General features: G+C 40.7%; 2 protein-coding genes and 1 long non-coding RNA gene across 6 annotated transcripts; 1 reads left to right on the top strand and 2 right to left on the bottom strand.

The window, feature by feature from the left end:
* Window positions 1-28450: 28450 nt before the first annotated feature.
* LOC119902116 (zinc finger protein 485-like) lies at window positions 28451-35221 on the bottom strand. Of its 3 annotated transcripts, none has more exons than XM_038718057.1 (5): window positions 35052-35221; window positions 33590-33647; window positions 33389-33491; window positions 33036-33288; window positions 28451-30554 (listed from the first exon to the last, which is right to left on the bottom strand). In XM_038718057.1, the coding sequence occupies exons 1-5, from the start codon at window positions 35145-35147 to the stop codon at window positions 29172-29174; spliced, it is 1893 nt and encodes a 630-aa protein (XP_038573985.1). In that variant the 5' UTR covers window positions 35148-35221; the 3' UTR covers window positions 28451-29171. The 3 variants fall into 3 exon arrangements, with proteins under 3 accessions (XP_038573985.1, XP_038573984.1, XP_038573986.1); XM_038718056.1 differs by lacking the exon at window positions 35052-35221 and adding an exon at window positions 34517-35023; XM_038718058.1 differs by lacking the exon at window positions 35052-35221 and adding an exon at window positions 34391-34653.
* LOC119902117 lies at window positions 35068-37326 on the top strand. Its single transcript, XR_005444292.1, has 2 exons — window positions 35068-35140; window positions 36897-37326. It is a non-coding gene; the product is annotated as an uncharacterized LOC119902117 (long non-coding RNA).
* Window positions 37327-52430: 15104 nt separating this feature from the next.
* On the bottom strand, window positions 52431-66017 carry LOC119902115 (zinc finger and BTB domain-containing protein 24-like). Of its 2 annotated transcripts, XM_038718055.1 has the most exons (6): window positions 65782-66017; window positions 58395-58580; window positions 57327-57423; window positions 57120-57222; window positions 56770-57025; window positions 52431-54721 (listed from the first exon to the last, which is right to left on the bottom strand). In XM_038718055.1, the coding sequence occupies exons 1-6, from the start codon at window positions 65866-65868 to the stop codon at window positions 53369-53371; spliced, it is 2082 nt and encodes a 693-aa protein (XP_038573983.1). In that variant the 5' UTR covers window positions 65869-66017; the 3' UTR covers window positions 52431-53368. The 2 variants fall into 2 exon arrangements, with proteins under 2 accessions (XP_038573983.1, XP_038573982.1); XM_038718054.1 differs by lacking the exon at window positions 65782-66017 and having other exon boundaries at window positions 58395-58827.
* Window positions 66018-72089: the final 6072 nt, after the last annotated feature.

Genomic DNA, 72089 nt, shown 5'->3' with positions numbered 1-72089 from the left:
GATGGACATTACAGAGTTTCTTTAGTTTGAAATAACCCCATACTTTGGGCACTTTCTTCTTTGTCCCTCGCTATTTTCTCTCTCTTCCTCCACTTTGCAAACAGCGCCATCAAAATCACGTCATGTTCACAGCGTAAGCGCAATGTGCGACAGTAATAAATGTCCTTGCGAAACACTGTGCTATATAGTTAAATGGATTAAACAAAGCATCGATGCAAAGAATTTGTGTCGAAGCATTTTATTAATCGATTTTATCGATTTAATCGATGAATCGTTTCAGCCCTACTTAAAATAATCCTTCTGGTTGTTTCCTCTGCTTCATCATTTAAATCCCTACTGTAGTCAGGCACTAGGACACAGAGGGAGGCTGCCTTTCGACGCTGCTCTGCTGAGCTGCCCAGCAACGTTACTACCGGTTACTACGAGTAGTATGTAGCTGCAGTACCGGAGGCTGCAGTTTCAGAACTGCAATCCTAGGACCGGAACTGCATTTCTAGGACCCTTGTTTACTTTGATACTGCCAGCTAGCTAGCTAGCTATGTTACACTTGACAGCCCCCCCGAAGCCAATTACCCATACCACAACCATCACCGAGTGTGTGCCTAAACTTAAGTTATTGATTATATACATGTCAATGATGTAATCAATCAATCTGATTCTGAGGCCAGCAGTGATTTTCAACAACTGGCATTTGTTGGCAGGTCTAGGTTCCAAGGCAAAGCCTAAACTAAATTGTTTCATGATATTTACTATATTTTCTATATTCTAACACACTTAACTTTCTACATTTATTGGCTGAAATAAATTAAATAAAGATGTAGATGTTGCCTTAATGGCTAGGCTATATATGAGCATAAAACGACAGATGTAAACACAGGAAAATGTAAGAAAATAAAAGCATACATGTATCCATACATTTAGAAATCATTGCCCCAAATCTTTTAATCCTTCCACCATCAGGTTATTAAATTCAGACAATAGCCACTTTAAACAGGATCCTTTTCAATAAGCAAGACAAACTACAGAGCAAAATCATCAAGAGAGAGAGGAATTAGATATGGTATTATCTTATCACAAATTTACACAAGCAGCTCAATACCATTTAAGTCACAGTCTACAGAAGTGCTCAACACAGCAAGGTAAACTAAGCATTTTAGGATACTTGCTGCTGAGGTGTGTCTTTGTGCTCACATACTGTAACTAAAAAAGCCGCTTTTTAAGTGAAGGTTCATCATTTGTTCACCTGATGCTTTTAAAGGCATCATGTAGTCTTTGTTGCAGCATTGAATTACAATTACACTTACACAGAGTTAACTGATATTTTGCTAGGCTAGTTAGCTACAGTAATGTTAACATTAATCAACAAGAGTTGGCAGCTCTTTGAATCCTGGTCAATGAGAGAAGCTAGCTGTGGTACCAGTGCCAAATCTGATAAAAAAAAATGGACAGGACAAAATAATTTTTTTTCATCTGCATGTGTGTTGACTCAGCAGGGATGATATTTCATGAGATATTTACAGGAGAAACATATCTGAAAGCAACACAGAATGCAACTAATAACATTAGAAGCTCTTTTCCATTTAGGTGTGCCAACAGCAGTGAGTCAGCATGAACAATACCAGAGCCCCGTATGCATGGAATAGAGACATTACTAATGTTGGTTTGAAGAGTTAAAATGTCAATGAGAACTGGGCCATTTTTTTCTCTTAGGTCAGCAATGACACAAAGGAGGGTGAAGAAAGCTGAATTACTGGGTGTGAATGCTGCAAGCAGTAATTCTATGTTATTGCTAACCTTATTTTAATTCTTCTTGTCCAGGAGACCCAGCTCAGAAAACATACTTATCATCGCTTTATCACTTTGTTACTTCATGTGTTTCCACATTTTTATGAGGATTGCTTATAAACATGTTTGTGAGCTGATGACATATTTCAGAGGTCCACTACCACTACTAGCAAAACCCGTCCCTCACCCCAAATTACGTTATTTGAATTTCATGCAAAGCACAACATGGTAATTTGTTTTATTAACAACACTTTTTCACGTTCATCAAATGTGCACCCTCAGTTTGTGTAAAAATGGGTTACCACTTCAATACTTTCATACATATACTCATCACACATTTAATAAGATTGTAAGAAAAAGAAAATATATAATTAACAGAAAAAAACTGCAATTATTGTTATCGTTTACTCATATAGCAGTGAGTAGTCCGTGGTAAATAAATGAAATAAAGCCAGTGTCGGCATAAGATAAGGATTAAAACATTCTTGTGTACCAGAGAGTAATTAAACAGAAACATTACAAACAAGACTTATTATTAAGTCTGTAGTTCATTAATGGTGAAAAGAATAAACTTCTTTTTCTGCAAGAATGTTCCAGACTTTATGGCTCCTAACTGCAGACAAGGATTTCAAATGCACAAGACAACTGCAACGGAAATAGAACGAAACTTTCAGACAGCAGTGCTAATTAGAATGAGTTTTTACATTGTTAGAGACAGAAATAATGATTGTGCTTGGGCGGATAGAGCAGAAACTCTGATAAGGTTATTTTACAACATAATCAAACAGAAGGAAGACTAAATAATGTTCTACAGCCACTGACACTTTCAGTGATTTCTTTTATTGTTATTATTTGAATAGAACAATATTTCAGTATGACTTTCATGGAAGACAGTAATCTTATCATCCATCTCTTCCGGTGAGAAACGCCAGTTAAACACAAACCACGTCTCTAAACTTTTGATAACTTTAAACACAAAACCATCCTCTCAGCCACAAAGCAGTAATAAGTGGAACCATCCCAGAAATGTATTCATAAAAAATGTGGAGGGAAACAGTGTCATAAAGTTTCTGCTGAGACTGTTTCGTTTTTTTCTTCAGCATTATCAGCCAATTAGTTCCTTCCATTTATCACATACTGGGTTAAGCAGACAATCTTGCATGTAAACACACATACACACACGCACACACACACACACACACACACTCTAATGAGAAGCGGGCCTGCAGTGGTGTCAGCATGGAGGCATGCACGCATGCACACACACACACACACACACACACACACACACACCCACCTCAGTTCCAATAGGATTAGCATATCATTTCACAGAATAAAGAAGAGCTTCTGAACAGGAACAGACAGTGAAGTAGGAAGCAGCAGGTTTCTGGAGATTAGACACATATTCATGAATACTTGAGGATTGACATCTCCTTACAGAGCAGATCATTTATCTGCAATTAAAACCGAAGTTACTGTCAGTTAAGAGGTGTGGTTGTGACTAAAATGTTTGTTGTTTCAAAAGATCTACATTAACTGAGAATGATAGAACAATGGTGTAGGGGTTCACAAACTTTAGAGATGAAGTTTGCTGATTGGGGTTACACCAGGTGATGTCTACAGGCAAGAACAAGCTTATGTGGTTTAGTTATAGACAGAGAAGGGGTGTGGGTAACTGTAGCTCATAGAGGCTCATAGGGGAGCATCTCCAAAATCCCAGCTAGCCATTATGTGTGTCTGCTGTGATGGTTTGTTGAGCAGAGAAGGATATCCAGGAGCAGCGAGGTTGGACCAGCACCCAACTATGAATTAATAACAGCGCCAACAGCAAACAGACTATGCTTTTTAATATCCAGACAGGAGTTTCAAAAGAGTTTCTTTTCTATCTCTGGTAACTTCTTCATTTCATCTACATTGCAGCTTGAAAAAGCCAAAATTGCTCCCTGGTGTTAATGTGATGTGCAGTATGTTTTTGTGCTTGCCCAAGTCTGCTGATTTGCGTGACCGGATATTTCAAGTTGTCAGAACTGATTTTAGGGAGTTTTAAGGCAAGTTTTGTTTTAATCACACCACTGACCTCAAGCAGTCCATAACTAGGATTAGCTTATTACCAAACAATTTTTGTTTTGGTGATTTTTAAAACACACTTCTTCTACTGTAGTTCAACATTTTTTTTTGTCACGAGTAAAATGAGAAGATTGATACCACTCTCATGTCTGTGTGGTAAATATGAAGCTAGCTTAGCATAAAGATTGGCTATGTAAAGCAGAAACAAACAAAAACAAACACAACAGAAATCTAAAAACTACAATTTGTGGTTTTACGAAACATTATTGCTGTAATTTCTTGGCAAACATTGTAGTCCAGCTTTCTTTTGTAACCTATCTGCTTCACTATGTAACGCGTCATAATGCATGCCCTCAAAAACACTGGTGGAGAAACACACAGTGACAAGACCCTGCTAATACAATTATTAACCTGAAAATGAGCATAATATGACCACTTCAATAAAACATGAAATAGGGTACTAGTCGTTCTGGAACATTCTTTTGGTGTTGCCCACAGGGCACTGTTCTGGCTCTCCATTGGCTACAGCAGGGACTGCAGAGTATTGTCGACATTGTGTCAACAGTGGGAGTTGTTATAGCCACAAAGTAACATGGCATGCTGTTTTCCCCTTTTTGTTTTCTAAGAGTAGATTGTGGCAGTTACAGTGTCAGAGACAGGGGAAGTGTAGCTGCAGGCAGCCACAGAGGACCGCTCTGAATGTTCTCATCTGGTCACCCTATACAGCATGTATAGACCAATGTAAACCAGAATTTGCTTTTATTTCTGTTTAGTACATACTAAACAAATTAGAATAAAAACTTATTAATTGTTGAGCTTTAGAGGTGCTGGTAAGTTTTTTATCTTTGGACAGAGCCTGGCCAGCTGCTTCACCCCTATCTCCAGTCTTTGTGCTCAGCTAAGCTAAGCTAAACTGGCTCCACCTCATACTTAGTGTATGGACATAGGAGGGCTATTGATTGTCTCATCCAACTCTTGGCAAGAAAGCGCATAAGTATATTTCCCCAAATGTTAAACCATTCTTTAAGCCTGACACAGACGAAAATGTGAAATAAACACCATGTCTGATTATCCACAATGAACCTTTATCGTAGGGATAATAATTTCTGAGCAACTTGACAAGAAATACTTCATGGGCATAGCACAACATTCTGGACCCTCTACATAGTCATTCTCTATGGGCCCCTCAACGCATCCACAGCTGTTAATTCTAGTATCTTTGTAGGCCCTTCTCAAATGAGGGCCCGGTATACTCACCTTTTTTCCCCTAGTCTTTCGTCACCACTGTTTGGAACTTGAACGCCATACGACCACACACGTCAATCATCACACCCTTATGATCACTGCAAAAAGACAACACTCTGTTCACAGTGTGAAAATAATGGAGAAATCAGTATATTCTTCACAGCAGAATTGAGCCAGCTTGACATGATTTGCATTTCTGCTGAAGTGCTGACTGAAGATTCATCTCCTGAGAATGCAGCAATTTGTCTGCATCTGTAATTAGTTAAGAGACGCACAAGGATGAGCAAACCTGATAGGAAATCTGGTTTTATTACTTGTAACAGAAATCAGATAAATAAGCAGGAATCAAGGTGAGGAATGTGGCTGTAACAGATGGTGAGAGGTAATATAAAGCCCTGCTCATGCAAATAAGCATCTAACCTGGCCAAAGTATGGTTGAGTGCATATCATAAACAAAATAATTATCCAAAAACATTCAAAATAAAATTTTGTTTTCCAGATTTCCCTTTTTCTGAAATATAATGACAAAAAACAGTAAAAATAGAAATATTTGTAATACTAGTTTTCTGAAAGATGTCGCCAAAAATTGTAAACATTCCAGGAAATACTGGTTGTGAATATGTTTTTAGTTAGTAGTTGTTATTTTCAAAGAGCCCTGAAGTGAGACTGAGATCTAACAGCCACTCTGATTCCAGTGGTGTTGTCTGTTAGTGTTGATGTGAGCAGCAGGCATTTCTGCCTCGATGGTGTTACAGCAGAGGGCTTTTTCCCAGCAGTGGCTGACTGTGTGGATGTTTTCGACCTTGTGTACTCTTTAAAAGCGTCATTTACAGGACAAACACTCGCGTCTGGACGAGCCGAACTAGATCATCTTTCACATGTCTGAAATCCTGACAACATTTGAGTGAAGGGACTTGAACACATAAAGGCTTTGTTTTGCTGTTCATAGCTTTTATTTCATTTTCAGCAGTTAGAGATGATCATTTTAACATGATGGAAAACAAATGTACAGTGAACCAGTTCTACATTTTAGGGAATTATTTGCAGTGGTGGAATGTAATTAAATACATTTACTCTATACTTATGTACACATTTCAGGTAATTGTGTTTAAGAAATTTTATTTTATGTAACTGTATTACTACTCCACTACATCTCAGAGGCGAATAGTACTAGTTACTCTATTAATTTTTCATCCCTTTCCAGTGGCAGTGAAAACCATATATCTACAAATTTGGTGATTCAGAATTTGACTTTTTCTGATAAACTTAAGGATTAAAGCTCACAGAACTTTTAGTTGTCGAGCATTTTCACAATGTAGTACCTTAATTACTTTTGCTTAAGTAAAATATCTGAATACTTCATCTACCACTGCTTACTTGCTTTCTTGCCAAGAGTTAGATGAAAAGATCGATATAACTCATGTCTATACGGTAAAATATGTAGCCAGCAGCCAGTTAGCTTAGCATTACACAAAGACAGGAAACATGGGTAAATAGCTAGCTTGCCTCTGTTCAAAAAAAGATCCTCCTACTAGTCACTCACCAATTAACACGTTATATCTTGTTTGTCCAAAGGGGATATATGTTGTTTTTTTGAATGAAATGAATCATTTTTTATTGCCTGTGTGTGAAGGGGTTGTAACCTCACTTGCGGGGGTTTTCTATTCATATGATGGCCAGTATGCAATATCCGATTTTCTGGGAAATTCGTTGGCTGTGACATGCGTGCTCCCGAGCCTCTTGCCTGCTGAATCTGTCCCATATATGCATCAACAACACTGCAGCTAACAAGATGGAGTCCTCTAAAACCAAAAAACTACCGGCTGCCAGCACAACACAGATTTCACGCAAACGCCACGTAAGGATAAAAACCAACAACAAAGATTTACAAGAATCAAATCAACATCGGGTGAAAACACAGTCATCATCAGAAAGGCTTGAGTCACGGAGAGAACTCGGCTTTGTTTTGAAACCGACAAAATTGTTGCCATACATCCTGTTGGGCAGGTAAACTTATATTACTGCAAAGCATGTGAAATATATTGTGATGTGCTTTATTTGCCTCAAGTTAGATAACGTTAGCTTGCCGTTAGCTAAGGCTGAGCAGTCGCTAACGTTATCTGGTGCTAAATACTACAGTTTCTTGCTTTCCACATTACTTCACCGGCTAACGCAGCCCATATTACTATCCTTTGTATCGGTATTATATCAAAGTGTTGATTTTAGCCTGGCACCACCGGAGTTGTTATAATCATAGAGTCTCCGGACCTCTAGGTAGTTTTAATAATTATACAATTATTACTAGTGATCAGTTAGTTAATAATCGCTCAATTACAGTCAGTCAGTCTCATATCTAAAGGGTCAATTCTCTCGGCAGGGACGTAGAAATAGGCAACACACACAGCTCTTCATTATATTACAGTGAATTTATTCTCTAACTAATGTGATAAGAAGATGGTTGGATACAGGGAACATAAACATTTGCTGAACAATGAGCCTGGAGGTTCGATTGTGGGAAGCATTTGACTCATACGGCATAGAAGAGCTAATGAAAGTAAACTAATGCTATGATTTTAGGAGTTAAAATGGACATCTGATCACAGAACGTGTGTTAAGTCTTACTGCTTGTCGACAGCCTGCTTTTGGCCTGTTGCACGGGTCCCGCGCTAGCTGCCCGATCCTGGCTTTTTGCTAGGGATTCTCCGGGGTTCTCCGTGTCTGATTGAAAACGCCTCCTCCGTCTGGCAATTCGGCTGTTTTCAGGTTTCCTTCGTTGTAGCTGGCAAGACCACGTGGCTTGGTCTGACCTCGGTGAAGTTGGCTCGACGAAAAAGGCTTAAAATGGAACTTGGTCGTTCCTGAATTAGTCGAGTGTAACTTAACGGACTGATAACTTTAACAAACAAAAGAAATAAAGAAAATAAAACAAACTGAAGGCAGATCGATGTCGCGGCACTTCAGGTGTGTAGCTTCAGGCGAAACAAAAGGCCGAACTCGCTGGCCGAGTCTGAGGGCGTTGCCTGGCGAGGCACGCCGTCGCGTGCCGATGCGTCCAGGGAGCTGAGCAGAGCGGAAGAGAGCCAACAGCGAAGAAAAGAGAGCGGCGAGGACGCGTGTCGCTCTTTTGTTGCCTGGGGCGTGGTTCCCCAGGGGGCGTCTCAGGTTTCCCGAGGGACTGCCTTTCTAAACTTAATGTCTAAAAAGAAATCTATTTGTACGTATTATAATCAAATATTTTCCACAATCGTACCTCAACGGTTAAACGGTTGTACTGTTCTAGGCATTTGGTAACAGGAAACAATTGTCACTTTATTGGTCAGGATATTTATACATTTAACGGCATTTCCAACGAGGGCATGTAATACTTATTTCGTCCACTTGGGGGAGCTCAGGTTACATGAGGAAAGCTTGGATTACATTAGATGAAGGAGTGTCTTGCTGAAAATAAAAACACTGCACAAGTAACTTTCTTTTCAGCACTAATATCAACAACGGATAGCAACAACAGTTAACATAACTACTCAAATAGAGGCAAACGTAATCAGGTAACTAAAGATTTAATTAAACTTAATTAAATGCTTTGAGTCTTTGGAGACTGCAGTCCCTTTTACATTGAAAGTTCGGCTGTCCTGGATTATGTCACACTTAGGTGAGACAAGGAGTATCCCTTTGATGGGATAATAAACAGAGCAAAGTCAGTTGCCACGGAAACATGTGTGTGGGGGGCCAGTTTTGATAGGCTGTTCAGGGAAATGCCAATGGCTGGTTCGTGTCCCTTTGTCAGTTTAACAGTCAGGCCCCACGTTATGAACTTCGGAATCAAAAAGGTGCCAGTTTTATGGTCGGGATAGCACTTAGAGAAAGCAACTTTGACCCATCTCCTTCTTCTCTGGGGAGGAGAAAGGAATTTAGAGTAGCTCCAAATTTATTCAATATAAAATGCACAAATCCACACCGTTGTTCACTACAACAGTGTCATCATAATATTGAGTCCAGCTCACTATCCGTTTTCATTATCATCCTGTAAATTTAGCTGAGTTCACATTGCTGAGCCTTTGGTGAAATATACACAAATATTTACTGAAAAGCAGACAGGCGAGCTAACACTGAGCACACACCAGGTTGCAATCTAAAAAACGCACTGCTAATGGCTGCTGAAACATGTATATGGTTCGTCCCTTTAATCAAAACCAAAGTTTAACTGAAGCAAGACTATATGCTTTACTTGACTCACTATGTGCTTTGCCAGAACAATGGCATATTGAATTTCTTGTTTTACTTTGATGAGGTGGTGATAAAACCATGTAAGTGTTTATTTGTGACAAATGTAATAATATTTGTGAAACAGAATAGACAAAGGAGTCATTTTGCTAGCAGACTAAGTCAGTATTACAGCATTTACTTAAAGGTAGCTAACATTTGTCACTATGAGCAGGTCACCACACAAGACAAATACATCTCGTGTATTATTTTCAGTGCTTGAATTTACGGCTTCCTGTGACAGTAAGGACCATTATCCTCACATGAAGCCAGCTTCAAGTTAAAAACCTATAGCTTATTGACAAGAACACAGAAGCTGATGATGATAATGACATAATAACTGTTTATAGCTGCTGCCTACAGTGTCTGTCACTGTGAGAAGACGAGAGGAGAGGACAGGAGGCAATATTCAAGAAATGAGATTGTTGCTTCACTTCCATTAAATTTACAGATCGAGAAAGTGCACTCTTGGCAACATACTAAAAGCCTGCATACAGCTCTTAAATGGACTCCTAAGTAAATTAAGATACATTAAGAAACACCATTAGTGTCTTTCTGAGCCCAATGTTATTATATGTATGAGCATACATATGTCGTACAAAAGGGTGGCTGGCAAAACTGTTGGGGCAAAGTTGAAACAAAATAGAGATTCAGAAAGACGAAGATTTGAATAGATTCTCAAAAATCAAAACATCAACATTATGAACTTCGAATGGTGTCTGCAGTCTTTAGGGAAGGTTGCGGGCTAAAACTCTTAAGAACTGTCATTTTCAGAGGAGCAGAGGAGAAGCAGTGATTAAAATAGCCTGGAATTGAAGTGTTAGAGAAGAGAGGAAAGGGTTGAGTGGAGGGGAGGAGCAGCAGTCAAGGCCTGTGCCAGCCGTTCTGTACTCACGTGGGATGGCTGTAATTAATTTGGACACTCGGTTGCTGGGTGGCATCAGTGATAATGTGCGTGTGTGTGTGTGTGTGTGTGTGTGTGTGTGTGCGTGCGTGCGTGCGTGCATGCTCAGGCCTTTTTTTTATCAGCGATGACATATCCCCGCCCTCCTACTGTATGTTGCCCTTGAGGTGGCTATTTGCATTAGTGTCAGAGCAGGGCACATAAGCTAGCTGACACACAGATTCACACACTCATTTACACACACACACACACACTAGAATTTGAAGTAGTCAAGATACAGTGGGCAAGTTTTACTTGTTTAAGACAATTTCCAGTGTGATAATTCACCATAAAAATACAATATTCAGTAGGATTAGTTCGGAATAAAGCTACCTTTGCCATTAGTTTTTAAATCTTTGGAAGCTGTCATTGATCGTCCACCAACCTGCCATTTGCATATTAAAAATGTATTCAGCCCTACCTTGGCAGGAAATATACTATGCTAGGATACAGTGAACAAAAAGCGAAAAAAAAATCCTGCACAGGTGCCAAGTCCATCACAGAGCTAACATAAATAGACAATCACTCACACACGTAACTATGAATGAATGGGACAAGCAGTTCACTTAACCTGCACATCTTTAGACTGTAGAGAAAAAAAGAGCAGGCATGGAAAGCCTCAGTATCTTCCCAGGCCGAGTTTCAATCCCTGGGTCTTTCTTCTTAATAATAATAACAATAATAATCACTGTCATACTCCAAATCTTAGACAAGGGTAAAATTTCATCTAGAGAGCAGGCACATCAGGCATGCAGCAGAAAATTATTAAAGCCTCATGTATTGATTTGTTTTGGCTACTTGGGGACAGGGCTACAAGCTGTAAACACAACATTGACATTATTGCAGTATAAAGTCAGTATGTTAGTAAACAGTTCCTTATTTGCAAGCCCAGCAGTTATGGAGTAACTCTTGTGAGGGAAAATTAATAACTGTTTAGGGGCCAAAAGCTGCTGGGTGCTGGGCAGGTAGCGTGCAGCACTATGTTGTGCCAAAAAGTGATCGTCTGCGGGAGCACACGCAGCATGTTAAAGCTGCATCGCCCAGTCTCTTTTTGTCTACAGCTGCTTTTATCTGGGTCAAACAGACATAATGTGCAAATAAACATCACTTTATGTCCCCAGGTAATAGCTAATGTATGTCTTTGTGATACTTTATCTTTATCGGAATAATCACAGTTGTGGCCAAATAAGTGTTAGCAGTTTATAGCATAACCAGGCATGACATTTACGTGATTATAGGCTTGTTGTTGCAGATGGAATATGTGCTTGGTATATCTAATATCCTTGTTTATATTTGGAAAACGGACTGTAGCCTATAATATGACTTACTACTGAGTTATATGTAAAATATATGATCTCTTTTGTAATTATCCTGATGACTTTATATTATTTAACTTTCTGTTTACCAACCAACCCAGTACTTTTTACCTGTTGAAATACCTTTAAATGGCCAATACAACTTATAAAATGCAGTATTCCACTTGGCAGAAAGTGATTGCAGCCTCTACTTATTGACTGAAAGATAGATTCTGCCTCAAAATGACCCGATTTCATTCATAAGTTATATTTTACAGATTATAAAACCGAAATTGTCCCCCTTTTTATTTCATATATAATAATAATATATTTTTAATGACATACTGACCAACAAACCAAAATTGTCCCCACTTTTCATTCCGGAAATCTGGTCACCTTAAGCATGCAGTGGGTGTATCAGAGCTTATTTTGGTGTCTGCTGTGTCTGGACATGAGGTTGATGAGATCGGCGAGAGTGAGCCAAATAGTGAAGCTGCGGCAAAACAACAAGCTGAAATACATTAAACTGCTTTATAGAGCTGAGGAGAATCACACAGCTAATTCTGTGTGTCGGTTAGTGACCCCTCTTAATATCACATGAAGCCATTTGTTCTATTGTTAATATAAAAAGGTCATTAGTGCAGCTTTAACTGCAAGAATTCATGGCTGGGAGCAGACAATCTCTGATGAAATGTCATATATTATTGATGACCATCAGTACATGGATATATATGATATAATAAGGCGATTAAGTGTTTTGATATATGTAATTTGAGGAGATACAGCTCTTATTGTGGAATAGAAATCCATTTTCTGTAGCTACTTGAGCAGACAAAAACAAAAATGAGAGTGACTGTGTGTTGCTACACAACATTTGTTTTGATGCAGTTGTGTAATATTTGCCCATATGGCGTGGTTCAGAGAGTCTTTCCAACGAGAAATTGGCCTGTCACATGTAGGTGGACAAGAGTTTGGTTTTCTTTGGGTTTAATTCATGGGTTAAAGCAAAGAGGCTGTGCCCTGTCCCTGTCGAATAAACAAATAAATACATAATTCACGGGTTGCGGTTAAAAGGATTGTGGGATTGATCACCAAGTTTCCTGCAATTTCTTGCCTAGTCGTTCTGTCATCTACAGTCACCTATTTTGGGTTACAAAATTCTGGTAAAATTAACTAAAACAAGGCTATTCCTCAGTTTGACTGGGCTCATTCTTGGCTATGTGAATGTTATGTGTGAGAACTTCAGAGGCAAGCCACTTATCCCCTATGGTAAAAGCAGCCTGTTCAGGTTGTTCGGGCACTTTTCGCTAACTAGGATCTCTCCCTAACCATAACTAAATGCTTTAGTTACCAAAACATACCTTAAAAAGATGCTACATCAATTTAGTATTACACTTCCATAAGGCTGGGGCACCTACAAGGGACAGATTACAAAAAACTAATAGCTGTAATTGAAGAAGAGGACGACAATATGTCCTGACTTTTAGCCCCTAGCATGGGTCAAGCACCAGGAAAACTGAATCTCCCCATAATGCAATTCAAAAGCATCTTTCATTAGATGTTCTCGTCTGGTGATAGGGTTTGTTCGGGAACATCTGGGGGAAGAGAAATCACTAGGAGGAAGATACATACGTCTGAGTTACTTCCCACTAAGACTTTGGCCAAAATGATGACTCAGGGGCAACTTACTTACTCCCAGCGTGAGAGGACACTCCAAATGCATGTTTACATGTTTCATGACGACGGAATAAAGGACTGCTAAAGATTATTCAAACCATTAGCCATGATGGGGCCTTTTTTGTAGCAGTAATTTGAAAATAAACGTAATAAATAATAATAATAATAATAATAATAATAATAATAATAATAATAATAATAATAAATGTAATATGAGGAAAATATGAGTTCATGCTTACTCTTAGACTTAGCACAGAGTCATGACTCACAATGGCATAAAGTAATGTTCTTTCTGTGAATGCAAACTCAAAATCGAACCTTACAGTACAAAAGGCTGGATACCAGGCCTGGCTCTGAAAGTGGCCAGCAGGCTTTATTATAGATATTCGGAGTGCCCCCTAATGGTCCAGAGGGGTTCATGACAGGCTATAATCAAGAATGAGTGCTGTCATTATACAGTATATCATGAAAAAATGTAATATCTGCTGCAAATGTGTAAAAAAGGGGGGAAAGCAGGGCTAGAAGAGAGCTATAAAAGTGAAGATAAATGAGGAAATTTGAGGTAGAGAGGAAGGGAGAGGAAAAGAGCTAATGTGCATGTGCCACATACCTAATTATTCAACCTTGCGCCATCTGATGAAGGACATATCATCGACAGAGGCAGTGCTGTGCCTGCAGGCAGCCAAAAGGGGAACACACACTGACACAAAAATACACAGAGTCTATCACTCTCCCTCACACACAGAGCTTTAATTAAATTTACAGATGTCAAAGCTCTGATCACGAAAGCAACCCCCCCCCGTCACTCATCCTTCGTCTCTCCTTGCATCCGTCCCTTTTTTCACGTCCATCCCAACCCACGAGGACACCTCTGAGTGGTGTGACGCTGCGCTGTTCAAACCCTCTGTTTCTCTCTCTCTCTCACTTTAACACACACACACACACACATTCAAACAGAGAGACAGAATGTAATTCCAGACAGCTATTGATCTGTTATGTAGCTGATAGGACAGTAATGAACTTCCTGTAGAACAAACAGCATCTTGTAGAAAGTGAAATCTTCTCCAAATGTCCCCGACACATCAAAGTTTTCTGACTGATGTTGTTATAGTTTTTTATAGTCTGCTGGGAGGTTTTTTGCAGCGCATAACACTACAGCGCTGTCAAACTGTTAGGGGTCGTAATACTTGAAGTGGCATTTTAGTGATGGTTCTCCTCACCAAGGACACAATGGATAGATGAAATGTAGATGATATTTTAAAGTTGAACCACTTTTCTTACTTCTTAGTCTGCCCTAAATTATGGCTCACTTGTAGTATGCACCAAAGCATAAACCATAAGTGATAATGAACCGCTTCACTATGCTCTACATCAGTGATTCTCAGTCAGGGGTACAAGTACCCCAGGGGGTAACTCTCTAGGTAGCAGGAGGTACGTGACAGATTGTGGGGGCACTCAACTGATTTAAAAATAAGAACAACAAAGTATTTCTATAGAAATATAGACACATCCACATATTTACCTTGAAGAAGAAAACATACGCACAAATATGATTACAAATTGCTGAGAGTGATGTTTCTCCCACTAACTTGGAGACCTGTACCACCTGAACACTACATGCTTCAGTTGAGAGTAAAAACTAGTTAGCAGGTGAGCAAAGAAATCAAAATACATAACTAAAATGAATAAATGGTTAAAATGTCAAGTTATCTACCAAGTGGTAGTTTTAATAGTGGCTTAACAATATACCTTTACTTCTGAAAAAGCTTAAATGTAATTAAAGGATTAAAATAGATTTATAATAAAAGTCTTGTGATATAAAGTATTGGAAGTGCTTTTATTTCATTTTAGAACTGAAAAGCTAATATTGCATTTCTACCTACATAATGATAGGATATTATATCAGCAAAAACCTACTTAAGAGTATAAAGAAAAGTAATTGATGTTGATTCGACATTCATATCATATATCTTGACATTACAACTTTTAAGTAGTGACTCCCAGTGATTCCGTGGTGTATCCTGCCCAGTAACAGCTGGGATTGGCTCCAGTGCACCCCCACCCCCGATCTTGCACGGATAAGCGTTGGATGGATGGATGGATGGATAGTGATTACTAGCTATGGAAGGTTATCATGTTAGTTGTTAGTGGCTCTTGAAACAATTAACAGGAGAGGAAAGGAAAAACAAAAATTGTGTACAAAATAATTATTTCAGACATTCCTGAAATGTCAAAACAGCTTTTTTTAACAGGATAATTGTACCACTTTTGGCCTTCTAGAAACACTATGGTTGCCTTTGTAGAAAGTGTAGAAAAAAAGATGATGTATGATAAAGTAAGGGCTTGTGAGATGATGGGACAGCAAACAAGAAAAAAATATTTTCTTTTAAGAGAGTGTTGAATAGTTTAACTGACCTCTAAATCATCTTCAAATGAAACAGAGAAAAGGGAAAATGAAACTGTTTTGAACTGGCTCATAGATGTGACTACCTGCCAGGGTGTCACAAATAAAAAAGGGTTTAGGAACCAGTGATTTAAACCAACCAGGAAGAAATTAATACCAGCTAATGCCACTGTCTTTCATTATTAGACTCACAGAAAGCTGTTAAAATCGATATGCTGAGTCGACTGAGTTCACATACTCACTTACCCCTGGCTATATGAGGGTGAAGCCCACATAGGCTCCATGAACAACTTGTCAGGCACGTACATGGATGACCTGACATGCTGATAAGCTCCATTAAACTCTCTAAAGGAAACCAAGTGGTCATGAAATAACATGGTAAGGACTGACCTTGCTTCTCCTCTCTTTACTGTGGAAAAAAAAAAACTACTTCTCTTTGTCTTGCTCGTCACCGTCTCCCTGTTCTCCTCCCTCCTCGGAGCTGTATCACCATTAAGGTAATGGAGCTGCTAGAGCAAAGTCTGAGAGTACATGCGACACAGAGATACAGAGTCCGTACGCCCTAAATGCCCCTGGAACCTCCGTTGAATTCAGAAAGGAGCCCATCAGTTTTAGTGTCCACTTTCCTGTCCAGTAGCAGAGACACTATAGTATGGTATCGGTATTTGTGGGTGTAAGTGAGTGTGTATCGTGAAGGGACCATCTGCTAAAGGGAAGATAATAGGATGTAATAGAGATGAGGCTTATACTCGTTTTCTCTCTTTCTTTTTGTCTATCTTCATCTCTCCTTCATCCTTCCTCTCTTACACTTTCTTCACAGTCTCTTACTGCAAACAAGCCTGTAACGTTTTACTCCCTGACTGACAGAGAACATGCTATACAGTTAATACTTTGCCCTGGGCAGCAGCTGAATGTAAATCTTATAGATATTCCTGCAGGATGTGCCGCAGCCAGAGATAGGGTTTAAAAGTGAGAGAGCAAGAACGCACTTTATTTTCCGTGGGAAAACTGAATCCAAACAGAATTTTAAAATGTATTCATTTTGCCCGCATGCTCTCTCCTCCTTGACGATAACAAGCTCTTAATCCACTTAGCGAAATGGGGTTTTTTTGTCAGTTATGAAACCCCAGCAGTGGTTTTAAACTTGTTAGGGATCATTCACTCCGCCCCCAACAACATGCATAATCTAAAATAAAAATAAAAAACACGCCTCTTATCAAAAATGTCTACCCTCTAGTGATATTGTGGAGAAAATAAACTATGAAAACAGGCTCAGATAAGTTCCCAGAAACACATACAGGCAGATATATCATAAACATGCACATGCATGTATAAATGCAATGTACACACACAAGCAGCTCCATCAGCATGACTGACACACACACACACACACGGTTTCATGGGAGAGCTTTAGAGGCTGGTTTAATAGACAAGGATTTTACCTTTAGGATTTACCATAAGATCCCAGTAATAAGAGAGACACAGAGAGAGTAACAAATAGCAAACTGTGAGCAACACTGAGCTCCAGGCGAGAAGAAGCAATGTGTAGACAGAACTAAATTATAATTTTAAACATTGCTTCCATTTACCCCCTCGCCTCCCTCTCAATTATTCCCAAACATCATCCCTCCCAACCTCTACTCTCACTTCAACAGCATGAAGTCGAATTCATACTTCGGTGTCAGGGTGTTGCAAAGGATGAGGCTGGAGGAATTGATATAACACTCATATGCCAAATTGGACAGCCAACACTTTTTACAGGACTGTAACTGTGCATGTAAAAGCTTGTTCAGTTTTGTTTGTACGTTGCGATGTACTGTACTGACACTGTGCCTTTTTCTAAAGTTTATTTCCCCAGACAGAAGTAAAAATAATTTGTGAAATATTTTGCATATTGTCCATTAAAGCTGAAGTGCTAGATGTGTAGTGTCCATTAGATCCACACATGCATAGCAAGCTGCTCTTTCTTTTTAAAGAGAGAGTGACTGATGGAATATGTAAGTGTATTTCAAAGACTCAGGGTGTTGCAATGTATTACATCACTCATCAATGTATTCCAGCCACTCAATCATAAATGTTCAAACTGGCATATTGTTTAATTAAAATTCAAGCGCATTAAAAATGACTTTAGTTACACAGTTAAATACTAGAGGTGCCCACCTAACAATAAATATAAACATGGATCTTAATAAGCTGCTTGCACAGAGGACCTGTACGAAGATGGTCTGGTACTGGTGACCAAAAGTTATTACAAGTAATCCTGAGGGAGGCACAAATATCTGCATAAAATCTAATCACAATCCATCCAATAGTTGTCAAGACATTTCGCAAAAAATTACAAGTGTGAGTGGACCCCGAAAGTCAGTAGGCTACATTGTCTGGGAACCTTGAATGTCTGTACAAAATTTTGTGTCAATCCATCTTGATGTTAATTCTTGACCTTGGAAATCTGAACCCAAGTTCCACTTGCTGACTTTCAAGCACATCTCCAGGTTTTAAAAACTAGTGAGAGGTCTGTAGCTGAAGATTTATTGTCTGTATCTTGACTTAACTAGTGATTTTACAGTGGAGCAGATGTGGTGTGAGTGCTTCTTATGCCACTGGGAGCTGTCTGATGTTTATGCAACACACTCAAGCAAAACATTGCCTGTAACAGTAAAGGAGACACAGAACTGTCGGAAAGAAACCAGGATTTTGCAATATAGTATTCACAGAGTTCATACAGCTTAAGATGTCATAACTTCTGCACTTGTCACTTGGGCAGCAGTGCGTCATACATACTGTAATTAACTAAACTTTGTAATTATATTCTTACTTTTAAAGCGACATGCAGGTCTATAGTACAAGTGAGTGCAGTGCATTGCAAACCAGTGTTGTGCCAGCAAGGTCAAGCAGGGCCAATGATAATTATTTCAGAGAGCTTATCAAACACCATTACACACACCATATATCCTTTTATATGATCTGTGAATGGACTTCACAGAGAAGAATGTTCACTTTGCCCTTGGTTTAATGGCACTGTAAGTTGATAGAGTCACTGCTACAGACACCATAATGTACCTGGTGTATCACATTACTCTCTCTTGTTCTCTACACAGTCAGGGAGCAGTATGCATGCTGTAATGTCATCACCGTGACTTCACATGGGGGTTCACCATGAAGAAACAACCTATGGACCTTGAAGAGGTGCCATTTCAGTAAATAATATTCAAGCTCTTTGTATCACTCACGGCTTCTACAAACCTTCAGGACCTGAAATATAAGCTGTTATTGTCAGATACCCATAATATCATTCGTAGTCATAATGTCAAGGAAAGTCCTCATTCTTACCTCTTCAATAGTTCAGTTTGTTTGGAGCAGTAACATCCCCTCGTCCAAATACTGTTGACCTCTATTATGAGAATAAGAATAAAGTAATTACATAATACTGGTAGCAGAATGACAGTAGAATATTTCTGGAAGTTAGCATGCACAGCATGTATATGAACGACTGCTTTAAGATGGAAAGATAAACCTGCCACTTTCATTACTTTTATCTGTACTCAGTAGTGGTATTTAACCTGACAACCCCTTCATTGAAACAAATGATATTTTATACATATTCATGATTCCCATGGTGTATCCCTCTCATGACCTTGGAATCACTAGCTCATCTAAAGCAAGTATGGTCTCTCAACACACACAAATACACACACACAAAGCCTTGATCTGAATAACGTGCTGCCTCAGAGCATTGGAGCCAACAAATGTCTACTTTTTTGAAATCCAATTACTTCATGTGTGGCATGTAAAGCAACAATAGGATGGAAGGACGGGGAGCAGATGGATGATGCAAGAGATGGGGAATGATGGATAGATAAAAAGGTAGAAGTACATCCAAAGAGAGAAAATGATTGAATGGATGTGGCAAAGGGGAAACTGGAAATGCGTCAAAAACAGGTAACTGAAAGAACAAAGGGGGCAAGGACCATTATACACTGATGAAAGAAGGGAACAAGGAATTGATCTAGGAAGACAGTGAGGGACTGTATCTGGGTGGTGGTGAGGAATAATAAAAATGTTCAATTTCAGTGCTGTAAAGCTGGATCAAAGCACCACTCAAATTGCACTTTGTAATGTAGCATAAAATAGATGGCAGGAGAAGGGAATTGATGAAGATATTAGAGAAGGAAATGGGGTTGGCAGAGATATAGATTATAGCTAAGGCTATAAAGATGACACCACTTCTGTGTCCAGCACATTGTTGTTTTGGCTGCCTGTTTTGGTCATCTGAGGTCAAGGAAAACTAGTGAATGCAGTGGCCCCAGTAGTGCAGCTCAGCTAGAAAGCTAGTGTAACTGAATGTCTTAGCTTCCACAGAATAAAGGGCTGACTCAAACAAGGAGTTGCTCCCAGTAAAAAGAATTGAATCTACAAAGACTGTTTCATTTTCACGTGATTCAGAGTCAAGGTGATTCAGTTCACTGTAGAGAAACAAATCTAATAAAATATTCACTGTGCTCGGCTGTAATTTAACTCATGGATCTGGACGACATTTTAACAATCGCAAAATTACAACGTGCAGACATATTTCCTTCATTCCCCTAGCTCTTCCTGTGGCAAAAAAACCCACTTTAAATTACAAGGACATTACTCTGGACGGGATTTAACAGGAGGACCAGCAATTTAGCTGAAAACAAGACAGTAATTGTGTCTGTAATTATTACTGCGGGAAAAGTGGAAAATTACCCGCCTATGCGCTCTGGGTGGGATTAAAATCACTGACCAGATAAGGTAATGTTAAAATCTCTCCACCTCCATGAGAGAAATAAATCCACTGTGAATGGGACTTAAGAGTACAGCCATGTTAAAAGGTCTATGCAACTGCATTTAGGCACAGGGATACCTTGCGCTAAATGCTATCAGCATGCTAACATGCGCACGATGACAAAAATACTGATGTTTAGCATGTTCACCATCTTAGTTTAGCGGGTTAGCATGTTACCATTTGCTAATTAGCACTACACAGTGCAGCTGAGGCTGTTAGGGATGCCATTGGTTTGTACATATTTAGTCATAAACCAAAGTATTGGATAAAGCAAAATGTTGACCTGATAAGTGATCAGGAACAAAGTGATTACAATTCATCATGAATGTCTAAACATCATGACAATCCATCTAATAGAGACATTTCACTCAAAACCACAAATGTTCACTTCATGTTGGTGCAGGAGGAAAGGTTACAGGATCACAAAAGTCAGCAGAAGCCACAAACATCTGTATGGCAATCCATCCAATAGCTGTTGAGATATTTCAGTCTGGACCAAAGAGGTGAACTGACTGACTTATGGTCAAGGGTTCAGCTTTATTGTCATTAAATAATACAGAACTGCACAGTTAAATGAACATAAACAATAAAATAGGAAATAAAATATAACAATCTATATAAAAGTGGCACTAAATGAAGAAATAAAAAAATGAAAATTAATTTTATTTACACACGTTTTATATTACAGTGCAAAACTTACCATCAGACTGTCATAGCCACCATAGACTGAATGCATTAACGTGGCTAAAAAACACAAATACACAAGTGACAGTATGCTGTTTTATCCATGTGACATATGCACAATATCTGCATTGTGACTTATGTGTTTTGGTGTCTGAATTGTCTCCTGTTTGTTAATATTTCAAAACAAAGCTGCAAATAGACAAGTGTGTATATGTTTTCTGGGGAGACATATTAATGTGCTGCGAAGCAGAGAGTGGAAATGTAATATGCCTATGTCGATTTGGAGGAACACAGCGGTCTTGTACAGATAACTGTCTCTGTCTCAAGCTGGCAGTGTCACAGCCACGTGGGGGTTTGTGTCACCTCTGATTTTCCACAGAATGCCATTCTGCATGTGTGTAATTGTGAGCAACAGGGATTAACATTTAAGGGGCTGATTAAATTTTTTGATTCGAATGACTATAACTCAGGAATGGGAGGGGAACAAGAAGCAGATGTCAGATCTTGCAAACATGAACTACTCTGTCTCTCTGTTAATCTTCCCATATCGAGGCAAGTCTCCCTCCAGTGAGAATAAAGATAAAGTGAGAAAGAGGATCTGGGAAGAATCAAAGATATTTCGTTTATTTTAATTTAAGTTGTTTTGTTACCAATTTCTCACATTTTGTAGCTCATTCAACTGTAAATCGAAAGAGGAAACTGTAAAATTATGAATGAGTAAGTAGAAGCAAGTCAACATGCTTTTAAGAATCTGACAGTTGAAATAATATAACATGGGAAATGTTTCAATGACAGATATCTCTGCAGTTTTGCTGTCATTATCTTCAGTACATTGTATTACACGAGTTACAACTCAAATGACTTCTTCATTGCTGTCTCTTTCTGTTTCACTTGTAGTGTATTAGTATGCAAGCCAGAGTGCAAAATGTTTTCATATTAAGAATAATTCACAAAATAATTCTCATGCAGCAAATTTTCTCTTTCTGGATCTGCTAGAGTCTGAGGGTTTTATCCCTGACGAGGAGAGCAACAGGCAGAGGGAAGCTGAATGAATGCAATATGCTGGAGATCCTGTATGTTGATATTATCCGTCAGGTATCATTCGTCTCACACTGGAAACTTGTGGACCAAGAATATCGACAGTTCAGTGGTCTGTGTGATTCAAATATGCAGCTTGTCAACTTGCCATGAAACATAAAACTTTAAACAGCATCTCAGTTGCAGTTACACAACTTCAAATTTCAGTGACATGACTAGATTAGATAAGGCAGGAAATCCGCAACAAATGCTGTCGACTGTTGCTGGCAATCAATATTTACTGTGATGCTGTTAGTGTTTACTCAGTGTGCTCTGTTCTAAAAATACTTTAATGAAGTTTTCATGGAGAAGTTGGCATCACTGCAAATAAGTAGCTCAAGTTTAACTTTTTGTTTTTCAAAAGGGTTCATTCAGTTACATGGAAGTTGAATGCATCCATATGCATTTACGTATATATCTGTATGTGCTGCAAAAAATATAGTTGACAATTTCACACTCACACAGATGCTATGAAAGTTGCTTCAAATTGTGGCTTTCACATGTGGATTTAAATTCACAACTGACAACAGTATGGATTTTTGGCCCCTCTCCTATCAAATTTATGCTCATCTCTGACTAAGATCTAACACATCTTCCAACTCAGGGAGAAAACTTGCTGACATCCTTGACATACCACTCAGTCCCTGCTGTTTTGGATTGACGATGCCGCAGTGTGACAGAGGGAGCAAACTAATACTTGCCAGTCAACCAAGCTGGAGACAAGTGATTGTCACTGTTGATGGGGGTAATTCTGCACAGATAAAGGGTGGAAGGAGGAGAAGGGGGATTGCAGTAAATAACAGAATACAAATGCTGTGTGATTGATAAATACTGTATGACAGCATGCTGTCTTCCCTGTGAAAGTCAGCGGAAGAGAAGGCCATTCAAAATCAATGAAACCGAAACTGAAAACTACTGCAGTGAAACTTTACAGCGGAAGAGATATACAGAGGAATATATACTTTAAAGATAGACAACAGAACATTTTATGCCATGGCATCTTTAAACAGTTAACAGTCCAATCAAAGGGTAATAGTCTGGCATTTTGGGAAATACACTTGAGAATGAGAAGACTGATACTCTCATATCTGTACGTTAAATGTGACAATACAGCTAGCCGCTGGTTAGCTTAGCTTAGTATGAATACTGGAGGTAGCCTGGCTCAGTCCAAAAGTAACAAAATCTGCCTATGAGCAAGTCCTCTTTCCAGTCATTCTGCTACTGGCTCTGGCTACATATTGAAAACTAACCTTGAATAAGAATATTTCCCAAAATGTCAAAAATATACACTGTTTTGAACTGTTTAGGAATCCCATGCTATGAAAATAATGTTCTAGATATTCCTAGCTAGCCCAAAGCAAACAAAATCAGCTGACCAGTTCCCCACATAAACCTTTTAACACATTTTCTGCGTATTAAACAAACATCTTATAGACTGTAAATTATGGAGCCTTTACAGGTGTTGGTTGGGCAGATTTTGTTACTTTGGACAGAGCCAGCCTAGCTGTTTCACCTCCGCTTCCAGTCTTAATGTTAAGATAAGCTAACCACCTTCTGGCTGTAGCTGCATTTACCGCACAGATACGAGAGTAGTATCGATTCTCTCATCTAGAAAGAAAGCAAATAAGTATTATTTGCCACAATGTCAAACTATTCCTTTAGAGTGCAACATTAAGTGTAATCAAATATCATTACATGCAATCATTCCCTCTCACAACCCGGCAGTAAATTTAAGTAGTGTGTTTTTAGCTTTAAAAAAGCCCAGTTAGAATGTAGAAATGATTACACTTATTACACTACTATATATATTACATATTTTAAGACATCAGTTTTTAAGGGATCAAATAGTTTCTACCCAAACACAGACACTGCTGAAAACAGATTATGGATCTTAAAACACAAAGAGCAGAAGACAGAAAAGAGCACTCCAAAGGCCAAGTGCATTTCAATAAACAACCACGTAATGTTGTCTGGGAATTGGTAAGCGAGAAAATGTCATTTGGCCCGGGTGGATTCTTGGCTTCTGACATTTAGTAGGCATTTGAGTTCCCCTGTGGTAAATCCATTTTCAAATCAGATTTCTTAAACAAATACAGAAACCATAAAAGTAAAAAGTTTCTACTGGCTCTAGCTGCCTGTGGATATAGTCCTTATTTTCTACTCTCAGCTCAGTTATTTCAACACATTTCTTTTTCCTAATGCCTAATTCTCTGACCTGCACTGTGAAAAAAAAAACAGAAATACAGGGGATCTACACTGTATCTTACTTAGTGAATTTATGGTCCCAAATAAATATTATCCTCACACTGATGGTGCCAGCTCATACCAAAGCAGTTATTTTCTCAATGATGCACACTTCGTCTCAAAGCATCAATCAAGTCTTCTGTCAACAGAGAGCAGCTCAGAATATTTTACGGGCATCTTAAGACCTTCTTCAAATCATCAGACCCAGAGAGGGAGGCAGAGAGGGAGTTTTGCCAGTAGAAAGAGAGCATCAGAATGAAAAGACACAGAATAGAGAAGGAAAATTATACAGCCAGCCATGGCCTAATAAAAAAAAACAGACAAAAGTAGAGAAAATAGCTCTACAATGATGTCCTTGGGACGTTAGTAAATTACTGTACATCAATTTTGCAAGCCTCAGCAGCTGGCTCTGACAGGGTCTCCTTAGCTCCTATTTAATGCTTACATACTCTCTGGGGGTGGGTGGCGGGGCTTTAGCATATCTGCAAGACCAGCAGGAGGCCTATACAGGCTATACAAAACAAGGGGCAAGGAGAGAAAGGAAGAGAGGAAAAGAAGGGAGAGAGAAGAGAAAGCACATCCCTGATTCATTCAATAATAGTTACCATAGTAAATGTGTTTTAGGGATGGATGTGGTCATACTTATTGTTTTGCAAAATGAGCCAGTACTTGTGGCAAAAGGAGGACATCTAGTGGTGTTCCTGGAACTAGCAGGGTGCTATTATCACCCTGGTGATGCGAACCTGGACTAAAGATGGTTTCAGTGTTTTAGCATGGCTTAACTTTACGGTATCAATGAATCTTCGATGATCAACTGTACTCTCATCTTGTCCTCTCACATTTTGGGATAAGTACTGCTGTTGCAAAGGAACTCTGGGAGTTAAAGTTATGGCTGGATGTGGATTCAATAGTAAACAATTTTTAATGTTTTGCCATCACTGTGCTGCAATTCCTATAAATTGCTGACACCTAAACATTCAAAAATTGTAAACACAGCCACAGACAAAGTACCTAAATGTGCTGATTTCAGAAGCCCGATCTTGTCTATCTCTTATTAAATCAACATTAGGCATTTGATTCCACCTGCATTTGTTATGATTGCATTACTTATGATCAAAACCTAGCAACTCAACAACTTTGCTAACAGTCAAACATCAAGCAGACGTGACAACACAAGACATAGCAAGCCAGCATATATTTAATACTAACTTAGTCCAACTGTATACACAGAAAGAAGGCCAGCTCGGTCTCTCTCTTGTAGCCTTTAATTTTACAAAGGTCTCGCCAACATCCAGGAGCCTCTTGTTTGGTCACTCTCTTTTTCTCTTCTCAGCTTCCTCCTTAATCGTCCTCTTCTGTCTCTTCGCATCTGCCAATAGCTAATGTTATGTCCAGAGGCTGCTGAGCCTGGTTATGTTGCCCGCTCACAATTTTACATAATGTTGCTTGAAACTCGCCATCTGCCTTGCATCCTTTCAGCTCTTTTTGCTCACGCTGGTAAAGCAAAAACGAGTAAAAGCCAGTCCAATGTGTACTCTTGTCCAGGTCTCCTGCTCAATAACTTTTTCTTGTCCTTGCTTCCTCCGACGTCTTCTTCGGTCTCTTCGCAGCTTCTTCAAAAGAACTTACATTGTACATTATACATTTTGCTGTTTCTTAAAGCTTGCTTGCTAAGGAGTGATGCTGGTGCCATAAAGCATTATTCCATTGTCATGAAACATTCGTGGACAGGAATTTGATGTTACATAGTGCCAATAACTAGTTCCCCTGACAAGTCAAATTTATTTTGAAGCTGTTTTTTAAAGATACAATTACTATTACTGGTCATGCTCTGACACAAAAAATCCAGTATCTGGGGCTGTCACAGGACTGTAACAAGGTCCTACCTGTCTGACAGCACATGAAAATGTGTTTTGGGGAGTGGCTTTGTACGACAGCCTGGCGAGAGGGGGTGGGATTTATTCAGTTGGATACTGTCTCTTGCTAGTCTCTCCAACGTTGCCTACCCTAGCTTTAATTGTACTGTACTTTCTTAGTAAATTAAAACATGCAAATCCTCCTAAACAGATCACTAGAGCAAAGAGAAATGAAAAAACTAATTGCTGAATAAACCAATTACGCACACTGAGCCAATTACAATCAGTCACACACAGGCTCTGTTCTTAAACTTCAGTGATGGAAAATGTCTCATGAGACAAAGTGCAGTCCGTCAAAATAATTTTACAAGATGAAATGAAAGTCTTAAATTGATTCTGTGCGACTGATTCTCAAATTTCCCAATATGTGACAAAATTATAAGCCCAAACAGGAGGCTCATTTTGCATTTTGTCTTGTACTTCTGACCTTTCTCAAAACCACAACTGTATAGTAATAGTTTTGCCAGATGTAGCATATCACTGAGGGCCTGTAGCAAACTCACACTAAAAAAATACTAATAAAATAGTAGGCTATCTGATTTACACAACTGGTTAAATGAAAGACCCATCTACCTCTTGTGCATACAGACTCCATCCTCATTTAGCAAGGTTTGTAGCTAATTAAAAGTCAAAAAGAAATTATTTTTTATTTAAAGTCTCCAAACATTTGTCCAAGTTTAGATCTGCCAACCATCACTATGTCTAATCCACTAAGCAGCCTTGGGTGTACCCAGCAACAGGCTGACTCTTTCCAGAGAGAAAAGCTGAAGACGTCTCTCCAACACTCAAAAAAAACTTGATGGGCCTTGAAGCAAGCTTTAGCACTGGCACACACACAGAGAGAGAAAGAGGATAAACATGTAAGCAGGGGGGATTCATTCAAGGGTTTTGATCAAAGTGGGAACTCTGAACCCAGATACACCCATACATTTAAATTCAAGACTCGCAAGGTTGGGGAACAAGTCAACTCCTTTGGCGCCAAGATACTAAACCCATGTCAGCCTCATTTAGGCTGGCAAGCAGTTTGTCTGGTTTAGTTTTTTAAGTAGAAATGTGAATTAGCTAATCGTTCTTTACCACACCCTATAAGCTAATGCAATGATTCCCAACCAGGGGTACTTGAACCCCAAGGGGTACTTCTGAAGTTAGCAGTGGGTACATGAAAAAAATGTAAAGCTCATCTAGTTTGAGTATAAATTGAATAATATATTTCCACATATTTGTTCTTGGGAGAAAAATCAACAAAAAAGTAAGATTACAAATTTGTGTGATGCTGAGTTATTGTCACAATAAGTTTCCAATGGTAGTCTGCACAAGACAGGCCACAGTTTTCCAACTGTCAACTGTAAAAGAAAGCCAAAAGTAAAGAAACTGTACATGGTTGAAACAACCAGTTTCTGTCACTCCAAACAGCAGTAGTACAAATTCTAACTTGGCCAAAACTTCTTAAAATACCACTGAACAATACCGTAAAGCCATTCCATCTATTGAAGAGGTATGATAAAGGGGGCCCATCTCATAGGGGTGTGGAGGTACATCAGACAGAAAAGGACATGGTAAATGATAAGACTCTCAAAATGGCAGTTGGACACATTTAATTTTAATGTAAAAATCTGCAATTCCTTAAAAGGCCCATACGGGGTAGTCTGCCTGTTGTACTGTATATCGTTATGGACTTTAATTCAGTGCCAAGCATGAACCACTTCTCAGTGGTGCATTCAGGTAAGCTCTGAGGTCTGACAACTGATAGTCATCTGTCAAAAAGCACTGCCACAGTGGTCAGGGATGTGAAATCCAGAAAGATGAACTGTGAACTAATACTGACTTCATGAAAGCATATTGTGGCTTTTGCTACATTAAAATGTTGCAGTGAAATCTCACATGGCAGTTGAACGCTCCAAGACAAAGAGATTCACAATGGCCACAGAGATTATCATCGAGGCTCAGGCTTAAGAAGAGAACACCCAAAAACTTACAATCCGGTGGAAATACCAAACAACTATATGTTTCTATAGATTTGAAGGCATTGTGTAAAAGAAATCATCATTGATTGAGACTGATTTATTAGTTTAACAGGTCTTCTGTGTAATTGTGTATTACTGATTCATAAAAAAATCAAAACACCTAACAATGAATTGCTATCTGAACACTTCTAGAGCTCTCTACAGACTGATAAATCACTGAAGATTCATAATTGTGCAGCTTTATAGTGAATAAGAAATTGAAAGTGCCATAGTGCCTGACTTCATTTCAGAGCATAAAGGTATTTTTTTAGCTTGAAGCCGACATTATTATTACAATACATGAATAGGGTACACATTTTCTGAACAGTAAAGCCCTTTTTTCCTGCATTTGGTGACCCAAATTTTCCAAAGGTAATTTGCATTGACCTCCATTACTGCACGTTCATTTATAATTACTGATATCAAATCATCTGATAGGGTTGGTCTCATTGGTGACAGGCAGAAGACCATTTATCAAGCTAAATTGTGTCTATTGTGTCAAAGATTTAACGTCAGCCCTGGTTAATTAATGTTCCCAATTTAACTCCATGGTCTACACACCAGTCAACAGATTTAAAAGTGTTGATTTAAAAAGATGATTTAATTCAGAGAGGCGCTGGCTTATGTGGATATTTTGTTTCTCGTATTCTGAATTGTTTTAATATATCTAATCAAGACATCCTAACCCAGTTAGTTCTCTATAGCCCTCCAATCTCATTGGCTTCTTTCTTTTCACAATTGCTCACACTAAATTAATTGTTAAGCTAGTCAACATTCTTCTTCGCTGTGCCCCTACGTTTCCCCAAGCTCTTACCACTGCTCTGGCTGCTGTACCTCTTTTTCTTTGTTTCTTCCTCTGGGTCAAAATCAGTGTCATTGTCAATTTTTGGTCTTCCTCTTGATCTCCCCGTGCTCTTCCTCACTGTCTCCTTCTCTTCTTCTTCCTCTTCCGTGGCGTCAAGGGACATGTCACTGTCTGATGGCTCGTCCTCACTTTCTTCGTTGCTGGAACCGGTTTTCTTTAACTTCTGTGCCTTTGATTTTGCAGGTTTAATGTATGAACGCTGGACCTTTTTTTGCCCTGCGAGTACCAAGCTGCCGGCTGCATTTCTCTTTGGCCTTCCTCTGGGTCTACCTGTGCTCCTCTTTCTCTTACTTTTTGGCATTTCTGTTCCCTTTTTCTGCACCTCCTCTTCTGTGTGTTGTTGTTCTTCTACATTGTCAGACTCAGAGTATGTGTCTTTCTTATTCTCACTATCCTGAGCATCACTAGTGTCGCTTTCCCTTTCCTTTCCCTTTCCTTTCTTCTGTTCACGTCCAGAGCTCAATGAGTGGTACCGCTGGACGTGACTCTTCAAGCTCACGTTGTGATTAAAGCTTTTGTCACAAAGCTGACACTTATAAGGCCTCTCACCTGTGTGCAGACGCATATGGGATTTCAGGTGGCTGGTCTGGCTGAAGCCACGTTGGCACACCGAACATTTGTAGGGTTTCAATCCAGTATGCACAACAGAGTGTCTCCGAAGATGATGCACATCCTTAAATTCAATCCCACAAACTCCACATTTGAACTCTCTCCGGACTCTGTGATTTGTCAGGTGGATGCTGCGTTCTTTACTGGTGGCAAACGTCTCTGGACAGTCAGGACATTTGTATGGATCTTTTCTATCTTGATGGGTCTGCTCGTGTTTAAGTTTGTCCACCCTTGTTTTGAAGGTAACGTGGCAGTACTTGCAAGGATGTTCATAGGTTTCGTCATGGATTTTGCTATGAGTTTTTAGAGATATCTCGGTAACGCATCTTTTGCCACAGATATTGCAGGAAAAGGGCTTTCTTTTGTGCACACACGTGTGAGGCTTCAGAATACTGAAAAAACTTCCACACTCTGTGCAGAGCTCATTAATTTTGAGGCCACCCGTGGAATCCAAATCTTCTTCCTCTTCGCCTTCATCTTCGCTTTCCTCCTCAGACTCTTTTGTGAGCTCTTCAGCCAACACAAAATCCTCAGTTGGATTCCATTCCCCATCCGAACTCACCTCACCTTCATCACCCTCCTCTCCTTCATCTGAGGGATCGCTTTCTTCATCACTGAAAGTAATAATCTCCGAGAAAACTGTACTGCTGATGCGGTCATCTGTTGGAATGTCCTGTGAAGAACACAATGAAAAGAAGGACAGCTTGGCAAGGGTAAAACTTTTCCAAATCTATATGGCACAGAATATTATAGCCAAATCACAAAAAAGGAGGGGCAAGCGGAGGAAACATTATGATTTAGTGAGCAAAAAGCCTATGTGCAAGGATAGGCAAAAATATTTTCCAAAAGAAAGGAAAGAAAAACAGTACGGAGCACTGAAAGTAGTAAAAGCAGTAATGCACTGCCAGTTTAGGGAAAATTTCTGCAGATGCTATAGAAAGGAAAGATGATGTGACACATTACATGATGCATTTATTGCTCATTACTCTTTCAAAAAGCGAGCTCTGACAGTCTCCAGCCATGGATATGGTACTGTGACTACTCTTTAATGCGCCTGTTAACGTTAGCCAAGCAAACACTGTTTGCCACACAGTTTGAACAAACAATGTTTTTATCAGATATGACTGATGTGTTACTGACCCACCATGGGAGTTCAGGAATACAGTTGCTTCTATACAATGCTCCACCAGAACAAACATGTCAATTCACTGCACACACCACACAACCCCTGCATGTAGTTTGACCTACTATAAACTAATGTGCCACATCTATAATCATAACAACCAAAGAACAGCCATGGCTGCTAAAGCCACAATCATAGTGACAACACCAGACAAAGCTCTGTAATCCCATAGCCATAGCCATAATCACAGGTACAGCCTTTCTCAATCAGCCTCAGCAGCGGTCGGTAAGTGTTATCGATCTGGCTGCACTCAGGGTTCCTGCAAACTTTCCATTTCAAAATTCCATACTTTTCAAGCCTCAAATTTCCAGACTTCTCTGTAGATTTTTTAGAGCATATTTGACTTCTAAGTAGGGCTGGGCAATAAAACAATAACAATGATTATCGCAATATAATTTTCTTCAATAAAAATATAACATGTTATAAATAAATATGATATAAAGGTTTGATTTAATTCATTTGAATCACGAACAAATTAGACCTTGTTTTTTTTTCTGTTAAGATGTTTATTTTGTTGAGGAAAAGGGACTTAATTCTACTTTTGCATATTTGTTGAACTAAAGATTTTATCATAATTGTTTTGAATGTTCTACCTCAGATTTATTAAGTCAGCTTATTTTCTTAAGCATAGCATAAAACAGCATAAAAAGCAGCATAAAAGTAGCATATAAAACGACGATGACGTGATGCCATATTCCAATAGTATTGACTGGTCAGTAGGCAATGCTTTTATCTCTTATTTCATTTGTATCAGTCTCTGTGGAATGAATGTATACATTATACAAGTTTCACTTTTTGAATGGAATTATTGAAATAAATCAACTTTTTGATGATATTCTAATTATATGACCAGCACCTGTACATAGCATCACAAATAACAAAATATTAAGCTTGCCTGAATGTTAATAAGCTGTGTAGTAGTCATCAGAAAAGTAAACATCTTTTCTGTGTAAGGAAACTGTACCTTTACGGCTGCATTCATCATCATTTCCATGGACACAGTGAATAAACAAAGCTGCACAGGAACATTTTCAGTTCCCATTTATAAAAGAGACAAAACATTTGGGGGGAACAATAATATAATATTTTCATGTTATGGAAATAACCTTATTTTTGTGAATAATTGAATTATTGATTTTGCTGGAAGATTGAGGTGAATTTATATTGTTACTTTGAATGAGCTACTTCGGAATGAGTTGGAAAGACCCTATTTTGTGTTTTTGTGAATGAACCGAAAAGACAATATTTTGTGCTTAGTAAATTAATTGAAAAGAGCCTATTTTGTGTTTTTTTGCCAACAAAGAGAATACTGAACATTGAACTGATACCAGAGAGGAAACACTTTACATAGTGTTATTTTGTGGGTTGTTTTGTGTGTGCATTATTGAAATCCAAATAAAAGCTGTGTTTACTGTGCTTTAAAAAACTCCTTGTGTTGTGGTTTTCATTACACTGTTAGTGTCATTCAACAATGCATACTGTATAAAAAAATATATACTGTATGTTATCTGTCAGGAGAGAGACCTGACTGGCACCCCAGACATAAATAAATTAAGAGTCAAACTGTCACAGAGTATATGTAGCACTGATTAGTTTACATCCTCTTTGGGCAGAGGTGTTTGACAGCGGAATGTCATCCAATTTTCTGTATAGAAGTGCGGATTGAATGGCTACACATTCACTTGTGTGATCTATAGTACCTAGCTACAATCTTCTGGCAACATAACAGCAATATGTAGCAATACATGGTCAGAACATAACATACATGTAATGCATTTTTTACATAGTAAACAACTGTTATTTGTACTCAGAAGTAGGGCTGGGTGATATGGCCAAAAATGTTTTAAATATCATTCCATATCTATAATTATCAGGATAAATGTCAAATCACAATTTTTTCTGAAAGGCAACATGACAACACTTGCCTAACACTGGATATGTTTTTATATTTAGTGTGTCTGATAGTCTTACCTCTTGGGTCTCTGGAGTCACTTCTGTGCCTCCTGTCAGGTGTTCAGCTCTTGGGACGCTGGCATTGACTTGGCTTTTCCACTGGAATCTGTACTCACACTGAAGACACCATTGGTTCAAAACAATGAGGACCCCATAGGTGACCTTCTCTGTCTGAAGTTTACAACCACATGACGGGCAGTTGCGACGGAACAACTGGAGGAGGCAGCTTTCATTCACAACCAACTTCCCTTTCATCTGTAGAAGCGCAGCTCTAAAGATCAATCAAAATGAAGACTTAAAAAGCCAACGTAATCAGTAATGTCATACGAAATGTAAAGAAAGTACGCAAAAATGTGGGAAGTGTAACTTACTTTTCCTTGTTCAAATCAATAGTCATGTCTTTTGGTTGCATCTGGTCAGATCCAGAGGTCATGCCGTTTGAAACTCCACTTGAACCAGGACTTACTGGGGAACCTATAAAACAAACATCAGAATTCATTCGTTAAGAAATAGTTTGACAAATTAATACCCTGTTTTATTATTTAATAAAACTCAATATTTAAAGCTCTTACCTGTTAAAGTGTGTTTAGATTTTTCAGAGGAGGAAGTTGAACAATGTCCCACAGGCTCCTACACAAATGACAAAAAACTTCTAGTTAAACAAAAGACAAATGCAATAAACTTTTCAGATTTTTTCAGAAAATAAATGGAAGCTGTATGTGTGCACTGACTGGACAATGTGCATCCTAAACAAATACATGGATAGTGGCTACATGATACTATAGCTGTGGGCAGTTACATGGCAAGTGCTCATCATACTGTATAGTCTCTTTCACACATGCCTACACATGTATGGGCCATATGTGCTATTAAGCAAGTAAGTAAAAGCAGCATTTAAATTGGGCTACACATGGACACACAAGATGTTGACTAGCCCACTATTTTACGAATATTTAAAAATGTGGACATGATGATATATTGTGTAAAAAGAACTGGACAGTAAATCTCTATTAAATAGGGGGTGATTTGAAGAGTTCACTGTGATTGTTGTGTCAAACTGTGTGCTGACAGACTGACTGTTTATGTGAGCGCTTAAAAGATAGATACTATAGTTATTACTCTTAATGTGTCTCAACTGTGTGCTTCTGGGGAAATTTAGTTAATTATATGGGACAATTATGTGGAATAAAGAAGTAAAGAATGTAAACACCTATCATACTTGTTTATCTAGGCAAAAGTCTTCTGTGTGTGATGATTAAATTGACATTTTGCCATTATCCTGCTTTGTGTTATTCCTTATAAATACCTGATCAATAGAGGAGGGGGGGGGGGGGCAATGTTTGTGTAAATTTAGATGGTGCTCTGGCACTGACCTGTTGTCTTCATCGTGACCTCAGCCACAAAAAGCAACTTTTTGTCAAACGGAGATGTGTTGAGGAGGTAGGAAGGGGACAGTGACAGACATTACTTCAGACTTGAAGCTGTCACAGCAGACTCACCACATGTTGTGGGCTCTCCAGAGGCTCTGACTTGATACACAGTGATGGGACAACACTGGACTTTAGCTGGACCGTGCCAATCAGACTCGGGTTTACAAAACAGTCATCAGTAAAGTGCTCACTACAAATTGTGATATCAGTCCAGCACGTTTCTTTGAGTCGCTGCCCGTTGACTTCGAAGAGGAACTGGACCCACTCCAGTCTCCTCTCCGGATCCTCCGGTAACTTGAACCTTTGCGCACCGCGACGCCCTGAATCACAGCCGACGACCGAGCACATCCCGGATATAAGCTCAGGTCCTTAAGTTTTAAAAAGTGTCCGGACAGCGTTAAAGTTTAATAATCAGGAGAAGTAGAAGATGGACCTTCCAACGCCAAACACAGTGGAAAGCTAACGGCTAGTTATTTTGCTAGTAGCTGTAACGGAATGGGCGGGGTTCTATAGCCGGGTTAGCGTGGTTTGCTATCAGGCGTGTGCCGACTTTAGGTTCAATACATGATATATGAAAGTACTGTCTTTAGGGGTCATTACTTACATCGTGTACACAAAGGTTGCTGAAGTCCAGGACAATGAGGTCTTCCTTCAATGAGGTTAATGAAAGCTGGAGTACATTAAACTCGTCAGGTAACATTTAGCCTGACACAACAACTGTAAAACACTGGTGGAACTAAGCTGTCACAATAGACTCGTTAATATGTAGTAAGCATACAGTCTAAGCCGCCTGACGTTACTTAAAAAAATATAATACACAAAAAAAGAGTAGTTCTATGAAGGGTTAATGGTAAACTAACTTGCGTGTAATATAAGTAATGCAGATGTGTACTAATATGCAGGTCCACAAAGACACCATTGGATGGGGCTGTTGAGCTTAGAGAGAGATACACTGCAATCCAAATATTTCCTCACTTAGCCCTAGTGTTATTTAATCATGAAGATAGGCCTAGTTTTGATTTATTTGTCCACGTTTTAAAATTCCCATCTCTGGGATGTCTGTCCTCGCCTCGATACAAAGGAGTTTTTTGTATTTGAGCCAGATCTCTATCCTGAATCAGAGTAAATGCACTGAGCAACACAATCACTCCCAGTATAGTTCACTCCCAGGGTGGACAGGGTTGATGTCTTTTATATAGCATTATTAAAAATCCTTTTTCAAAAATTTCATTTGGATGTCCAACATAAATAAACCTTCCTCATGAAAAGCACAGTTGTCAATGAAACTGTGCTTTTCCAACTATGACATCATTCAGACTTTTTTTTTTAAATGTTACCCTCTTTGCTCATAATCCAATCAATAACATAATATTCTGTCCTCCAAAATATGTAAACCTAGGCCCTTGGATTTACCTATTCTTTGAGCTTCGTCAGTAGATGAATTCATGGTCAATAGATGGCGTATCTTAGGAAGTAAAAATGATCTCAGTAAATTCAATAGTTATCTACCATTTCATTTGCGTTGAAACTAGCTGAAAACTCACGGAGTGTCTAAAATGGACAGGATTCATTCTTCGGGGAGCATTAATATACTCAGTCAATTTAATAACAATTTGCACATTAAATTTATTTCTTGTGGTAAGAAAAAGTTAATTCATTGCAAATACATGTCAGTGTCAATGTGTAAAACAAGATGTAAAGACTGCTTAAAATATTACCATTATACATGTTAATTCCACCTAATTAAAGACCTGTGACAGGACACACAGAACAATAGACACTTTTTATACTCCTTTGATTTGCCCCTGTCTGTATGAAAAGAAAAATTTCAATATATTTAGACAGAATATCTCAATGAAACAGTCAATCATCAACAAAATATGTGTCTTGCGCCTGGTGGTTAAACTCATTTCTTGGATTTGGCAGAATCTAGTCGTCAAATGTGACAGGGTAAGCATGGAAATGATTGTCAAAAGAGCAAGGAAATAAAGGTTTCCCACACAACACCCAAAAAGTCTCAATGTTCAGAATGTACTTAATTTTCAAGAATAAAGGGGTGGCAGAATGTACAAGACCTACAACAAAAACATCCCCAAGGGCATATTTGACACCATTAACAGATACAGATGACACAAACTGAAGCACTTTATCCTGAAACTGCACGTTTAAAACTTTAGTTTAATTTCAGAGCATTCTGTAAATCACCTGGCAGAGATGAAAATGGCACATTAATGCTTTTGCTGAGTGCATTTTCAAAGTCACCTAAGAACCTATCTGAAGAAAACTCCCAGCACTGCTTCATTTGATGACGGTTACTGAGAGACGCAGTTATGTTTACAAAATTCCTACATTTGCTGGCAATATTTATAATTGTTAGGCTACTGTAAATTCCTGTTTGGGTTGGTGTTTGTGGTCCTTGTGCTCTCTCTCTCTTGCGCTCTCTCTCCAGGTATGTACCGTTGCTGTGCCGTTCTCGCAGCTGCAATCTCGTTGCCGCTAATCAACTGCAGGTATAAGGCCCTCGAGGCTGGAGTGGAGGCGAGGTGTTGTGTTGGATCGTGTGCTGGGCTGGGCGAAGAGGAGTGTTGGATTGTGTTGGCGTCCTCCTTCCGTGTCAAAGCTCAGGTTATACGGTCTTGGCCCCAGTTGGACTCCAGTGAGCCCGACCAACCAGTGAGAGACTGTTTGTTGTTCGCAAGTTATTAATCTTGTCTCTTTTGTTATTTTACAGATGCCCGTCATAACCTTTGTTGTGATTATTAAAGTCCCTTATTTATTTATTTTGCCTATGGGTTGTTTTAGTTGTCCCCTAATCATCCAGTGGAGATCGTTTTCCGTTTTGGCTGTCTGATTATAATACATTTCTGTTAAAACCTAAATCTGTGTCACCTGCTTGACTTTCCACCCCGGTAATTCTAATCAGCAGTTAGTCCCCCATCCCCTGGATGCCACCGGGACATAACAATAATATTGCTTGCTTTCATACCTCATACACCACAAAGGACGAACAGGACGGTACATCAACATAAGTCTAGGATAGTGAATTAAGTAGTGCATTTAGGTGTTAACACATTTCCAAAGACTTCAGTTGTCTTATCAAGGAATTCTTCAATCAACTATTTTAAATGAGCAAGCTCATCTTTTCTTACTGTTACAGCCATTATGATATCCACGATTTCTGAGCATCGTAAGAACAGATGCCAGTATGGACCGTTAGGTGGGATATGGTGAGCCATTAAAAACAGCAACCGAATCTGAATAGGCACTATTTTTGGCTGGCTGGTTCAACTATGTTAGATTTTCGAAGAATTTTTTTAGTCATTGGCACTGGTTTGTCATTCTTCCCGATGCATACTTTTTTGTTTTAACTCAATTCTTTCATGTATGATTATGTGCTTTTGATTATGAGCTTTATAGATGACTAATTTCATTACCAGAGGCAGAACTCCCTCCAGCAAATCATGCATTAGCCTACATCTGGGGGAAGACTCTTGGTCACGTCAAAGTAAGGTAGTGCATCAAATGTACAACTACTATATACACTGTACAAAACACCACTTTGTCTGATGGATGGATCTGATAAGGCATGCACAGTATTCCAAAAGAACATTAACTTATGGCTAGTTGGCTATACACAACACCAGTTTTTTACCTCTCCAAGAATAATGAAATCCTCAATCTTCTCCTTGAAGATGGATGGCAAGAGAAGGAGTCCACCCCTGAAGTCAATTCGTAGGTCAAGATGATGCCTTACTGATATTTTACTGACGTGTTCCTGCGTTAGCCAATGCACAGAATAAACTATATAATCAGTGTAACAAAAACAATTTCACCTTCAGGTTTTAAATTGAAATAGACATTCAAATTAGTAGAATAGTATGAAATATTCCATCTATAACTGAAAGACAACAGTCTATAAACACAAGCATTTCATATATGTTCATATAATACACACCAATATGAGAACTCCTAATTATAATATACACCAAAGTAGTTTTTGGAAAACTACTAATTATAATATAGATCAGAGTCCATTTTGAAATCTACTATTTATAATATAGACTACGGAAGGCCACTTGAAGTCGGATTTCCTACTTGTGAACTTGGACAACAAATATGTACCCCGGCTTCACGAGTAGCAGCCGAATGACGTCACACAACAATGGTAGCTCCCATGGAAGCAAACACTGTAAATGGTATACCATAAAAAAAGTACAGTATTAAATTAATACTAAGTATTAACTTGTCAAAAATCATGTTGTTCAACATTTAATGATTTGCTGTAGCACGTCAAACTTTTTTAATGTCCCGCTCCATCCAGGCTGTGATTGATCGGTTGACGAAAAGTGATTGACTAGCACGTCAGCTGTGAAATGTGTTGAAATAACAAAAGGCTAACGTTAAATAGCCAGCGAGCCAAACCCAAACCTTCCTTATCTTCTGTTTTCGTCTGTCTTACCGGTTTAGCTGTCGATGATATCTCTCTGTCACAAAGCGGCCGGAGCACCAGCAGTTTTCTTGGTGCTATGGTGATAAGTCCGACTTTTGAACAATTAGCGGCGGGGCGGGGAGGCGGTTACGGTAGGTTGGTGTCTTAAAAGTTACTAGCACACTGCTCATAAAACATTTTTCGCATTTCACGTAGGATTAGGCCTATCTGTTTTTAGGGGCACATGCGGGGGCCTGGTGTGAGGGGAGATAATGAGCAGACTAACCCCCCCCACACACACACACACAAATATTTTTATCGAATCTGCACAAATCATGTAGGTGACCCATTGTGGTTTCAATATGGCGAAAGGTAGGAGTTTGCATGCCTGCATATAACTTTGAGGGGGAAGAAAGAAGCCAGCCATGCATATAGACGGGTTTTTGTGCAATATCACAGAAAAAAGAGCACATGGCACTCACAGATAGCAGCACTCTATCTTTGCGACATATCAGTTTATACGGCATATCTAGCAGCAGTGCAGGGCAAATTACTCAGATATCGTAATGAATTACTTTTTACACATTACTCATTTAAAAAGTATTAAAAACAATATTACTTATTACTGGGTATTAAAAGCAAATAGTCACGTTATTTGTTACGTTACAATTACTTTCAACCACCGCACCCCAAACAAACCCGTTCAGCAGCACATTTTAGAAATTAATCCACTACTGGAACAATAATTAACCTTAGGAGTCAACAAACTGAAAACACTGCGGCCTCTCAGACCAGAGGATGCTGTATCATATAGGTTATGGATATAGGCTATTTATAAATACTAAAAAACAAAGCAGGTCCCTCCCGACATTTTAAATATGCTAATCGTGTATTTAGAACAGCATCAATGACTATGGTTTTTACGAAGCATAATGATTTTTTAACACCACTGTCTGACTTTAGAACTACCTTTACTGTTTTGCACATGCATTAATAAGAGAAGTATTCAGTGCTTTTACAAAACACAAAACGTTGATTAACACCACTCTCTCCTGCGGAGTGGATGCCTCACTGACAGTAGCTGCCAGAGTTTCTTACTACAGGTTAAAGGCCCATTTATATTCCTGTGTAGGGTCTTTGTGCGTAGCTACGCCGTAGGCTACGGACGTAGCCATGCATTTATGGTGCGTTCCATTTGACATGGGAAGTCGGAATTTCCGAGTTCCCAGTTGGAACTTTCTTCCCCCTCAAAGTTATATGCAGGCATGCAAACCTCGACTTCGTTTAGCCTCCGCTAACATGAATGGGGGTAAAATTGTAAACGTGCGGTTGGTATAGCCTTTTCAAATGTTATCGACCAAATGGATCACATTCTGATTGGGAAACGAGTCATTTCGCTCGGGTTTTGACGGTCAAATATATTGATCCACCGTGTTACAGCCGCTGTTTTGGCTGCTAGTAAAAGTTACTTCAAAGCACAGGGCACATCCTGTCAGCTCGGAGGCATTGCGAGGCTACCCAGCCGACCAATCACAGTGCTTACGGTCTGCGTCGCCTTGGACGTGTAGTTACATTTTTAAGGAGTTGCATGTCAGATGGCGTAGCCTCTGCGTAGCCCCCTACCCTATGCCGTCACCTATGCCGTCGATTCGACGCAGAAGTTACACTTCTGCTCTGCTGCTTTAGCAGATGCTTCAATACAAAATTGTTTGCAGTTGAAAACTTTTTGCTGGTTGTACAAAGTTTTTAATGGAAGACAATGTTCTTTGCATCTCCGACTGTGACACAGCTAGGCTACTTTCAGCTGTGGAAAGAATGGCTCTCTCCATCGTTCTCCATTCTTCCTTAAGCTTTTTGGCTAGCAGCTGACTTGAAGAACATAACGACTCAGATTCAGCGATCGTCGGGAAAAGGTCAGCAAAATGAAACACAAACCGATCCAAATGGCAGTTTATTATTAAGTCAACAACAATTTACAAACAATGCGTAGTCTATTACACTGATACTTTAATTGAGCCAATCATAGTTAGCGTTGTCGATTTCCACCCATCAACTGCCGAGTAACCAGTGACAGCATCATCAAAGCGCTTTGATGTTTAATCAGCCAATCAACATCACCCGTGTGTAATATGATCTGGTAAACTGCGGTGCTGATAAAATTCACTGAGGGAATGCAGTAAAGCTTCCCATCAAACAACTCGTACAAATGTAGTTATATCGATGAAATGACCCCACCATCAGCAACAGAAGGACTTTCTGAACATGTTGATATATAATATGTGTAGAAAAAGTATTTTAAATTAGCATTTGAGAAATTTGAAAAACTGGTACTTTCTGCTTTGGGCCAGACATTTTGATGCTGATTTAAGTTAGCAAAGCCCACAAATGGAGGAGCTAACTTAATTGTCACTCGTCATTTGAAAAGTCACAAGCTCTTTATTTACTGTACTCCCCAGACCAGTTGTCCATTAATGTACACATACGGAATAAGTGTATTTTATATTGAGGCAATAAGAATTTTCAAAAAGCATGTCATCATCATGTCATATTTGATTTTTTCTTTGCTCCCCTCGAAAAAAAGGAAGAAAAAAAGGAAGAAAAAAAGATTTAGACTATCACATATTGACTGTATATAAAAACTTGAAACTTCACATACAATGACAGTGTCATTTAATTTACCTAGCTAACCACAGTTTACATGAGTGAGTGACATGCCAATCACCCAATCACCAGAGATTATATCTTTTACTTCTTTTTGCTACCACCAATGATATCTACAATCTAAAAATATAACTAAAAAATTGTATAATGGTCCCTGGAGAGGAAGAGTTTGTGTTTTACAGTTTGTACTGCCTTTCATTGATGCCAATTTAGTTTGAAAGCACTTTCTACCCTTTCTGTAAGTAAAAAGATGCACTTCTGGCCTCTTAAAGATGTATGTGCCGCCTTCAAGACCCCCCTTGGTCACTACGAGTATTTAGTCATGTCCTTTGGCCTCACCAACGCCCCCGCAGTCTTCCAAGCGTTAATCAATGACGTCCTCCGAGACTTCCTCCACCGCTTCATCTTCGTATATCTGGACGATATCCTGATCTTCTCTCGCGACCCTGCCCAACACGTCGAGCATGTCCGTCTGGTTCTGCAGCGGCTCCTGGAGAACAGACTCTTTGTCAAAGCTGAGAAATGCGAGTTCCACACCCCCACTGTCCAGTTCCTTGGTTTCATAATCGAAGTGGGGCACCTCCGACCCATCTAAGATTCAGGCAGTTACAGATTGGCCAACCCCCACCTCCGTTAAACAGGTACAGCGCTTTCTTGGCTTTGCAAACTTCTACCGTCGATTCATCCGCAACTTCAGCACCGTCGCCGCCCCCCTCACCCGCCTCACCTCCTCCTCGGTCCCTTTCATCTGGTCTCCAGAGGCCGGCCGTGGGAGACCGGGAGTTGCTGGCTATCAAAATGGCTCTGGTGGAATGGAGTCACTGGCTTGAGGGAGCAGAGCACCCCTTCCTAGTTCTCACTGACCACAAAAACCTCTCTTACATCCAGACCGCCAAAATACTGAACTCCCGTCAAGCCCGGTGGGCCCTGTTTTTCAACCGATTTAATGTCACCCTCTCCTACCGCCACGGGTCCCGCAACACCAAGCCAGATGCTCTCTCCCGCCTCTACTCCCCAGACACCCCTTCAGACCCCCCGAAACCATCCTGCCTCGTGCCTGCCTCGTCGCCTCTGTAGTCTGGGAGGTGGAATCAGCCATTCGCCGTGCCCAGTCCACCGACCCGGATCTCGGTACCCCCTAACCGCCTCTACGTCCCCTCAAGTGTCCGCTCCCGGGTCCTCCAATGGGCGCACGCCTCCAAGTTCAGCTGCCACCCAGGGATGGCTCGCACCCTCTTCCTGCTCCGCCAGCGATTCTGGTGGCCCGCTATGGACAAGGACTGTCGGGCCTTTGTAGCAGCCTGCGAGGTGTGCGCCTGCGCCAAACCGTCCCACCAACTACCTGCCGGTCTGCTCCGCCCCCTTCTGGTCCCCGGTCACCCCTGGTCCCATATCGCCCCGGATTTCGTCACCGGCCTCCCCAGTTCTAATGGAAACACAGTCATCCTGACAGTGGTCGACCGCTTCTCCAAGTCCGCCCACTTTGTCCCCTTATCCAAACTCCCCACCTCTCTAGAAACTGCCCGCCTCCTCATAGACCATGTTTTCCGCCACCACGGCATCCCCCTGGACATAGTTTCTGACCGGGGTCCCCAATTCACCTTGCAAGTCTGGAAGGCCTTCTGCCGTGCGTTCAGAGCCACCGCTAGTCTCTCCTCCGGTTATCATCCCCAGACCAACGGGCAGACCGAGCGGGCCAACCAGGACCTGGGGGTGGCGCTCAGGTGTGTAGCATACCGTAGCCCACCTCCTGGAGTTCCCACATCCCCTGGATCGAGTATGCCCACAACTTCCAAATCTGCGCCGCCACTGGTATGTCTCTGTTCACGTGTTCCCTGGGTTATCAACCCCCCTTGTTCCCATCCCTGGAAGAGGAGGTAGTGGTCCCTTCGGTACAGGCCCTTCTTCGACGCTGCCGCAGAGTCTGGAGGGAGGCCAGGGCGGCTCTGCAGCGCACCGCAGACCGCACCGGACCCCTGCACCTGCCTACCGGCCCGGGCAGCAGGTCTGACTTTCCTCCAAGGATCTCACCCTACAGACCTCCTCAAAGAAACTCGCCCCCGGATTTACAGCCCTTACCCCATCGAGGCCATCATCAACCCCTCCGCTGTGCGTCTAACCCTCCCTCCTCACCTTAAGGTCCACCCCGTCTTCCATATCTCCCGAATCAAGCCCGTTTCCACCAGCTCCCTCTCCGTACCAGCAGCGGCGCCCCCCCCTCCTCGAATAATTGATGGCCACCCGGCCTATTCAGTGCGCCGCCTCCTCGATGTTCGACATAGAGGCCGGGGATACCGGTACCTGGTGGATTGGGCCGGCTACGGCCCAGAGGAACGTTCCTGGATCCCCACCAGCCAAATCCTGGACAAGTCCCTCCTGACAGACTGGGCCCACCCTGACAAGCCGGGGGGTCCGCCTGGAGGCATCCGTTGAGGGGGGGGGGCCTGTTGCGGTGGCAGCCCGGCTGACGGTGAGTGCCCTGTGCTCTTTTGTTTCTTTTTTTACTTTGTCTCGCATTTCTGTTTTCAGCCTCCACGCCCACGTCTGCCGGCGTCCAATTTACCTTTTCACACCTCCCGTCTCCCCTCTTCCCTTTTTTCCCTCAATAAACCTCTTTTGTAAACTGACTAGCGTTGCATTTGGGTCCGTTCTGTCCGAAACCACAACAGTATGTGTTTCATCAGTTATTTGTGGCTTTATTGCCAAAACATGTGTTACCTCTGACATAAATACATAAATACAATCATTAGAAAATGAAGATAGGGTTTTTGGATTAAAGAGCAGTGGACCACGATCCACCTGGCCCACACAACCGGACCAGGCACCATGGTAGGTGTGGTGATTGCACAGAGGAGAGGAAAGAGAGCTGGGATAGGAGCCATGTTGGCGCAGCTTAGACATAATTCTTCTCCTAAAGGTCCATTGGGACTCCAATTCATGAAGCAACAGAATTCAGAGACTTTTGTGCCAACATCATTACAGAGACCTGCACCATTAACATCCCAGATCAAGCACTCGGCAGGTGGTCCATGTTCTGAGCTGTCAGCGCAAGACTTCAGTGAGATGAGAGGAGGTGGACTCTTATTGTGAAGATGAAACCATATTATCATCTGGTTGCTGCAAATTGAAATAATTAATCTAATTTTTAATTTATATATACTTTTACCTTTTTAAAGATAACTCTGAGACGCACAAGAATTCCAATGTACCTGTACTGCAACGTAACTGTACAAATGGCAATAAACTTTATTTTATTGTATTCTAAAAAATGGACTGCGGAATGGTTTTGGTGTATTTGTGTATGTACATAAATATGTTATCATATTTTAAAATAGAATTAATTATATGTTGTGTGTAGCATGAAGGGACAAATTTTATTTCACTATGCAGCCTTGTGCTGTATAATGACGTATAAACAACCTTGTACTTTTTACCTTGTGTGTGTGAGAACATTCTGTTCATTTGCATAAAAGGATCAAATTGAATGGAATATGTAAATGTTCCCTGTGACGTCACAAACATTTCACACACAGGGTAAGTATTTTCTCTTGGTTCATTTTCAAACAGCACAGAGTGGACACAAAACACATGAGTTATACAGAAGAACCAGTTTTCTTCAGAGCCGCCAATACAAAGTCAAGATTTTACAAACATAAAGACCTCATGGAGGCAAAAACTACAACTGAAAGCAGCCTTTCAAAGCCGACAACAAACATCTCCCTCCAACACCCAAAAATACCCTCTGCTGCACTGAGAAGAAGAAACACTCCAAACACTGTTTGGGGAACCTGGGGCTGGAAGACATTGGTGTGGACCTAGAAATGGTCACTCCCTTCCCTGAATAGGTAATGTCAATCAAGTGTTTCTGTTGAACAGATTACACATACAATCTCATATTCAGTGAAGTGAGTTTAGTGGTGAGAAACAAGATTAAGTAAAGTATAAAGTAGATAACAATGATGGAGTTATTGCTACTTTTACTAAGTTCAAACATATAAATTGCACCAATAAAGTGTAATTAATGCAATTACATAACAAGAACACAAACTGGGAGACTGAGGTTACCTTTACAGAAGTGAGGTTTAGTTTTTTCAGAAACTTGAGAAAAAACTGGAATGTCTCATGCAACCTTTTGAAGGTGTTGTGAAAAAATAGAAGAGTACAGTGCAAGCTTCAGTACAGAAAATATTCTTCAGTAAGTTGGGAAGATACTTGATTATTTGTTTATTTTGTTGGATCCCCATTAGCTTCTGCCATAGCAGTTGCAAATCTTTCCACATATTAAAAATGTCCAAATAAAACATTCGTACAATAAAATATAAGGTGGAAAAATGTGTATGTTGAATTTCTGAGTGCAACTAGAGCAATGACCAAAATATCATATTGTGTGATTAAAGGATTATAGGAAGTGAAAGTTTAAGCTGGTGTCTGTTGATTTCATAGGCTATGATGACATATAAAGAATCCTGCTGACACTTTTACTCTCAGCTGGTAATACTGTGAGATGGCAAAACATCAATAATCAAAGTCTTGTAAAATATAATGTAAAATAATGGCACTACTATGATTCAATTTGAATATTAAGTAATGTAAGGTTAATGTATTATGTAATGTTGCCTCTAATATCAGAATTGCTTAATAATTTTGAACTAAATTGTTCAGTTTCCTTCACAGAAAGCAAATCAAATTTACATAGTAGTTGACTTTTTTGACCGATTTGTAAAGACAAACAACCTCAGCAGCAACACATGCATTATTTTATGCAATTCATGTATAAATAACAAAAGTTTGTGATCAAGTATGTCAGAATTATGTCTTGTTTGACACTAGACCAAAAACACAAGTCTCTAGTTTAATTGAAAGAAATTAATCTCAAAATAAATCATGATGCTTGTCAAAAGACAAGATATTGTTATTAGTATCAAGTACATGAATAGAATTTTAAACATGTACATTTCTTGGTGCAATCAAAGAAATCCTATACTGTGTTTAAAGGATTTGAAAAGTATAGTAATAGCTGTTCTACACTTTTCTAAATGTTAACAAATCTCATAAGAAAGACAAAACCAACAATGTGTTAGTCTGTCTCTCAATACTTTCTGACTTCCTGTCTGTGGTCCTCAGCTCCAAGCCCATTGGTTCTTACTGTAAATGTAAATCTTAAAATAACACTCATATAGTTTAATTTTAAAAAAAAGGCTCAATAATTACCTAAAGCAGCTCATCACTTTTTATTAAACGTAACTGTAACAGGAGGAAATAGCACATTTGTTGGGGACAATTTTCAGCAGTGGATTAATCCACATTTGTTGTTCTAGTATTTGGGGGACCAGGACAGTGTATGTGGGAATGAATAAATTTTTTTATTAATATTAAACTAGCAGTAATATAACAACATTTGTTTCTTTTGTACTGACAATCTAGCAGGAAGACAAAGGCCTTTCCACCAAGGAGACAATTAAACATGTTCTTCCAAAGTCCACTGGAGACTAAAATCTCTTCGACGACATCTTTTATCATCAGAAAGCTTGTGGCCCTTATTTATCAAGCTTCTCAGAATTACTCATAAGAACACTGCTAAGAACTGACTTAAGAGTAAAAAGATTCTTGGCTCAAAGCTGTGCTTAAAAGTTATCAAGCATCATAGACCTAATTTGAGTGAAGTGTAGGACTAAATCTTAAGTGTCAGTCCTAGTGCTGATTCACGACACTTTGCTGTGCCGCAAACAGGATTTTGGATGACGATGTAGCCAAGGACCAATCACTGAATAGATTTCCTTATTTAAGAATATTGCCTTTCTAGTCTTTTCGACCACTCAAAGCGCTTTTACACTACATCTGCATTCACCAGTCATACACATTCATACACTGAGCCTAAGTGCTCAAACGGAATTTAACAATAAAGAAGTTTCAAGATAATACATGATATAGGCCTACACATTAATAAATGAAAGATAAAAAAGTTTATCTTTATATGAGCGCCATCAAGTACACCTATTACTCCTGTATTGCCGGCTTTTTGCATGAACTGTGTTTGCTTCTGTCGGATTACGGGGGGGGGGGGTTTGTTGGGAAGTCGATGAAACGCATGACAATGTGTGGAGCTGTAGACTAAGTGCTATAATTGTTTCCATGACTATTGGGCTTATTGATGGTTGTGACGGCCAAAATCATCAGCATTGCTGCGTTTAACCTGTGGCAAATAAACAAAGCGTCATCTCCGCCTTCAATTTAACTGAAACCACATGACTGTGTAAAGTCAGTGGTGAGATGATATCCGACCGCTGTCCGACCCCGTCTTATTAACTGCGCGTCGTCAAATAAGTCAGAAACATTCTTCCTCTTCTGAAAGATTTGTGCATGTCTCTGTCTGTGCATGTCTCCACCGTGCCATCACAAGCCCCTACTGGCAGCTCCTAACCACTTGAGAGACCTCTCGAGCTGTCTTAAATAACTGGGAGACAAGAGAGATTCTTAGCTTTGAGAAATTTCATAACTTGCTTTTATTCTTAGAGTAAATTTCATGAATTCTCAGCACTTGAGACTAAAATGGCACTTTGAGAAGCTTGATAAATACCAGCCCTGGTAGCAGAGAGCAGAAGTCCTGCTAAAGTCTCTGCAGCTCCCATCTCTAGTGAGAGGAAAAACCACCTCACTGGACTCTCTAACGTAGAAATCCATCTCCCTGAACTTGATTTAGGAGAGACTGAAATGGTGGAAAGAGAGAAATAATGAAAAGGTTGAAATAAATGCACAAAAACAAATATGCAAACAGCTTCCAAAGAAGGACAAACCAAAGCAGGCAGAATGTCCAGAAGAACTGGAGAATCAGCTCAAAACATGTCCAAAGACAATCAAGAATAACTGGTGGACTTTGAGGATTTCGCTGTTCTGACAGATGGTTTCATAGAAGAAGTTGGAGTAAAACCAAAAGACATGAGTATTCATAGAAGGATTTGAAACTGGGTTGATGGGTTAATTCAAAACACTACAAAAGGAAGATTGCCGAAACGTACAGGAGGGAGCTGGAGGAGGGTAACTAATTTTGCCCAAGTAAGATGACCCTGTAAACACAAAAACAACCTTTTCCACTGTATTTCTTCTATTATTTTTCATCTCCACTCTAATCTTCTTCTCTGCTGCAGCAAACTTCTACTTCATTCACCCAATGACAGAAAAGGGAGATGCTGCTCTGCCGTGAGAACCAAAGGCAGAGCATTAAGAGACACTTGGATGCCTTCTGGGTGGAAAAGCACAAGAACAAAGAGGCGCTGAGAATGAAAAAGGAGGACGCTTTGGGAAATGGGCGGCTAAACATTAGCGTTTCCAACTGTCCACCAGACGAGCCGAGGAGGAGAATGAGCAGGTGGAAGAAGAGATGTTTAAGGTGAGTCACAGTCAGTCTGTATAATATGAGTGTGTCTAAGCCTAGATACATAGTCCACACCCTGATACAGTATAGATACATTTGGTAGAAGTAACGCACTGCGATTTAAAGCTGACTCTTTATGATTCAGCTGAGCAGGGCAAAAGATTTTATGCTAGCACATATCTTTGTGCTGCTAATTAGCAAATGTTAGCATGCTATTATATCAAACTAAGATTGTGAACATGGTGAACTTTATATGCATGTTAGCATTGTCAATGTGACCATAGACATATAAGAGATAGACGCCCTATCGACCACTACTGCCTACTGGCGTGGACGAGCCACAGGGCCGCTATCTTGAACCGGTCACCCGCTCCACTCAGTGTAATCTGTTTGGCAGGTGCAATGACCTGTCAGCGCATTTAATTAATCATACCTCACTGAATACCGAACTGATTTTCATGTGGGGTTTTTTGCTGCAAAGGTCATACATGTAGCTATGACGCAGTATACATGGTTCGGCTCAACAGTAATAGAATATTCTGATATATGATATAAAGTGACCAGACGTCCGAGATCAAAACTGGGAACATAATCCACGAAAAGGGGGGAAAAAACGGGGCTCATTTCCAGTTTGACTATCAATTTTTTTCTATTTTAAATTAATATTACTTCTATTCAGAGTTTTTTTTCTGTATTTAGCCAGGGACAGGCAACCAAAAACGGGGATTGTCCCTGAAGCTGAGGACATCTGGTCACCCTATGATATGTGATGTAGGCTATGATAGGTATTTTGCAAATCACACACTATAAATACAATAGACAAGCAGAAAATGATAGTTGGAGTAAAGTCAGATATTTTAATAATTTGAACCAATACAATATATGATTAACAAACAATATATATTTAAATTATATTAGAGTCTACTTGAAGCTTTTTATATTTGTCCCTCTGTCATACACACACACTGTACTAACACGTTGTCGATGCCAAACTGTGTTTCCTCAATGTGTTCCCCACGCAGAAAAACATCCTGCGTTCCAATCTCCTCCTGGACGATGTGTGTGACTGTCGACACCTTAGGAGCTTGCACTGTTGGAGCTCGGCGCATCACCCTCTCTGCAGTTCTCAGCACCTTATAATAATAATAATAATAAAAACATAATACATTATATTTATATAACGCTTTACACAGTGCTCAAACACACTTTACAGAACAGAGAAAATAACAACAAAGCAACCTTAATATACAAATATGGAATATGATTTATCAAGTCTCAGTTCATAGCCGGGTGAACACCGGCCGGTGCAGTAAACATAGCCTAGCTAGCTGGCTACGATTTCAGTAACTTACAGTAATATCAAAGATCCTTGCTCCTTCTCAACTCTCTGGTAATATTCTATTAACAAAATACAACCAATAGTACGGTCATGTTAAATCTTACTTGTGAAAAGTAACATTAATCTCCCGAGCCCTGTTTGCGATGGTCCGCCGATTTGAGCATGAATATGCTAAACAGCAGTCTGGCATCTTGCTTTCTTCAGTTGCGCAACTGGGAGTACGACCGGTTCAAGATGGCAGCCGCATTTATGAATGTGACCATGTTAGCATGCTGACTGTTAGCATTTAGCTCAAAGCACGGCTGTGGCTAAGTACATCCTCACAAAGCTGCTAGTATGGCTTTCTGATTCATGAAATTACTTAAATTATAAAAATGTCTTCAAAAAGTGGGGATTAGGATTGTTGCTTGCACCGCCAAACATTAATGTAGATTGACCATGTTACGTACAAGATATTCCATACAGATGAACTTTTCCCGTTTATCGCTGAATAAATACTTACAGGTAATACATAAACTATATGTGTGTATTTAGAGCCGGCCGAGCAACTAAGCGAACTTTGTGTTGGCATAAGGTCCCATGGCCAGCAGAGGGTTCCTTACAGTCACTCCTTGCTAGTGGTGGTAAAAAGAAACGTAAAATAAAATGAAAGACAGCTCTCCATATTACACACCATAATAAGCATAGTGGTTATTTAATTTAGTTATATACTATGGAAAATCAGCTCGCTCGGACCTCCCTGTGACTTCTGACCCTGACTGACCCTGAGACGTCGTTATGCTGGGTCAGTCAGGATCTTTTGTTTGACAAGATCATATTTGTCTGGACATGTAAAAAGACAACAGAAGAGGCTTGAAGAACAGAGAAGGCAAGAAGATAAAGGTAAGTAATGTTGAGTTTTAAAAAAGTTACAACAAACTTAATGTACTCCAGTGTTTCAGTGCTTTCCTTCAAATATAAACCTGCAGGATTTTAGGCCAAACGCTTGCATTAGAATGTTGATTAAACCATTGTTTGTATCCTCTTTGTAATGTAAAGAAAACGGACACCTCTTTGTTTAGTGCCATAAGGACAGTTTTTTGACTGTTTCATTGACACTCAAGATAGGGTGTCAACCATTTTGTAGACAAGCCCTGTTGTTCTCCATGATTAGTTTAGAGCAAAAGACTGTTTATTCCTGTAGATTGAAGGGGGTTTCAGGTCTGGGAATTGGCGCTCTTTTGTTCGACCAAAAGTAACATAGAGCAGTAAGGTACACCCTTCCTAATTGGGTGACGAAGAAGTAACCAAATGACCAATGGCTATGGTCCTGTGCCATTTGGAGGAAAAGACCCGCCCACATACCTGGAGGATATTAACAATTCATTTTGCGAGAATCAGGACTGTAAGCTGTAAATCTGAAAAGAGGAACAACTTTCCAGTCCACTGCAGTGTTTTTGTTTTGTTGTTTGTTCTGTAATGCCATCTTGTATTCACCTATTTTTTATTCAGTTTTCTTGTTAATTTTCATCGGATCCAGCCTCTCCTTTCTCAAAATCTGAAAAAAACGCAACAGTAAGCCCACAGGCTCCATTTTCCTATGCCTGTATTTTTACATAATCTGAACTAAAGGCCTTAGTTAGCCGCGCTGGTATTAACAATGCTAACGCTATACTTGCCAACATGCTAACCGCGATTAGCATCACAACTTCTTCAAAGTGCATAAAATTGGTATAATATTAGTATTATACCATAGTTTAGGATTAAATCGTGTTATTAAACACAGTTGATTAAGTTAATATTGTTATTAGGACAGTTTAAGCCATTAGCCCATCTTTTATATATCTAGTATTATTTATGGAGCTGTGCTGTTCACATCTTGTGTCATAAAGCAGCAACAAAACCAGGCCATGTTTGAACAGGTCATGTCACCCAGGAAGCTGATATGGCTGGTAGGTTGTGTTTTAGTTAAACCTATAGAGATGCCCTGTTCTTTGATTACAAATCAAATCAGTCATGTGGGGAGTGTGTAGCTGTTTTTAAGGACTAATTCTGGAGCAACATTATGGAGCCTCCTCCAAAGCTGCCAGTGTTGAAAAGACATCTTACCTAAAGTCGTTTTTTTTAAAGGAGACCGCATCAAACTCTTGCAGATTGTCTTGCATTATAAGAGCTTCCACATCTCAGCAAAGAACTCAAGTCATTTTAATTCAGTCAATGTATTTATTTTTTTAATTATTATTATTATTATTATTATTACATAGCAGGTCCATCAGCCTCCACCTCTACCTCAATCATTGCCATCATCCAAGAAACAATGCTGGTAAGTTTAGGCCTACAAAAACAATAAATGAACAATCATTCACCTCTAGGTGAACATGGCAACTTTCAAAAATTAATTATTAATCGCCCTCATAGGTCTACCTGTGCCTACAAAAGTGGAGAGCAGTACCTTCATGCTTAGTACCACACCTGTCTCTCCAGTTTCTACTCCTCCAGTGGATCCAGTTGGCCATCAGTCTTTAATGGCCAGTTACACGTTGATGTGGTGAGCAGGGTACCAGCACAGGTTGACAGAGACATTTTGACATTTCCAAAAAGACAAAGTGTTTCTCTCTCTGTATATATGTACATATAATCAGGACAGCACAGGAGTTTGCATGTTCTCACAGTGTCTTCATGTGTTTCATCTTGGTTGCTCCAATTTCCTCCAACATTCCAAACATGCAGTTATTGTCTAAAAATATTAAGACAATATTTCTCCAGGGAGTGCAGTAATAAACATTGGCAGTGCCGTGCTAGAAGTCCGACAGGTCCGCCAGTTTGACGGACTTAGCAACAGTAACTTAGGGGGGCGTGGCTCACATCTTTCATCATCTACACTATTTAACAGTATTAAGAAATTAATTAATCTACAACACAAAGGAAAACAGGCACTTAACATCAATCCAGTTTAATCTGATTTTACCCAGTTTTCCCATGATACACACATCAGTTAACATGATTCAAAAGTATCTTGAAATCAACTGGACATTGTGTCACACACAAAGACAACTGATAAGTGTGCAATATCAAATATGTCACAGAAAACGGTCCAGTTCTTTATGACACTCATAATAAATGCTCTACTCAGTATCTTCTTCAAATGTCTTCAACTACTTGATTCTGTCTTGGTCGTCCCCTGCGTGTCTCTGAGCTCTTTTCACTGCTCTGGCTGCTATACCTCTTTTTCTTTGGGTCTTTTGGGTCAGAATCAGAGTCCATGTCAGAAACTTTTGCCCTTCCTCTTGATCTGCTTGTGTTCGATGTCGCTTTGTCACTCCTCTCCTCTTCCTCCTCTGTTGGGTCAAAAGATATTTCACTTGCGGTCGGCTCATCCTCACTTTCTTCAACACTGTAATGTGTTCTCTTTAACTTGCGCCCCTTTACTTTGGCAGTCATAGTTTTTGAACGCTGGCTTTCTGCATTTCTCTTCGGCCTTCCTATGGGTCTACCTGTGCTCCTCCTTTTCTTCTTTTTTGGCATATTTGTTCTCTCCTTTTGCACCGTCTCTTCCTCGTCATGTTCTTCGTCTACATTGTCATGCCCCGAGTTTGTCCCTTTCTGGTTCTCATTCTCCTGAGCATCAACGGTGTCGCCCACAGTTTTTTTTTTTTTACCCCTCTTCCGTGCACATCCAGAGCCCGGTGTGTGGTAGCGCTGGACGTGACTCTTCAAGCTCACGTTGTGGTTGAAGCTTTTGTCGCAATGCTGACACTTGTAGGGCCTCTCCCCTGTGTGCAGACGCATGTGGGATTTCAGGTGGCTCGCCTGGTTGAAGCCACGTTTGCACACCGAACATTTAAACGGCTTCACTCCCGTGTGCACAGATAAGTGTCTCTTGAGAGGCCCATGGCGGTTAAATTCAATCCCACAGATGTCACATTTTAACTGCTGGGGGCCTCTGTGATCCACAAGGTGTATTCTGCGATCCTTATTTGAGGCAAATGTCTCTGAACAGTCAGGGCACTTGTAGGGCTTTCCTTCAGTTAGATGGATCTGCTGGTGAGTGATTTTGTCCACCTTTGTTTTGAATGTAACGTGGCAGTATTTACACTGATGCTCATAGTTTGCATCATGGATTCTGCTGTGAGAGTTGAGAGCGACCTCACTAACACATCTTTTTCCACAAATGTTGCAAGGATAGGGTTTACTTTTGTGCTCACACGTGTGAGGCCACCGTTTGCTGAAAAACATCCCGCAATCTGTGCAGAGCTCCCTATGATGGGTGGCAAAGTAAGAATAATCACCTTCGTAATCGCTTTCCTCCTCATCAGATTCATCATTAAGAAGCTCGTTACCCGATGAAAGCTCCACTGGATTCCAATCTTCGTCTGAATCACCTTCATCACCCGACTCCTCCGTTTCACACATGGGATCACTCTCCTCATTGGTAGCAGCAGCAACATCAGAGACACGTGTGATAGTGCTGTGGTCGTGATCAGTTGACACTGTCTGTGAAAGATATGACAATAAATGGATTAATGTAACACTGTCAAAGTCTGTACAGGGTGAATATTAGAGCCAAATGAACAAAGAGATGCCAGCACAGACGCATTAGGATTTTTGATACTAACTGACCTATTTATAGGTCTGCAACTGACAGTCATTTTCATTTGGGGCAGCTGTGGCTTAGAGGTTCTAATCGGGCAATCAGCAGTTTGATGGACCCGCATGTTCGGCTGAATCGCACTAGGGTTCGTTCATCCCCTTGAGGATTATTTTAAAAGCTAAACCACTAATGAATCCATCTGCTGACTGTGAAATGTGTTCAAGAAGCGATCTTATAATAGATCTGTATAAGCCATGTTTAGTAGGGGTGTGAAAAATTGATAGTTCAAGTTCATTTGTTGTCATTCATCCACATATCGAGTACACAAATGAACGAAATGCCATTTCTGAAGGCCCATGGTGCTCAATACAAGATCACAATAATGAACTTAAAGGAAAAGACACAAACTTGTAACTACACTAGACAAAAAAAAAGAGAACAGCTTGTAAAGTGCTTAGTTCAACCTGTATTTTAATCTACTAATAACAACAGCATCAGAAATGAAAAATAGCAGCAACAGAGGTCAGTAATAATTCTGCAACAATGCTATGTAACATTAGCTACATTTATATGAAGTTACATTAAACAGCTGCATTTCATTACTACCTACTTAGTTGGATTATTACAAATACTTTGCTTTAAAAGTACCAAGCAGTCACACAGTCAGAAAAATACATCTTTATTATTTACAGCTTTTTATTGTTCAAAATGTGTACTCTGTGTACTTTACCAGTGACCCAACATTAAGCCCCAAATCATTCCTGTACTGCTTTTCGTCATGTTTCTGTGTCATTATTCATAATATGTGGTCGATTTGCAGTCTAATATTACTAATTATGCTTATAATGACATTTGTCTTTGTGAGCTCTTTGCGATACACATCAGAGGCAATAAAGTGTGACATAAACTTTTGTCAATCACCAAAATTTGACTTCCCCATGTGGGTCCTGATGATGTGCCTATGATGCAGGATGATGATCGCCAAAACTATCTAATAAATAAGTTACCCGTCAGTCTGTATAACTTCAAGGTTTCTCCGCTTGGTTCGTTTGTAAAAATGCAGTGTGAACATTAACCGTACCAGAACTAAAATGCAACAGTTTATAATTTTTTCCCCCTTGGTCCGGATCAAATGAACCAATCTACAGGTGTGAAATTCACTGACAAGCTGTAACCTACACTGTACATTTACTGCTTGCGCCTGCCACTCGCTTTGCATTAAGGTATGAAACAATTGATACTGCCCAAGCCAAGTCCAAGGTCACGTCTTCCAATGTTTTGTCCCAGCAAAAGCCCAAAATCCAGAGACAATCAGTTTACAGTGATATATGACCAAGAGAAGATGAAGAAATGAGAGTGAAGCTTACTCATAACTGGATAATACTGACCAAGAGGAATTAGACCATGCAAGCTAAAATGAGGAGTCCACACCAAAGAGAGAAGTCTGTTGAGCCACGCAACACTATTCCAGCAGATCCAGGCATGATGTGTCAGGTAACTTTTACTGGCTTGCCCACGGATATTCAGCTTACTTTCTAGTTCACCAAGACATGCTGTTGTTGTGATGTTAGCTCTAACAGCAGGAGAGCTGTGAGTATCGCGGTTTGGAGCTGCTGTGCTGCTCTGGGACCATCTCGTCCTCGTTAGCTTTGCAGCAGTAAGTAGCAACAGTTTGCTAACCCACAACCAAGCTAACGTTAGTTACATTACTTGCTGTGTCATTGTTCACTCTGTATGATATGATATTTGTCATGTTTTCGGATTTCTCCAGAATCACATAAGTTATCACACCTTTATGATGCAGCAAAATATCACCAGTTAATGTTGGAAATTAACTCAGTAACAGTAACTAATTATATAATTTATTGAGTTTACAAAAAATGGGATATATCGTTATTGGGATATGAAATTTTTGTGATATCGCACAGCCCTATGTTGTAGTAAGTCTTACCTGGGTCTCTAGAGTCACGTCTATACCTCCTGTCAGGTGTTGATCTTCAGCTGTTGGGACGCTGGCATTGACTTGGCTTTTCCACTGGTTTCTGTACTCACACTGAAGGCACTGTTGGTTCAAGATGAGGAGCACCCCACAGGTGACCTTCTCCACCTTTACTTTAGAACCACATAACGGGCACTTGCGCCCGAACAACTGGAGGAGTTGGCTTTCATTCACGACATACTTCCCTTTCATCTGTAGAAGTGCAGCTCTGAAAAACAATTTCAACAAAACATTATGAGAATCAGGTTTAAAAAGCTAACCAACTGTAATTGATGCACAACTGCTCAGAGATATTAACTCACTTTTCCCTGATCATATCAATGTTCACAACGTTTTGTAGCATCTGACCATAATCAGGCATGGAAACATCTGAAGTATCACTTGGCACTGGGCTCTCTGGGGCAGCTGCAAATTAAATTTAAATTTACATAAAAAAACAACACCACCACAACATTTGAGTGAATACCCACTCCCTTTTTATTAACGCTTAACAACGTCAAGTTTCTTACCTACTGAAGTTCGTCCCGATTCTTCAAAATAGGTAGATGGACTATTACAGGTCTTAAGTTGATCACACTGAAATGCAGCTTCTGTTTTCACTTCCTCCTAAACAAAGAAACAAAAAGGTTAAAGTGTGTAGTTGTAGCATGGACTGAGTTGCAGTAACAAAAGCATCATACAATACATCTTACCGAACTACGTGATTTATTTTATATGGAAGTAAATTACAGTTTTAGTGTGCATAGGCGTGGAATGACTCCTGAGGCCTGTAACTGTGAGAAGTGGGATAACACAGTATCACAGTCCTTGAATTATGTTGTCTATACACCAAAGACAAGGCAAGTGCTCATTATGCAGTATCAATAGTCCTACAGGGCTAGGCCAATAAATACACCTGTCCGTAGAGTACTTCAACTGGGTCAATAAAAGTCGATTTGCAGATGCAGATGAATCACATATTATACTCTACATGTTGCACCCCTGCTATGACATTTAAAAGTGTTTGTGATTGGATTAATCAGGTTTTTATTTGTAAAAAAAATAAATGTGGAAATATAACAAACATGACTACAGTATAAACACCTACTATAGGCTTATTTCTTATTTATCTCCTTAATGCTGGAGTTTAAAATATTGAAAATGTAACTGCAGGGGTTGATTAAATTGTCCCGATATAACTAGCATGTTTGTTTATATCATTACTTCAATCAATAATATAATGAAAACCCAACCACACAAATTGTGTCAACCTAAAAAACTACATTTGAGCACATTTGCTGTCCTCAACAATTACATCTGAAATGTTACTGTGGCTCTGGACTTCTGTGCGCTTCATTTACAGTATGCAACCTTTTTATATACAGTCTATTTATGCAACGAACTGCTCATTTGTCAACAAAAAGTATGCACTCTGTCCACTCAGGCAGATACGTGTGTCAAAACAAACACACCCTTAACAAAATATGGACTGTGTAACGTTAGTTACGTATGAATGCACGTTTCTTCACTCACAAAGAGTTGGCAGAGGTTAAAGCCATAAGCTTACAAAGCAACATCGCCACATAGTTTGTCCTCACCTGACATGGCTCCTCATGCTCAGACTTGATACACAGGGATGGGACAGCGCTACACTTTAGCTGGACCGTGCCAGTCAGACTCGCATTTACAAAACAACCATCAGTAAAGTGTTCACGACAAATTGTTATATCAGTCCAGCACGATTCTTTGAGTCGCTGCCCGTTGACTTCGAAGAGGAACTGGACCCACTCCAGTCTCCTCTCCGGATCCTCCGGTAACTTGAACCTTTGCGCACCGCGACGCCCTGAATCACAGCCGACGACCGAGCACATCCCGGATATAAGGTCAGGCCCTCAGTTTTAAAAAGTGGTCGGCGTTGAAGTTAATGCTCTCTGGGTTCCGACTACTATCCCAATGTCCTAAAAAGTCTTAAGCTAACAGCTAGCCATGTGTGCAGCGGCAGTGTCGGCTGAATGGGCGCTACCTGGGCGGGGTTTCGTACGGGGTTCGCGTGGTTTCATATCACGCGTATCCCGGATTTAGGGTCAATTCAAGAGAAAATAAACCCAATCCCCATCTCCACCCGTAGGTGTCATTTACATTGAGGACACTAGGGACATGTCCCCATCAATTTTTGAAAGCATTTGTAAAACATGTTCAAAAAAATTACTTGCATCAAGATATGGTTTAGATAAGGTTTATTTGCACAACACAAATTGAATCCGAATTGCACTGCAATGTAAATACAGAAGAAACAGATCTACGTTGTCAGAAAAAGTTCCCAAAGCTACAAAAAACTAAAAACCTACTGATTACTGCATTATATTACAGTATATTTTTATATTTTGATTTGTCATTTGCCACCTGAATTTTGTGTTTCCCTTTAAATATCAATAATTACATTTCCACCATAAACTGGAGCACAAAAGGTCTCCAGAATGCAGGAAATTAAGTGTTTGATGCTCAAAGTCTTCTGGGGAAGGACCCCCAGAAAATGCCCCCACCACTTTTCAACATGAAATGACACGCCTCCTCCACCCTATAGCCTAAACCCACCTAAACCCTGAACCCTCACAGATTTAGTTGATGTCTCCTGGACCTGGTAATTAAATGCTTAAGGGCTGTAAGGGCCTGAAATGGTGTAATGGGACAGCCCCACACTTTGCAACATATCATATTAACTTAACTACACCAAAACAAATGTGGGTTTGGGACTTTTTTGGTTGACCTTTATTACTTTCTTCATAGCCAAGGCAATGAATGGACTGACAGTCTGATTTGAACAATCTTGCCTAATAAATTGATTATTTGAAAATAACCCGTGGAGAAGAGGTACTTTTCAAATAATCACTTTACTCGTTTTTATCAAAACAGCATCATACACTTACATGTAAACTTCTTTTTTCTTGAAGTTGCTCCTTCCATGTTTATTTACCTTTTTTTTAAGGCAGGCTTCCCCTGGTAACCCAGTATTTAATATCATAACGCTATAAGCTGTGGGTAATTCCCTCAGGCGAAGTCTGCAGAGAGGAAAGTGTGCATAAAGGGCTCAAAAAGTCTGCCAGAGAGCCCTCCTGCACTTTGCACAATTTGACAGTGGGCCAACCCTAAGCCATGCTCATGGACTGACCGTGAACGCGTCTCAAAGTCTGTGAGTCTGAGTGTGCAGACTGGGATTCAGCCATACTCATACCTACAGGAAGGTGACAGAGACCCACGAAAGTCTATGCTTTCCTAATAAGAGACCACTGAGACAGCTACTAAACTGAGTTTATCTGGGACAACCTCTTTACCCAGAGGACAGGGACACTGTTGATGTAAAAGTATGGTACTCTTAAATGCTTTTTAAAATAGCACAACAAACCAGTCCATTCACACTGTTCTGAAAAGACAGACATCCCAAAATAAGGGTAAATAACACCAAAGCTATCGGCATGGCTAAATATCACCACAAGAGAGTCAGAAAATATGCTTTTAAAACATTTTAATGAACCAACCCTTTTAAGTGTGTACATGATTACAAAGTAGGCTATCATGGAGACCACTGTTTCCGGTCTAACTACTGCATGGCATTAATCCTCCTGTCATTACTTGGTTGTCACTGAACTATAGAAGTGGTTGAAACTTTTTCCAAACCTGTTGCCACAGTAAATGTCAAAATAAACACCCAACCTTTGTGACAATCAACGGTCCGACAAGATGACCTGTTAGATGTACAGTACAAGTAAAGTTACCTCTCAACCTGTGGGGCTAACTTAGAAGTGGTTTACAGGTCAGATAACACTAAGAAGAAAGAAGTACAGTCCTCTCCAAAAGTACTGGATCGGTAAGGCAAATTCCTTTGTTTTTGTTGTTCACTGAAGACATTGGGGTTTAAGATCAAAAGATGAGTATGAGACAAGAGTTCAGAATTTCAGCTTTTATTTCCTGACATTCACATCTAGATGTGTTAAACAACTTAGGACATATCACCGTTTGTATTAGACCACAGCATTCTTAGGTGAGCAAAAGTAATGGAACAAATAATCTTAAAGTAAATAACATTTAATATTTGGTGGCATAACCCTTGCTTGCAATAACTGCCTCAAGCCTGTGACCCATCGACATCACCAAATTGTTGCATTCTTCATTTGTGATGTTATTCCAGGCATTTACCACAGCTTCTTTCAGTTCTTGTTTGTTTCGGTGTGTTTCTCCCTTCAGTTTCTTAAGGAGGTGAAATGCATGCTCTATTGGGTTAAGGTCAGGTGATTGACTTGGCCAGTCTAAAACCTTCCACTTTTTCCCCCTGATGAAGTCCTTTGTTTTGTTGGCAGTGTGCTTTGGGTCGTTATCCTGCTGCATGATAAACTTCCTACAAATTACTTTCAATGCTTTTCTCCGTAAATTGGCAGACAAAATGTTTCTGTACACTTCTGAATTCATTCTGCTGCTACCATCATCAGTTACATCATCAATAAATATTAATGAGGTGTAGAAGCAGCCATGCCCGCCCAAGCCATGACATTACCTCCACCATGCTTCACAGATGAGCTTGTATGCTTCGGATCATAAGCATTTCCTTTCTATCTTCACACTTTGGCCTTTCCATCACTTTGGTAGAGATTCATCTTGCTCTCATCAGTCCATAAGATTGTGTTCCAATACTTTTGCAGCTCATCTCTGTACTTCTTTGCAAATTTCAATCTGGCCTTTGGATTCTTCCTGCTGATGAGTGGTTTGCATCTTGTGGTGTGGCCTCTGTATTTCTGCTCTCTGAGTCTTCTTCAAACAGTGGATTGTGATACCTTCATCACTGCACTGTGGAGGTCGTTGGAGAGGTCACTGATGTTTTGGGGGTTTTCTTCACAGCTCTCACAATATTTCTATCATCAACTACTGCCGACCTGTTTGATGTCTGTTGCTCAGTACACCAGTAGTTTTTCTTTTTCAGGACATTCCAAATTGTTGTGCTTACTATGCCCAATGTTTGTCCAATGGCTCTGGTCGATTTTCCTTCTTTTCTCAGCTTGACAGTGGCTGTTTTTCTCCCATGGACAGTTCTCTGGTCTTCGTGTTGGTTTATTCCCTTTAACAGGAAATACAGTCTTCATAGGTTTGAAAGAAGGATGAAAACTTAGACTAGTCATGCAGAGCTATTTAATGTTTGGGCAACAAGAAACATCTGTCAGTCACATGTTCCAATAGTTTTGCTCACTTGAAAAATGGGTGGGTTCAAACAAACGGTGATATGTCCTGAGTTGTTTAACACATCTAGATGAGAATACCAGGAAATAAAAGCTGAAATTCTTAATTCTTGTCTCATCTTTTGATCTTAAACCCAAAAATAAAGGAATTTGCCTTCCTGTTCCAATACTTTTGGAGGGTACTGAATGTTGAATTTACATCAGAAAGGAACACAAGCACTTAACATCAGTCTTGTTTAATGTACTTATATCCAGTTTGGTCCCATAGAATACACATCAGGTAACAGGATTCAAAAATATTTTGAAATCAAAGCAATAGTTTCTCTTAAAAGAGGTGTACATGTTTTGTCTGTCATGTTATGTACATTTCTAGGAAATCAGTGCAGTTCTGTATGAATGTCCACTTAATATGGCTCTTTTCTTTTCACAATTTTTTAAACCACTAGATTTTTCCTTGGTCGTCCCCTGCGCTTTCCTAAACCTTTACCACTGTTCTGGCTGCTGTGCCTCTTTTTCTTTGACTCTGCTGGGTCGAAATCAGAGTCACTGTCAGAATTCTTTGCCTTTCTCCTCGGTCTGCTTGTGCTCGATGCCACCTTCTCACTCCTCTCCTCTCCCTCCTCTACAGTTTCAAAGGACTTGTCACTGTCGCCCGGCTCATCGCCGCTTTCTTCATCACTGGCTCTTGTTTTCTTCAACTTCTGCCCTTGCGGTTTTCCAGTCTTTGTGTTTGAACACTGGCCTTCCTCTTTAACTGCCATAACCGAGTTGCCTGATTCATAGCTCTTTGGCCTTCCTATGGGCCTACCTGTGGTTTTCCTTTTTTTGGTGGTCCCATATATTCTCTCATTCTGCCCCTCCTCTTCTGTATCCTGTTCTTCCTCTACATTGTCAAGCCCTAAATCTGCACCGCTCTTGTTCCCATTATCCTGAGCATCAACAGTGTCGCTTTCCCTTTCGTTTATCTTTTCCTTCTTTTGCTCACATCCAGAGCTCGGCGTGTGGTAACGCTGGACGTGACTCTTCAAGCTCACGTTGTGATTGAAGCACTTGTCGCAATGCTGACACTTGTAGGGCCTCTCCCCTGTGTGCAGACGCATGTGGGATTTCAGGTGGCCTGCCTGGTTGAAACCACGTTGGCACACCGAACACTTAAACGGCTTCTCTCCCGTGTGCACAGATAAGTGTCTCTGCAGAGTAAGTGGCCAGAGGAACTCCATCCCACAGATGTCACATTTTAATTGCGGGGGGCCTCTGTGATCCACAAGGTGTATTCTGCGCTCCTTATTTGAGCAAATGTCTCTGAACAGTCGGGACACTTATAAGGCTTTCCTTCAGTTAGATGGGTCTGCTCGTGACTGAATTTGTCCACCTTTGTTTTGAATGTAACATGGCAGTATTTACACCGATGCTCATAGTTTGCATCATGGACTCTGCTGTGGCGAATTAGAGCGACCTCACTGACACATCTTTTCCCACAAATGTTGCAAGGATAGGGTTTCATTTTGTGCTCACACGTGTGAGGCCACCGCTTGTTGAAAAACATCCCGCAATCCGTGCAGAGCTCCCTGTGTTTGGGGGCAAAGTGAGAATAATTATCATGTTCTCCCTCTTCCTCCTCTTCCCCGTCATCCTCCGTTTCATTATCAGGTTTCTTCTGAAGCACTCTAGCCGGGAAAAAGCCCCTCACTGGCTTCCAATCCTCGTCTGAGTCCATGTCACCCTGCTCACTCAACTCCTCCTCATCCATGGAGTCACTTTCCTCATCAACAACAGCAACAATCTCAGGGACCCCATCTTTTGGCGCTGCCTGTGATACATAGACATCAATGGGTATGGGTGAAATTAAACTTTGTACAGCAGACTGTTTTAAATAATGAAACTTAAAAACAACAAGGTGCAAGCTGAGGACACCCTATGATTAATGATTCTAACTGAACAGTTTATAAAACCCACAAAATGAATCTAAATGCAGTTTTCTCAGCGAGAAAATGCAAAAAGAAAAATCCCAACGTAATGACCCATATGACATAGACAATATGCATGTATGGTATTTCTTGGATGCACAATCCCAAAACTATAAGTAGTCTGGATGTGTTGTAGTGAGCCCTACCTGTTGGGTCTCTGGAGTTACTTCTGTGCCTACTGTCAAGTGTTGCTCCGCAGCTGTCGGGACGCTGGCATTGACTTGGCTTTTCCAGTGGTTTCTGTACTCACACTGAAGGCACCGCTGGTTCAAGACGACGAACACCCCATAGGTGACCTTCTCCATCTGAAGCTTACAGCCACACAATGGGCACTTGCAGCTAAATAACTGGAGGAGGCGTTTTTCATTCACAACATACTTCCCTTTCATCTGTAGAAGCGCAGCCCTAAAAATCAATTTAAATAAAAATGTTAACTTGATGTAAAAAGTTGCCAAAGTCAGCAAAAATGTTAAGCACAAATTTACAGGAAACGTACTTTTCCCTGATCAAATCCATTTTCTTATTTTTTGGATGCATCCGGCCATGTACAGATACTACAGCATGTGAAGTGTCAGTTGAAGATGGGACGCCTTGTGGACTGGGGTTCCTTGGGCAGCTGCAAATTAAATTGGGATTATATGTGAGAAAATTCTTCATGTTAGCTCATTTTTATAAACACAATAACATTTCGTTTTACCCATTGAAGTCCGTCTTGATTCTTCTGAATAGGAAGTTGGGCCATCACATGTTTTAAGTTGATCACACTGACAGGCAGCTCCTCCGGTTTCCTCAGGCTCCTACACAAAGTAACACATTAAGTAAGTGCAGTTGACCAAGATCAACTAACAAAATAAATAATTGTGTGTAACAATATTAAAGTACCACATGTTTTGATTTTATACGAAAATATATAAAGACTTTGTGTGTGACTGATTGCACAATGTGAATATTTAACAACTGGGTGGTAAATTGCTACATTAAGGACTACTTTGTGTTAACAGTCTGGGGCTAAACTAGTCAATATTAGCATATTGCGCACCAGCAACATCTAGGGGCAACACTACTATTCAGTTTGCTAAATGTGGATCTGCACCTCCCTCGTACTGAGTACATGTTGTGTGAAAGGAGAGGCCATTGGATTTCTGTTACTGTGTTCATGCCTAATTCAAGTGGTTAAAGACTTCCTACTGTACTGTTATTCCCTACTGTATCGCTCCTGTTATGACTAATGAGTCCCAAATGTGTGTCTCTGACTTGCACATGACTGCTATGTTTTTTATTGTTGTTGTTTTGTATTGTGCATTTACTCTTAACGTTAATTGGCAATTAAATTCGTACTCTTAACCGGACTTATTATTATTATTATGAATCAATTATTTTTATTTATGTATGTATTTATTAAACAAATATCGATTGATAAAAACATTTTGTTTTTTGGCTCCGTCCACGCGGCGTGTTTTATGTATAAAAACAAACAACCCCTAAGAATTAGCTACATATTATCAAACATAAGGACGCATCATTAGCTCGGAGGAGTAAACACATGCGTACAGCAGACTCACCACACACTTTGGGCTTTCTAGATCTGGTTCAGGTTCGTCTGACTCAGACTGGAGACACAGTAATGGGACCGCACTGGGCTTTAATGTTAGCTGGACCTTGCCAGTCTTGCCTGAATGGCTCGGTGTCAGGTTTTCAAAACATTCATCTGTAAAGTGTTCGATACAGATTGTAATGTCCGTCCAGGACGACTCTTTAAAACGCTGCTTATTGACTGTGGCGAGAAACTGGACCCACTCCAGTCTCCTCTCCGGATCCTCCGGTAACTTGAACCGTTGCGCACCGCGACGCCCCGATTCACAGCCGACGACCGAGCACATCCCGGATTTAAGCTCAGGCCCTCCAGCTCTTAGTTTTTATTTAATATTCACAAAGAGTAGAACACGGGCGGGTTCATGTATCAATATTTTAAATCGTCCAGCCCCAACAACACTGCTGAGCTAATTCAGCTAATGGTTGTCGCTACAGGCTCTGGATGGGCGGGGGGTCGGGGTTCTACGCACGGGTTCGCACGGTTTGTTATCAGGCGTACACCGGCTAGTGTAGCTCCGTCTACTGTGTGACAGTGATGTTTTCTGTTATTAAAGGGATCTCTAAAACCTACCAGATTAGAACCAGGGTTAATTGTGTTTTAGAAAGTGTTTTCGTCTAGACGCATTGTCTTGACACGCGTAGGCTACTTTTGTTTTATTAGATTTTTTTTCTCTTCCTCTAGACGCCTACCTTCACGACAGTTTCTACTGTCGGCGATGCCAGTTGTACGTAAGGTGACTGACAAGAAAATGTGAGAAACAAACCCAAATTTCTTCCTATGAAAGTTTAACAATAAATAGACTGATTAATGCCAGTGCATATGCGTACAAATATTTGGGTCTGGGCAGTTTCCAGCAGGTGGCGCTGTTCTGCTTCAAACGGTTTGTGTCATGATGACCTTGACTATTGCCAGTAGAGCTGTCTATGGTGTAGTGATCATCACTTCTCAGAAGCTTGTTAATATTAGTTTCTTAAAAAGTATTACTTTTTGTTCCAATCTATGGAATTTGATATCATAAGCATTTATGAAAGGCTTTACCACTAAGGGAATTCCCGTTGAGATTAATATCTCATTTGCAAGAGAGACACGAGTAGGCTACCTGTAAAATAATACAAGAAACCGAAGGACAGTAATATAAATTAGAATATTAAAACATGATGTATGAAATAAAAGCATGTTCCTAAAGTGCCACAGGGTACAATACTGTGGATTTTAAAGGGGCTTTGTTAATTGTTGCATGTTATAACCAATCAAATATTGTATCAGACTAATGTGGGGATTAAGTGGCACAATCTTTAACACTGCATTTGCTGCAGCTACAGTTTCCTACTATGTTAAAACACACACCAAACCCTCTTGAGTTTACCTGTCCTACATTCCCAAAAGATGACCTTTCTGTGTGCGTGCATGTGTATTTGTGCATTTGTGTGTGACTTTGTCCATCAGTTAACAGATCTAATCCCCCAAGTCAAAGAACACATGTTTTCCTGGAGGTGGAGTAGATACTGCAGCTACAGTGCATGCCTTATGTTTTGTGTCTCAGAGGATCTGTACTTGTAAATAATCCTCAGGAGTCATTGAATTCTGTCTTTTAACTATTTAATGTCCATAGGGCCGCTTGCCAGGAGTGAAAATCATGCACATTTACTGACACATTGTGCATATTGTACATGCCGCTTATCAGGTTTCTTAAATGTTTCAATGCAGAAGATTTTTTTAAAACTTTAAAATGTATTTCCGTAGCTTTAGGACACCTGCTTTGTTAAAAATCAGTACACACCCTGGCTATATGACAGCCTGCATTACATCTTATAATACTGACTTTTCACTTAAGTCAACAGCAGGGATGTGTGGCTGAAATATGGGCTTAGGGTCACCGCTGTGGTTTTAAACATATGGTTCCTGAACAAACAGGAATGCCATTCACAACTGCAGCTTGTGTAGCTGGTGGTGACAATTTACTCCCTGGTGTTTCACTGGGCATGACACATGTATTAGTGTCCAAAAACATACTAGGGTTTTATGAGGAGAGAAAAAAATGACATAGGGCTTTGAGGATTTACTTACCAGAATGTCTGCTTGCCGGATATCTGACAAGTTATTCCGTGTGTCCATCAATCTGCCCAGAGGATGCCAGTCAATCAGTCTCTCATCACACTGCCTCAACAATCATTTGTGTCCTTGTGTTTGTCTGCATGTGTGTATGCTTATGATATGTATATCTCTTATTTGTGTGTAATAGTGTGTCTCGCAGAAATCTAAATTATAGTTTTTCTTCCTTAACGAGTGTTTGTGAATAAGCCCATATTTATTACCATACCACCGTAAGTCGAGGACAGTCTGCTTTCTAAAAACCTCCTCTTTACTCTCCTATTTTGATATCAACATGCACCATCAGTGTATTTGCTGAATGTGCTGAAACTTCAAAGGCTGATGCTTAGTAGGAATGTGCTATTAAACAGTAAACATTAGGCTGGGGGCAATAAACCCAGCAGCGCACACAAACACACGGTGTGAGAAGGTAATTTCCATGGTTTACACACCAACAAACCCATTCCTTTCATGATGATTGCAGTCAATGTGAAGTTCCCATGTGACTGAGCCAGAGAGGGGAGTGGGAAACTGTTCCAAAAAAGTGTAGAAAATGTAATTTTCTCTGATGTTTGAGCACAATGGAATTTGACCCCTGACTTCTATTTACATTCTATCCTCCTCCATCATATCAATTCTGGAAAAAAGTGAGAGAGAGTCCTTGTCGAAACATGTCAGCTGCCTTTCACATCCACAGAGGAATGTTGGCGAGGCTTCACAATGTTGTCAGTCAGTACAGCAGATAAGAGCGTTCAGTTCATAAATAAGATTGATGACATCGCATACCACCAGTTCCTGCTCTGTGTTTTCCCATACAAGCTGCGCGGTCAAAAAGCATCTGCGCTATCTCACCAACTCACATCCTCTCCGCCCCAAGTCCAGACATGCTTAGGTGTTTTAGCATATTCCCCTAAACCACACTACAGCAGGATACATTTTCTTGCTCAGTTGGGTATAAAGAAAATTGGCAGATGTTTCCTAGCAGGCACAGAAAAATGACTATAAATAGTTTGTTGATCATATAGGTTAATGGATAACTTTAAAAGATGGTATATCGACCTCACAATGCCACTCAATTACATTGAATCAGGAGCCTTAAAAGATTTTGGAAATGAAAAAAATAGCTCTGCTTTGTTCTTGCTCAACAAAGTTCTTGCAGAAGTCTTGTTGATGAGTTTTAGGATCAAAAGGAACCATAACATCCAGCACACTGGCAATGGACGTTCTTGTCCATATTACACCATCAAGATTTTCTACTTTCATATATCTAACATTTTACTTTTCTATTGTATTCTTGTGATTTTTGATATTTAGCTTCAATCCCACTGCAGGGAGCCTACTTTTTAATCATGTTTCAACCGCAGTAACATTATCATAATGTACTTGCAGAGACATTCACTGTTTTCCTCCCTCCACAGGGACTTCAGACCACTAAATCAGCACCCTGGAGCAGATGAGATTCAGTGTCTTGCTCAAGGACACTTCAGCAGATAGGATATTTGGCAAAGCTGTAAAAACACCAGTGAGACAGTGATGGAAATAAATGCAGTATTTTATTGTTCTTGTTGAAGTTAATTTAGAACAATGTTTGGAACACTTTTGAGTGTGTTAAATAAATAAATCTCATTTTTGAAGTGACAACAAGTTTTTTAAAGTGAGGTGGAACGGCCTGTGTCTTTTAATGTGGAAACGCAGACACACAGCCGAGCTGAAAGAATAAGGCTGCGGATATTTTCATACAGCTCATAAGCACACATCAAATCAACGCAATATTATAGACTACGCCTGTTCATGTAGACATTCAGACTGTCGGCAAATTTCTGTCTGCCTGCATGTGTCAGCTGCAGGCGTGCTACTGTCGTATTTCTGTAGTGCTACAGTTTAATCCTCGTTCATAAAATATTACGCTCTGCTGCCAGTAGACTTGTTCATGTCTGTGGTCATCTGCTGCTAACACAGCCGCTTTTATGTGAACGCACTCCCGGTTGAATTGGGAAACCCTGGGTTCCCCTTCGAGGGAACTCGAACTGCGTCGGTGACGACACTATGGGAACGCCTCTGGGCGCGGCAGGGCTGAACTATGAATGAAACTACTCCAATCCTATTGGTGTTACTAGAACGGTAGTGTGTGACGGCGTAACCGGAGGGGTATATAAGCACGCCGGCACACAGGACACATTAGCTTCTTTCTATTCAGCAGGCACTCTGGCTATGTTTGGAAGCTCCATCATCTTACCTGAAGTCGAGACGAAGCAGCAGATCATGTCGAAGCGATTCCGACAGTGTGTCTTTCCCTGTCAGCGCTTCATCACGGAAGGTGATAACCATGGAATGTGCGTCTCATGCCTGAGGATGTCGCACGCCCAGGCAGCTCTCGAGGGAGCTGCGACCATTGCGAGGCCCTGCCCCTGAGGGTGGTGAGGTCTAGAGGATGGTCGGATGCGCTCCCCCGTGGCTCAGGCCCTGCGGTCGCTGAGGCGTTGCGGCGGCTCCGATCCTGGGGATCACAACGCAAGATTGCCGAGGGTGCCGGGACAGCTGAGGCCTTTTTTTTCTCGTCCCCGATTGGGAGCCCGTTTCTCTGCTTCTCCCACTCCAGGTATGAGTCTGGAGAGGCTTGCACGATCTGGCTCTGAGGAGCCAGATGTGCTTAGCATGGAGAATGACTTTGGGGAAACGGAACGTCATCAGCCCTCGCCAGGATACGAGGAGTTGTTGGAAGTGATGACGCGGGCTGTGGCCAAACTGCACATTGATTGGCCACAGGCGGTGCAGCAGCCTTCGGTGGGCAACAAACTAGACGAGCAGTTTCTGCAACACCGAGTGCCACCCCCGCGTCGGCCCTTACCATTTTTTCCGGAACTACACAACGAGTTGTGTAGATCGTGGAACAAACCCTTCTCTGCACAGCTGTCTACGTCCCCCCGGCTGGACTACGGCATCGTGACGGAGAAACAGGCCTACTGGCCTGTTTGGCGAAGCAGTGGATGCTGTCGTGAACAGGTTCCAGCACGCCAAAACTCAGGGAGAGGCGTTTGAGCGATATCTCCCCCACCGGTCAGGCTCCAGGACCGCGACGGCTCAGGAAAGGCGGACGCAGCCTTCGTCCAGCACCTACCGCCGCAGCCAGAAGCAGACCGTCACTTCACGGGATCCCCCTCAACCAACCTGGGAGGCAAGACGGCGCTCTTGCCCACAGCCCCCCAAGAAGACAGATCTGAGGACCGTCATTCAGTCTCGGCGGGCCCGGGGGAAGAGGTCCTGAGACTTCAAGTAGGGGGAATTTCGCGGAAGCTTGGCGGAGCCTCGCGAACATTTCCCCGTGGGTCCTGCGCACAATAGTGGATGGCTACAGGCTGCAGTTCCGGGTTCGCACCCCCAGATTCAGCGGGATGGTCGGGACTGCAGTACACGCAGAACAGAGCCAGATGTTGGGACAGGAAGTCCGCTCTCTGCTAGGGAAAGGGGCCATAGAACTCATTTCCCCGCCGGTCAGAGAAGCCGGCTTCTACAGCCAATACTTCCTGGTTCCCAAGAAGGACGGAGGATTGCGTCCGATTTTGGATCTGCGGTCCCTGAACCAATCTCTGAGGAGATTCAGGTTCAGGAGGCTCACCATCCCCGCCATCATCAGTCACATCCAATCCGAGGATTGGTTTGTCACAATAGATCTGCAAGACGCTTATTTCCACATCTCCATCTCAGACGGCGCACTGTCCCCTGTGGTTCTCCCTCTCGCCCCCAGCCCCGCTAGGGCTGGATGCCATGGTGCAGATGTGCCCGAGGCTGTCTCTATATGCGTTTCCCCCAGTTGCTCTGCTCCCGTCAGTCTACTATTAGTAGCCCCGTTTTGGCCGGCACGAGTGTGGTTCTCGGATTTAAAATCGCTCCTCAAGAAGGAGGAGACCTGCTGTCCCGGGCGGAGGGCTGGATCTTTCACCCGCACCCCGCCCTGTGGCAGCTATGGGTCTGGACCCTGAGGGGGCGCAGTTCCTAGAGGCGGGCCTGACGACAGGAGCAGTCGAGACGCTGCTTAGCTCCAGAGCCCCGTCCACGAGAAGGATGTACGGCCTAAAGTGGAATGTGTTCACCACCTGGTGCAGAGAACGGGCGGTGGACCCAGTTACCTGCTCGGTAATTGTGATACTGGAGTTCCTCCAGCACCGTTTCTCCGCGGGCCTCTCCCCGTCCACGCTCAAAGTGTATGTGGCCGCCATTGCAGCATTCCACGCCCCTCTGAGTGATGGGCCCTTGGGGAGACTTCCACTGGTCGTGCGCTTCCTCCGTGGAGCCAGGAGGATGAGACCCGTGACTCGTTCCAGGGTTCCCACCTGGGACCTGGCAGTGGTTCTCAAAGCGCTGGCTGAGGCCCCCTTCGAACCCCTGGAGTTGGCTGAGGCCAAAAACCTGACCCTT

This window comes from Micropterus salmoides, unplaced genomic scaffold, assembly GCF_014851395.1.
Source record: "Micropterus salmoides isolate LMB-PRFRI ecotype aquatic unplaced genomic scaffold, ASM1485139v1 Ms_hic_scaffold_14, whole genome shotgun sequence".
Taxonomy (NCBI): domain Eukaryota; kingdom Metazoa; phylum Chordata; class Actinopteri; order Centrarchiformes; family Centrarchidae; genus Micropterus; species Micropterus salmoides.
Note: the sequence above shows the minus strand (reverse complement) of the source record. Positions and strands in the feature narration are given on the sequence as shown.

What these genes read in the sequence shown, in the direction of transcription:
- LOC119902116 (XM_038718056.1), bottom strand. Translation starts at nt 34,795, where the DNA reads ATGTGCTCGGTCGTCGGCTGTGATTCAGGGCGTCGCGGTGCGCAAAGG. An exon ending in ATCTAAACACACTTTAACAG is followed by an intron (nt 33,492 to 33,589) that starts GTAAGAGCTTTA and finishes TTTGTTTTATAG; the next exon opens with GTTCCCCAGTAAGTCCTGGT. An exon ending in TGACTCCAGAGACCCAAGAG is followed by an intron (nt 30,555 to 33,035) that starts GTAAGACTATCA and finishes TGTTCTTCACAG; the next exon opens with GACATTCCAACAGATGACCG.
- LOC119902115 (XM_038718055.1), bottom strand. Translation starts at nt 65,868, where the DNA reads ATGTGCTCGGTCGTCGGCTGTGAATCGGGGCGTCGCGGTGCGCAACGG. An exon ending in AGCATGAGGAGCCATGTCAG is followed by an intron (nt 57,424 to 58,394) that starts GTGAGGACAAAC and finishes TTCTTTGTTTAG; the next exon opens with GAGGAAGTGAAAACAGAAGC. An exon ending in ATTGATATGATCAGGGAAAA is followed by an intron (nt 57,026 to 57,119) that starts GTGAGTTAATAT and finishes ATTGTTTTTCAG; the next exon opens with AGCTGCACTTCTACAGATGA.